Genomic DNA, 72,089 nt, shown 5'->3' with positions numbered 1-72,089 from the left:
AACATAAAATCATGACCAACCCCGTGTTTGTATGTCTTTTATATTGTACAAATCTCTGGGAATAGTTATTGGATTTTTAATCAATTCCAAGAGCTTTAATCGCCTCCATCAATTTTGCAAATAATAGTTATTATAAATATGGTTATCGGATTAGTTATTGTTTATTCGGGTGCTCCCAGGACGTAAAACTATCAGAGTGTTCTAATGATGTATTTCACAAAATTAAACATGCTCTCTCTCTCTCTCTCTCTCTCTCTCTCTCTCTCCACTATCCGAGTGTTCTAATGAGAGAAAAGCAGACTGACTTAGAGAAGAAGTAATTAGATATTTGGACTGGTTAGTTGGTACTACCAGAAACTCCAGGTACAGCTATGGTATATTGTATTCCTTAGTTTGGGTTCCACCTGGTGGTTCAGGCACTCTTATGGACTGGTATTTGGTAAATAGTCCCGCCGCCGTCTTGATAACCTTCATGGTGTGATACCCTGTTCACCATACTAGACAAAAGGGCTAACAGGGTGGTTGTTCTAGAAACGATATAAAACCAAGAGTAGTCTATAAATGTACAAATCGTTTTATTAATACCAAAACCGAATCACGGGAATTAAAACATCAACGTTACAATAAACAAGAACAACACAAACGCTGCAATTACTTATTTTGCAACCCTGGTGGATCGGGCATGCACTAAAATGAATAGGTGCCATCCTCTATTTGATAAGAATAATCATTAACAAAGTTTGTTTAAAATTGCAAAGTAAATATTTGTATCGGTAGAAGATACTTGAATTCAAATATCTCCAATCAATCAACAGCAAGTATTGTTTACTATCTGACTCACATAATTTCGGTATCTGGCTTATATATGAACAATAATTCTATTCTATAAATTTGTTTTAAGTAAACATTTTCAGAAAGGGTCCCCATACGAGCCTACTCCGACCCTATGTCAGTAACACAAAGTCAATGCATGTACATTTAAAGATGCATTATGGGAGATTCGATAACGAGTTGGCAGTTTTCACTATAATATTTAAAAAATAAATAACGTAAAGACAATTTGCTGAAAATTTCATTCAAATTGATCCACTATGAACCGAGAGAGAGAGAGAGAGAGAGAGAGAGAGGGGGGGGAGAGAGAGAGAGAAATGGGGTTTAACGTCCACTGGACACAAACTAGGTCATTTCCGGACTTACATATGGTTTAATTTTATTTCATTAATTCGCTTGCGCGTAGGGGTCTTTAGCAGTGGGAGGAAACCGGAGGACCCGGAGAAAACCCACGAGGTTGGACAGGCGACCCTACTCCTTGTCACGTACAACCGGGGATTCGAAACCACGCCAGTTGACTCAATGACAGGCCGTATGATACAGCACGCACTTTCTAACCATTCGGCCACCCCCCCCCCCCCCATAAACCGAGAACTAAGCGAATGAAATTTCTGCCTAGCCTCGGTCATCATTACTAAAGTCAGTGCGACAAACAGCATAGTCTCGATTATCCATTTAATCGTTAAATCGAGAAGGAAAGTTATGCAGTAAATCGGCTCACAATCCACTTAAGATCGCAGGCTAGCGATGCCATCTAGAGTTGAGATTATGTTTAATTGATAATTTAGATAACATTTCAGGCCTAAAGAAAGACCTGCAATAGACAGATTTAGCTCTTGCACATAATGTATGTTTAAGATGCTAAAAACAGTAAACGAACACAACAAAAGTATTTAAAATATCACTGTAATGGGGATTGTAACAACAGATGGGGATAGTAACAACGGGTGGGGATAGTAACAACAGGTGGGGGAGTATTTCAGGATTGTAACACAACGAAAGTGTGTAAGATTTATTTGATGAGGTAGAGATATTAGACCAATTAAAATTGATTTTAAAATTTTGTCTCTTTATAAAGTCTAGTATTTTGCAATATGAGTCCGGTTGTGCAAATTATAAGATGAAATGACTGGCAACGATGAATATGCGATTCTAATCAAAACGTCAACGGAACATGACAGTGGACACATTCTACACATTCGCTTTAAGATGAAAATGCGTGTTAAAAAGTATGACCAATTCCAAATATGATTTTAACACGGAGACCATTGCTACGGTAGATGTGTAACCAACGGGAAATGACCCAAAAAATGACAAACACGAGTTATCCTTCTATATAACCGACTGAAGTAACGCGCGATAACAGACACACGGTCGAATTTCATTTCACTGATAATTCCGTTGAAGATGAAAAGTTGTTATATGAAACTATGAGAGGATATCTGACAATTCAAAAAATAAGAATTGGCTGTCACTAGATAAGAGAAAATGAACAAATTAGAAAAAGTCCGTACAGAATGAATAAAAACAAGGGAATGCACGGGCCTTTTCTATTTTTCGTGTTCTCCCTTTAACGACTTCTATTGTCCTTTAATGTATATACGGGGCCGTGGGTGTTCGTCCCATCCGAACAACACCGAGATCGAACACCTTATTCTTTCTCACAGCGGCTCTCCCTTTTAACTGCTATTATGTAGGCGGAAAGATATATTTTTATAGTATGTTATTTCGAGTTTACTGTGTTATCTCAAATTTCAGTGGTCAGTCTCATGAAAACTTAGGAGAAAAGGGTGGCCGTTTGTAGAGGTGGCAAGCATTTAGCGTAAATTTGGGTAACAGTTGGAACTAGGCAAAGATATAAGAGTCAATAGGGAATTTAATGGTGGTTTGCCTCCATTTTATTGGGCAATACGAGTTACTTGCTCTTGGTGTGAAATTAGTTGCGGTTGATGCAGAAAAGCAGAACGTTAAACCCTGTTCCATTTCATTGATTTTCCCCCAGTATAGCCTCATACTTTATCATAAATCGATTTTTCGCTCGATGTATTTCTTTGAAAGATGTACAGCCATCCGTTGTCTTGTAGTACATCATTTCCCCTGTCTATTCACTCTATTACCTTACTGGGCCCTATTACCTTACTGGACTTTATTACCTTACCTTACTGAGCTCTATTACCTTACTGGACCCTATTACCTTACTGGGCCCTATTACCTTACTGGGCCCTATTACCTTACTGGACCCTATTACCTTACTGGGGCCGATTACCTTACTGGATCCTATTACCTTACTGGGCCCTATTATCTTACTGGATCCTATTACCTTACTGGACCCAATTACCTTACTGGACCCTATTACCTTACTGGACCCTATTACCTTACTGGGCCCCATTACCTTACTGGGCCCTATCGAAATCAAATATTCACAGGGTTGTTGCTTTGCCATTGAAACATGTCAGTGTTTTTTTTTGTTTTGTTTTTTTTGTTTTCACTTTCATTTGAAACTTGCTTGTAATTAGAATGGTATCAATTGAAAATCAATTGTTATCATGAAGAATAACCACCTTTAATACAACTAACTACGGACACTGTCTTTAATTTAACTTTGACCTCGGACCCTATTTTTGTAACCTTTTTCATGGTCACAATATAATAACAACAAAAAATTGAAGTCGATACACCTTGGTTAGCAAGTTGTTTTATTTCAGTATATTGAATGTATCTGACGTTTCGGTCAATACCTGACATGGATCAATATCAGAAAATTGTTAATAAACACCACTGCCCAAATATTTTAAAGACTTTCATGTAAATAAGAATATTTCTTTTTTGTTTACATTTGATTAATAAAACACGTTATCTATTCAAGTTACCCTAGTCTGTAATAACAAGTTCTGTATAGATTATATCAATGTTTTAAAGATTGATTTATCATCATCTTGCAAGTGAATCGATGTGATATTATCTGCATTATTTAATTCTAATCGATGTATTTATTGGTCGTTTTGTATAAGACGTATTATTAAAAATATCATTCTAGCGGGAGCGACGATTGTCTTATATACTCTGGGTAAAATACGGAACAGACAATTATGTTAAAAGTTCATCTTTTACAATCCCTAACATTCCTGCATTTTAGTTTTCAGTTTATGATTTGTGATCCTTTAAATGAAGATTTCATCCGTCCAGATTTCTGTGGCGATATGGTTCTCACTAGCCTTGAAAGTTATTTAACTATTGAAGCAAGAAGTGGGATACATTGCACGGCCAGGTGTTCCTTAGATATCAACTGTTTATCAGTTTCCTTTATAAAAAAGGACAGAACTTGCTTTTTAAATTTCGGACTTTTAGCCAATGATTGTGGAAATGGAGTAACCTTAACCGGTTCGGTTTACTACAAAAAGAAACACGCCGTAAAGGTAGGTGTTTTGGAATGTGTCATGGTATTCATAACGGTGGGTGTTGTAAATCCATATATACCTTTAAAAAAATTCAAACTATCATTTTAAAGTGGTCTTGATCTGAACTAAATTGATATCTTTTTTATTTTATCCTTGAATAAAGTGAGTTAAGCAATGGAAACATATTATTCGTAAAATGCTATATAGAAATGTATGAATAATGATACATTAGTTAATAATGATTATTTATTATGATATAGAAATGTATGAATAATGGTACATTAGTTAATAATGACTGTGTGTGTTATGGTGGATATGTTGGAACATACTGTGAAAGACTAATGACTGGTAAATATCACTTTGTATTACTTTCAATCTCTGATTGCCATCGATACGGGAGTTAAAACCAAGTTTTATTAATTAGCTCCATAAGCATTCAGTCGCAGGATTTCAGTCAGTCTGTCTCAGATCATGGAATGAGATAAACTGTACCCTCTTCGATTTCATTGTTGAAATTTGGTTTATATGGTTATTGTGGATGGCAAAGCTAACGTTCCCAACTTCAGCTTTATCGAGCAATCTGATTAAATACAGATCCATTTTGTGTTTTGTTTTTTATACTTTCGATGAAGATCTGGCCGGTTGTAGTGGGGGTCGCGTCAGGGGTCAAGCGAGCGGCTTTTGACCCTATGACGTCAAACATCTGATTAACCAATCAGCGTTAATGTTTAGCCAAGGTTCCGTGTACCTCACACCAAAAACCCACACCGTAACAGACCGTTTCATTGGCTAATCCCTCACATCATCCGAACACGGGTTATATAACAACTCTTCCAGATCCAAGTGTAGTAAAGACAAGTAAAACGAAATTTTGAACTATAAAAAAATCGAAACAAAATAGGATCTGTTTTTTATTCGGATTGCTTAATCGGGCTAACGGTTTGTGAGAGACGTTCAATTCAATATTCACAATTCCGGCCAAAATACATACGGATGGTCGCCATTATTCAAACCGCCATAGCTCCGTCAACTACTAATGGGTGTTTCCGGAAAGGCAATGCCAGAAGGATTCCACATCTGCATCAGATTGCCTTTCATTAAAACAACAATCCTATGTATTTTCTACTTAATGTCAAACGATAGTCACACACAGCTTTGTCTCGGACAATATATAGCCATATAGACAGCAGATTATCCGAAAGCAACACTCGGATGTTGACCATATTTGATAAGGATGTATTATGCCTTACAGACACTTATTCTCTATCGGTTATGATTCTCTATCGGTTATGTAAGGTTTACATAAATATCTCTGCCAAAGAATGTCCTACAATGCTAAGAATCAAAAGGGTCCATCCTCTCAAATCACAATGGTAAAAAATCCCCTCACAATCCGAACACCTCATACCAATTTTGAAAAAAGAATCTGTTAAAAGATAATCAAAACCAAATAGAACGAGATCGGTGCGGTAAGTCATTACGTCACACATAACAGTTTTCATTACGTCCAAATTATTTTGTTTTTTTTTACTTTTTAACGTTATTAAAATCAAACAAAAAACGAGCGTCAAAAATCTCGAAAGAAAGAATTCCAAGAAAAGCTTTAACTAGTTTGGACTACAATATAGATAAACACCTCCTGTTTTGAATTTATCGGAAGTTTATTGTTCATTTGATACCGTTTTAATGAGCAAATGAGCAATAAAAGTCCTCTAAATTCCAAATAGTCGGTGTTTATCTTATAATTGACGAAAACGTATACCTCCTTAAGCACTGTCGGATTTACCATTGTGCTTAGGTATGCTTAAGCACAGGGCCCCGTTGGCCAGGGGGCGGGTGATGTAATCGTCCTTCCCCAAAAAATTTCTAAATCCTACTGAAATGCATTAACGTATATGTCCATCGATTCAATTTAAGATTTTGCACATATTTGTAACCTAAAATCAGGTTGATCTACTTAAACATTTCAGATATAACGAATTATAAAACTGCTCCTGCTCCGTCAGGGCCCAAGTAAGGGCCTCGTTTGTCCTAAATCCGACACTGTCCGTAAATCAGGTCAAGCTAAAGTTAGGAATATTTCAGTCACAATGATCATTTAAGCCAGCTTCTAACAAAAGCCAAGGGCGTATGGAACCTTTTCCTGTTTTGGGGGTGGGGTGGAGAATAACCACCCCGCCCAAATGACCAAGGAAAAGGATCCTCAAAACAACCAAGTCTGTCCTATACTCGTATGTCTTGAACATCTTGGTGTGGGGGGGGGGGGGGTCTAAAAGGAATAGGAGGATTCCGATGTCGTCCATCTGAGGCTACTTTTCTCCTCCACAAATCAGGCTGGAAGACACCAAACATTGTAAAAATTGACGGAAACGCCGCCCTCTGGTCTGGTCTGCTTGTGATGTGCCAGTCTTCAGAACATAAAGACAAAAACGGTCCCATTTCATATTTAATTCGAATAATCCCAACGCCTATAATCCTGATCGCACTAAGCCTGGAAACCCAATTTAATTTGTATCTTGCAGATTGTAGTGAAGGCTACAGAGAAATGTATCAAGATGGAAGTTTTAAATTGTATGAAGTCTTACCACCTGGTGCCCCACAATCTTTTAATGTGATGTGCAGGATGGATTGGGGTGGACGTACCATGATTTTCCTACATTTTAACCCCACGATAACAATGAATCGAACCTGGGTAGAATATCGAGATGGTTTTGCTGATAGCGACTACGATAGTTGGATTGGACTTGAGAAACTCTACTGGTTAAGTCGAAGCAAGAGTCTTGATTTAATTATTGAGCTGAAAGATAAGTTAACCGGTGAATATGTTAAGATCGTGTATGACAACTTTGAAATAGGTGATTCATCAACAAACTACAAACTTCTGAATGCCGAGTTAAATACAGCCAGATCCGACTTAACCGTCGTGGATTGTCTATCCGGTCTGATCGGATCGGCTTTCTCCTCGTATGATATGGATAACAACCAGATGCCGCTTTTGGGATGTCCTAGTAGATTTGGTGGTGGATGGTGGTATAACGGCGCATGCGCACTGTGTAATCCTACTGGGAATTTACACAATCCACCGGGTGGTACTAGATTTGGGGTTGACAGCGAAAGTTTTTGGGTACCTTTAATGTGGAGTCCGGAAGGTATTACTCTGTATTTTTACAAATGAGATATGCACAATCAACATTTAACATTTTCGTGGCTATAACTGGGCTACGTGTATTTATATTATTTATTCTATAATATTGTAGAGACCGAACTGTTGTCGCGATTTGACTCAGTCCACAATAACGCTCGGGAACTTTAGACTTTACATTTCTCAACAATTTAATAATAATAATAGTTCCATCAAAAATAATGTTCAATGTGCAATTAGCTCTGCACTTATCGCTAGACAAAAACATAAGACGCATTAACATAATTAATGTTAATAAGCAGGCGAAAAAGGGTGTGTATTTAACTGCTGCTTAAAACAGCCAAGAATTCCAGAACGCGTATAGAACGTTCCACAGTCCGGAAACAGTCTTTAAATTACGGTGTCCCACAGGGCACAGTATCAGGACCGATTTTATTCTCTCTTTACACTTCTCACCTTGTTGTGGCTTAGGAAATGTGGCCTTTCATTTCATTTACTCTCGCTTTTACATGATTCTTTATAATTGTTGAAATATCATTGGTTTTATTCTTTATATTTCTATATTTACATATTTTAAAATTCTATTTATATTCTATAGTGATATTATGTTATTTATCCCTTGTGTTATATTATTCTTTTATTGTAAAGTGCATCTGAACAGGTTCATCATGAAAGGTGCGCTATATAAATGTACGTAATGATAATAATAATGTGAGTGAATTCTTTAAGGTTAAGGATGGGGATTTCCATAGGTTTGGTACAGTGTAAGAGAAGCATCTATGACCGAATGTGGCTGTCTTTACCCGCGGTACGTCCATGGCTATACCACTATTTTATATGATACTGTCGATCGTACCAATATGAACGCTATAGGGGTTCTAGTTTTTAACATTGGGGTCACGGGAGCATGAACTCGACTTTTTGTTATTTTTGTTATCCTCCCTTTGTCGAAAACCTTGTGAACATGATAGAGGGTTTTAACATTGTTGTCATGAGAACATGAACTCTATTCACATAAAAACTGAACACTGTATGGCGTATGCCCGTCTTCATTAGCTCAGTCGGAGCAGACCAGTAAGACGTTAAACCCGGTTTGATTTCATTTCACTCAATAAAGTTTCTATCATTTCTTTCTGCTCCGACTGAGCTAATAAAGACGAGCTTACCCCATACAGTCAGCAGTGGGGGAAATTTTGCCCGGACAGCGGCGCTATGGTATACTCTTATATCGAATTCCAACTGCCAATGTATACACGGGACTTCGGTTTTTCGTCCTATCCGAACAACTAGACAGCTGTCCTTGTTCAGGCCTTCCTTCATGCACCACTGACGAGGGGTAGCCATGCCTGAAAATCTCAATGAACTTTCTCGGTCAACATCGGGAGCGAACCCGCGACCTCCAGGCTAGCGAGCCAGCGTCTTACTCACTTAGCTACCGTGGCTCCTGGGGCAAAACAGTAGGACGTTAAACCCTATTTCATTTCATTTTCCTACTTCTCTGCCCCAGTCGAATTTCAACTGTGAAGAATTCTTTTATGTGCACGCCAATGTTTACACAGGAGCTTGTTCTTTTTTTTTTTGTCCCATCTACAATACTAGACACTGTTCTTTGCCAGACTCTTTGTTCTGCACTGCCGACAGGGAGAAACCACGCTGCAAAATCCCGGGGAACTTTCTTGGCCAATACCAGGATCGGTGTACATAATCATAGTATTGAGAGGATTATGGCCGATAATCCGACAGCCCGACATCACGACATTTTTACGCGACATTACTACATTTTTTAATGTCGTAATGTCGCCTGGAAAGTCGTATTTTCGGGTTAAAATGTCGGGTTGTCGGGTTAAAATGTTTTGATGTCGGGTTGTCCGGTTGTCGCCTTATGAAGGGCGACACCACAACATCACGACATGATACCAATCAGCCACCATATGTGCGTCCCCATTTACCATGAAACAAATGTTAGTAATGAAACATGCCAATCAACATACTTCGAAACACGTCTGTCGTAAATCATCTTCCACCAACGTCACAACACACCCCACGTGATTCCCACATCCAATCGTCTCTGTTAGTAAGTGCAGGAGGACAGTACTATACGCAAAAAAAAAACGAAAAAAAAACGAGAAGACAAACCTTCGGACAAGACAAACTACACAGACGTTGCAAGAAAGTAAACAATAATGTTTTTTAGTATATAGGCGAAAAGGTCAATAGTTCATTTTATATAGGTCAACCAAAATTCTCCAAAGTTTAGTTCATACTACTATTGATCATCAAACGTAAATTGCTTACCAAATCTCTGAAGGAAAAAGACCCAGAATGAACGCAGTATTTAATCTGTCGACCAGTTAAAATATAATTATATTAATACTTTTTCCATCTTTGAATTGAAACTGGGTTTAACGTCCTACTTTTCTACCATGACTGGGATTATAACGACGTACGCGCGCTATACAGGGTGGTATTTGGCCTAAGATTATTTTGAATTCCAGCAGTCACAAGTTCTTTTACGTGTACGACACCTGGGTTTTTCATCCCACCCAAGTGACTACGGCTGCAGCTGATACACTATTCGAGGCTTTGAGAAAGTAAAATTGGGTTCAATTGCAAAATTTTCAACAGATATCTTCACAGTCTGCATGGAAATAAGTAATTATTACAAATAGTGAAGAGTGGAACACTGAAATCATAATCTTATCGTACCGAACAGTTTTTCCGAGTGACATGACACCCCGTGATTCTGGTTCGGCGGCCATTCTAAACTGAACAGAAATTTCGCATAGCAGTTGGGTTTAATCAAATCATATAATTCATACGGTAAAGTTTCACCTTTATTTCAATGGGAATTGGCTTTTTATATGTTAAGCTATGTACAGTACAATTTGGGGTCAGTGTTATTGGGTCATTAAGGGAGTTATAGGCCAGTAACCTTTTTCTGTCAATTGACTACAAAACTTCCTCAAAGGAATGCCTTGGGACGGTCCACTTCGTTATTTCGTCCCATTCTACATTTATAATAATTATAACTGGCATTGTTCTCGTCATGGATAACATGAGTGGTGAGTCATGGTCAGCTTTTCTTTCGTGATAGCAGGAGGGTTTTGGGTTACTTAAAAATGCAAAAAAAAACACATCAAAGTTTCGAAATTTTCTTGGGGCCCTTAAGCGGGCCCCAAACCCCACAACTGAAGCTTCCGGCGCCTGCGGCGCCTCCAGCAATGCGCTCTCTCGTGGCTACACGACGCTTCGTTTTCGAGACTTCGTCCCTCAGTTATTATAGTTAGAGCCCCCCCACTTCGGAAATCGCTCCGCGGCCTCTGACTACTGTGGCTGGAGAAAGACGGAAGACATCAGTAGTGAAACCATTTCTAGGTTACTGTCAGAGCCTTACACGCTGGGCCACCGCGGCTCCCTTCCTCTATTAGAAAATATCTTCATTTATCGATTCTTGGACCCTGGGAGCTTTATTTTACACACATTTGAACAATTACTACATACTGTTGTTCTGGTCAGAATCGGATTAAGACCACTTAACAGACTTTGGTGCCTCCATACAGACCAATATGTCAGACTTTCCTCCATACAGACCAATATGTCAGACTTTCCTCCATACAGACCAATATGTAATTCCAAAATAGAAACAATAATAAATCATAATATAAATTGGTATTTTTCAAAAAGAGTTTTTTTTAGTGATATAAGCTGTAAGAGGTTTTATAGTCGGCAACAGTAAGAAAAACAATGAAAAGCTCATTAAAAGTTCCTAATTACATATTTTAAATTTGTCACCTAACAAAGCAGGTGGCTGTGGCCCCCCTCCCCCATGATACCCCCTAAGCACGTGCTTATTGTGCTTAATGGTTAATCCAGCTCTGGTTCAGGTACATTTAGTTAAACGTTATGAAATAAAATGGGGTTTAACGTCCTACTTTTCGGCACCGACTGGATTGTTCAGGGATTCATCCACTCAATCATTAATCAAATGTAACCAATTGCACTTTTAGTTGCCATTTACCGTGGGGTTTCTCTCGGAATATTCACTAGAAATCCAAACACATTGCGCCCCCCACCCCTATCCCCTTTTATCTATCTACTCCTAGTTTTCTCTTCATTTGGGACGAACTATGCCACAGACACGGAACTGCAACATCTTTCCAGATCAGTGGGGAGGTCGATACCAATTTGAACGTGTTGATATGGAAAGTGGATGGGGTGGGGAGCGGAAAGCACCAATATCAATCCGAGATCAATGGGGAAATTGATACCATGGAAAGTGTAATACCGGCTTTAGTTTGATTAACTAATGTGGCTTGGTGGGGCTCATGTTTCTGAAGCAACAACAGCAAGTTTTACAACATCTAGACGTTACTAGTCTTGTCTGCAATTCCCGAACTAATGACTACGTTATCTCCCTTTAAAGTAGACAAGTGAACAATAGCGTCCAATTAGAGGTTGTGAAACAAACGCACTCAAATCAATCATGGTCACCTCCACGGAAACCTTGACATTGAACGAACAATGAACTAGGTAATTCAATTATCACAGGTAGACATTTTAGCTGTAAGCGCGAGACTTGGTATTCGCGATGATCGAGGAACCAGATAGGCCCACAAGCTGGGTGAATACCGAATCGAAAACAGTGACGAAATATGCAGGGTATTGTGTGAAGGGATTGATAAGATTTACGGAGTTAAAGCAACATCAAGCCTTCTATTCCAGATGGGTGGGACTGCAATATGGGCAGTCGACAATTGACGTCTGTATGGATTGTTGCAAGACTCCTTCCTGAACAAAATGATAGGTTTGTTCCCGGATAGCCTCGGGTGGATTTATTTAAGAGAAGTGACTCTTGCCAGTATATAGTATTAAAATCTCGGGGATTTGTCCGTGGGTAAGGGTTATGGTGGCAGTTACCGTCTCTTGATCCTTGACAAAACAGATACAGTATAAAATGGGGTTTAACATCCTACTCGTCTACTCCGACTGGGCTAATGAAGACTGACATATACCAAACAGTGTGCTATGAGGGAAATTTTGGCCAGACAACTGCACTACATGTACGTCCTATTAGTATTTCGAATTCAAGGGTTCTTTTACGTGCATTGCAATGTGTACCTCGGTCTTTCGCACGACACCGGGAATAAATGCAGGACCTCCAAGTTAGCTAAACACTGTCTTACTCACCGGGCCCCTGTGGCTCCTATTTTGTATAGCAGCAAACTATTACGGTAATGAAGTATGTGAACCTGTTTTTAATCTTCAATGTTAAAGTCTACCTTTTCCTTTATATGACAGAAACAACCTATATAGGTTTTTATTCAAATTGGTTGTTGGTTGTAGTGCACCGAAAAGATCCCTGAATATGCAAACAATCGGATAATGAAGATGGGCAAATGCCATACAGTGTGCCAAGGGACATTTTGCCCGAACAGCAGCATGTCTTTGCCTAATCCTACTGTCTTTTACGTGCACGGCAAATATTTTGGCCTACACAGGACCCTTGTTTTTTATCCCTTCCAAATGACTAGACACTATTCCTTGCCAGCCTCACGGAAGGGAAAACAATGCTGGGGAATCCAGATGAACTTTTGAGAATATCACAGGGATTGAAACTGGGACCTGATTGCTGAGTGAGCCAGCACCCTACACATTGAGCCACCATGGTTTCAACCATACTGATTGACATGTACTCTCAAAATGACCTATGTAATGAGACGACAAAGAGATAAAGCCTATTTACTCCCATCAGAAAGCAGGACACATTTTCTATCAACTATACATAAACAGATTTCCATATTTATTTTTCAGTAACAAATGGCTGTACAATAAAAGTTTTTAGACCGAAATTTGGCACAGGTCTCTTTTCATTTTACGATGGATGTCAATTTCCCAATTTTTATTATTACACAAATTATGTTTTATGAATATTTACTAATAAATACAGCCACGTCTAGGAATTGAACTTATTACAGTCATAACAGTTTATTTCCATTGATTCTTTTCAAAGTCAAACTCGGCCGCAATACCTTCAATTCGGCCTTGACCTTGTAAAACGCTCCTACGTACTTGGGCTTCTTGCCATTCTTTGTTTATGCTTATGGGTAATGGTGGATAAACAAATTTCTTCATCCAGATAACGACCCACCCAGCAACTCCAAATAACATCAATACACCAGCCAGGACCGATTTCCACTCTCCAGTTGGGGCTTGCACTTCCGCGAATGTCTGGCAAAAGCTCGCTCTGTATAAAGCCTTCTTTTCTGCTAAAGATAAGTTTTTCCAGTCTCCCTTTTCTTTTTGTCTCAGCGCCATAACTTCAGAGGAATTTTCCTTGAATCGAACAGCAGGACAAGGATATTCCAATCGATCGGCGTAAGTGGGATCTCCATTGAAGCCATACCCAACAATATCTCGATTACCTAATTGTGGATAGGCCCTATCTCTAGTTGCTTGGTCTAAGACGACTTCTTGGTTCTTTGTGGCGGTGGTTGACACACCACGTCCGGCCAATGACGTGCTCCTCAAAAATGTTCGTAGAAGAAGTTGGTTACTCATTTTTGAGGATATTTGTCCTGAAAAACAAAAAGGTTTAAAGATAGAAATAAATTTATGATATTGTTTATTTGGAAATGAAATGGGAATGACATGGTCTACCCAATGTGATATAAAATGTTCACAACACCATGAATCATCAGTATATGTATTACTCTGATACAGTACTGGTAAATTGAAGTATCTTTGGCTCATATGGACAAACTACTGATAGGAATATTGGCCCTTTATATCAAATTTCTAAAAACGAAGTGTGTTATTTTGTTTACATGTAGCTGGTTTATTCACGTCATATACCCCCCAAAAAAATAAAATTGGCACTCTTACAGACACACTTAGAAACATTAATAAAATGAGTATGTTTGCCCTGAACAAATGGGATGTGGTCATATAATGGCTTTAAATCATAGCAGCAAACATTAACCATTATTAGCCATTATTATATTACAAAAAACAATGTATTTTACAAAACATTAATTTTTCTTTAATAAAAATACCTAGATCTACTGACTATTTAATTAATTTGATAAAAATAATAAAATTGTTTCAACTAATCAACACAGTAAATTAAAAGGCTATTCTGACTTAACTGATTGGATAATCTCTAATAAATCAACTGATTGATTAATCTCTAATTAAGTACTTCACACTCTTTTAAAGGCTCAATACCACTCTTGTTGTAATTGAATAATATGTCTCAATCTTTATTCTGGTCAACAAATTGCACTATTTTACAATATTCCAATTAATTGATGATACAAATTTCATCTTAACACATTTAATTTAAATTGGAAAAATTCAACTAAATGATTTGAAAAGCCTGACGTAAAGCTTTTCAAATGTGACTTGGATTTAAAAATATTTTTGAACCCTCTGGACAAGTAAATGGATAATGGATAATTTACACAACAGGTAGGACACTTACATGTACACATCTAGTACTTAGAATAAGGCTATTTTTTATTTTCTGGAGCTGTCAAGCCAGCAAGAGTGTTATTGTCCCTCTAAGTTATTTCTGATTATGAGCTGAACCTTTATTGGATATTTTTGATTATGTAGATTTTATTTTAAGTTTCATTTCGATGATCAGCTACATGTATCTGAAGACTTCTTACATGTTGATATCAAATTCAAACTACTTATACTAGCTAGCCAGTATCATTAACTTAAGAGAGAGAGAAATGAAGTTTAACGGCCACTCACACAAACCTGATCATTTGGGGACTAACACATAGTTCCATTTTAGTTCAATAATTCCCTTGTGCATAGGTCTTTTAGCAGTGGGAACAAACAGGAGGACCCAGAGAAAACACACAAAGTTGGACAGTCTACGACCCTACTCCTTGCCAAGTACAACCTGGGAATCAAAACCACACCAGTTGACTCAATGACCTTATTATACAGCGTGCACGTGCTATAACCATTCAGCCATCCAACCCCACTTTTTGTTTAAGGTATTGAAAATTGTAGAGAGAGAGATTCTCTATATTAGAGTTAAAGGATGTCTTTTTTCACTTCACCTAAGCTATTTGTAGACATTGCTATTTTAAGTTTATATATTAATATAACTGATTTGGTAGTGAATAACAAATATTACCATAATTTAACCAGTTTGAACTTTGATTGGCTGTTTTGACCAATTGTTTGGTCGTTATGACCCAAATGTTTGGCCATTTTTGACCAAATTTTTTGGCCTTTATGTATGGAACCAGGTTATGTCCATGACACTAACAGACAAGTGAAACTTTGAAATTGGCATAACTCAATAATTTTGCTGCGACATTTAGTTTTATTGTAATATAGTTGTAAGATCTGAAAGTTTTTGTTCATAATAAAACTTTATTTCTACTAGTATCTACACCAATGAAGCCGTGAACCGGTGGTATAATTTCGTCGCTACGAGTCACGCCACAGATACGCCAGTGCGATTTGCTTATTGGCCTTTCTTTCTCGTCGCATTGTCCATTGGTACGGAACTGCTGCTTCAAATGTGGTTATTTTCGTAAATAAAAGACTAGCCTTTTGCCTCATTTCGAATTTTTACTCTAGCTGCTCCGAGTGCGGAGAAACCTCAACATCAAAATGAAATTAGACAACAACACAATTTTTGGGACGGATACCAGAATACCACAGGGTTAATAATATATTAATTTGAAAATATATATATTCATATTTATTCTGCGAGTTTTCTATGAAATCGTAGGTGTGGAGCCAAAATATGAAGTGCGGAAAATTTTTGATCCAGTTTCGAAGTGACTGCCATGAAAGAAAGTTAGTGGAATTTTACCGCTAGCGACTGCACACGATGACTTCACTTTTCATTTTTTGTTCTTCAGACAAAAGGGCCATGAATTAGCAACAATTAATTAGGCATAACTCTATTAATATAGGATAGAGCCTTTCGAGCTCATTTTGGTGTCATTGTAAAGCTGTTGGACAGCCCTATCCAGAAATAACAGAATTAAACCCATACGGGATAGTTGAATTTTTTGTTGTCATCCCTACATTGTGTATCAAATTTGACTGATGATGAATTGAAATTATTGTTTCAAATCTTGACAGTTAAAATTTTATTTTTACCAAACATGGTTGTCAACCTCTTATCGACCTTTTAAAACCCAACACAACATCGTGCATTGGATTCGTTCGAACATTTTTTTTGTTTAACTCTTCAGATACATGTATAATTTCTTAAAATAAGAAATCAGTAAAATACTGACCAAAACAGCCATTTGATTTTTTGGAGAATTATAATTATTTTGTTTCTTGGATTGGAAATTAGAAATATTTAGAAATTTTACCGGATTTGAAACATATATGTTGGTTTCAAATTAACCATAATTAAGTAGTTTGTTCAAACCTGATGAAAGCAGTTTAGCAAAGTTCACCAGTAGTGAGGTTGATCACGTAGGCCATGCTACTTTTGTCCTCTGGCTATAGAAGTATTAGAACTTAGAAGAATTGAATATTTTCTAGCGGTTTTTAATTCTACCGGTGTATATCTATCTAAAAAAGCTACCTCCATGACAGAAATTGAGCATTACCCAGCATTTATTTGATGTCATGACCATCCGTCATATAAATCAATAAGTTTTGCAGTAATATCATTTTAGTTTACCTTATAATATTTCCTGGTCAATGACAAGGAATTGACATTGAGCGAAGCTAATATGGAGGAAATATTAACGTGTACGCATGCGCGAGGTTCTGATAGTGAGAGTTATTTCCCTTATCGGCGTAGGACTGTTCGTTTCCGTTATTCTGAATCTATTTTATTTTACTGCCCAGTCGCAATCTGTTATACGCCATAAAAGATATTTGCGTCTGGATAACCAGAAAAGAGGATCTGAATCCAAGATTTAATACCAATCGAACAAGTATTTGTTTATAAATGGCGGCTTATTGCAACAAGAATTGACAGGAACATGTTATTTTTATGACTGTACAATCAATTAGGAATATAACAATGTTGCCAGTCAGTTGAATAATGGAATCATACAAAAAATACTAAATGCACATTTGCGTCGTGATGCAAGTATATACTTTTACTTTTTGTTTTAAAGATAGATCTTTTAACAGGCATGAGGATGATGATTAGGATTAGTGATTAGGCCTATTTAGTATTTGGCATTGCTTGAGTAGAGCGAACCGGAGTGATTGTTGTATATAAAACCTTCATAATTCAGTTTCTCAAGTGATGCCAAAAATTGATTTTAATTTAGATCAAAATTATATGAATATTGGATAAATTACTGATTAATTTTTAAAAAAAAAAGGACATACATAAATGTGTGAGAATTATTTTCATTGACGTCAAATATAATATGTAACAGTCATTGCCTGAGTAGAGCGAAGCTGATTATTGTCAAATATAAAACCTTCATAATTAATTTTCTCAAGTGATACAAAAAATGTTAAATAATTTAGTTTTTCAAAATTGATTTATATTTAGATTTAAATTTTAACATTAATTTTGTTTTTAAAAAAAGAACAAAAAAGTGTAAGAATTATTTTCATTGACGTAAAAAATATGTGACGTCAGTGATTATACGCGTCATAGAAATAGTTCTAAGAGGCGAGATTTGATGTGAATCATTTTTGTTAGTTACGTGATCTCGTTTGGTCGAGATTTGGTAAGTTGACATGCGCATTGCCTGTATTGGCTAGTATATATATCCGGTTCCAGCCTGAATTTTCTTAATCAACAGTCTATCTATGACAGTTTCAATTACACTCCTTTGTTACCGGAAAATAGCTTTGCTTACGCTTCGCATGATGCTTTAAAGCTTCGCTCTATATGATATTCCTGGAACTAGAAGGTCACCCATATTTTACTCTTGCTTCAATAATTCTAGGGCCTTTAGCAATGAGAGTAAACCGGAGGACAACAAAGATGGACAGGTGTACCTATGGATTATCATGTCCAAGCTGGGAATCGAAACTGCGCCACTTGATTCACTGTCAACAGGCATTATGATCTAAAGTTCACCCACCCAGCTGGTTCAACAAAGAAATACATCTTTAAATAAATAGTTATATTAATGTTTTTACAGGATTGTTTAGAATAGTTCTGTATCTACAGCTAGAGTTGTGAGCTGTATGTCAGAACTAGTTGTAGAATTGTCGTCAAAGATGAAGATTGATTTAGAAGTTTTAGCCTGTACTAGTATCAAGAGAAGAAAACCATGGCCTCTCATTCAATGGGTTGGAAAGGTGAAGAACAGTAAACATTTAATTAATTACAAAACAATTACTAGTTTAGTGTGGCAATGTTTTGAGTACAAGCAAGTGCAGTAACAAATGTTCTTAGTGTTTAACGTCCTCTTCCACTCTAGATCACTCTAGATCACTAGGCCATCCCAGTAACAAACGTGTAAGGCAAATATATATAGATCACTAGGCCATCCCAGTAACAAACGTGTAAGGCAAATATATATAGATCAGCAATAACAACAAAACAGAAACCATACAGAACATACCAGTAGCACCCTTGATTTGGGTGATTGTCAACAGTAAGAATGCACAATTAACTATCAAGTGTTGATTTTTTGGGTGACGTGAATTGGGAACCCTTTATGTATTGTAACCTATTTGCAGACCATTGTATTCCAGTATTTTTGTTTTTTAAAGGAAAAAGAAATTCTTCTGTTATTGGATGAAAATCGTGTCAGTGTTTTATACATACCATCAGGAAAGACAAAAAGGAAAATACCAAAGTTGTCTCCCTTATGTGAAGAATCTCTTACATTATGCAGATCACCAAATGGTAAGTAGAGAAGAAACTTGAAATATATCTTCAGATATTCTTATAAACCCGATTTTCATGTGAGAGTATGTTGTTATTATACTGATCTGTATTTTAAACACTCGACAGGTCCGAGTTTTCAAGATTCTTTTTTCAAACTTGCGTGGATTATACACCAGGTCGAAACCGTTCTGAAATTAAGAGTGACACTCACAGACAAATTTTTTGTAGAGCTCATATCGCCTTGTCACCAAAACGGGATTGTTCGGGGCATACTTACATGTAGGAGAAATGATTTTTCACGGCGTTGATACCCGTGTGAATTTTTTTTTCAAAGTCACTCATCAGATCTTCTCATAGTTACTGTTCCTAACACTGAAACCTTTGTACGTGTTGTAAAGATTAGAGTATTTGCGATTTTTATACCTCCACATTTCAGTATTATATCATCAGTCTGTACATGTACATCCAGCTTTCTATATTCTAGGTTATTATCTGGTTGGAGTGTTAAAATCGGGTGATATATTTCTATATTTTAGGTTATCTGGTTGGAGTGTTAAAATCGGGCGATATATTTCTATATTCTAGGTTATTATCTGGTTGGAGTGTTAAAATCGAGCGATATATTTCTATATTCTAGGTTATTATCTGGCTGGAGTGTTAAAATCGGGCGATATATTTCTATATTCTAGGTTATTATCTGGCTGGAGTGTTAAAATCGGGCGATATATTTCTATATTCTAGGTTATTATCTGGCTGGAGTGTTAAAATCGGGCGATATATTTCTATATTCTAGGTTATTATCTGGCTGGAGTGTTAAAATCGGGCGATATATTTCTATATTCTAGGTTATTATCTGGCTGGAGTGTTAAAATCGGGCGATATATTTCTGTATTCTAGGTTATTATCTGGTTGGAGTGTTAAAATCGGGCGGTATATTTCTATATTCAAGGTTATTATCTGGTTGGAGTTTTAAAATCGAGCGATATATTTCTATATTCTAGGTTATTATCTGGCTGGAGTGTTAAAATCGGGCGATATATTTCTATATTCTAGGTTATTATCTGGCTGGAGTGTTAAAATCGGGCGATATATTTCTATATTCTAGGTTATTATCTGGCTGGAGTGTTAAAATCGGGCGATATATTTCTGTGGAATAAAGATAAAGATCTAATAAAGACAATCACAGGTTTATCAGATAATATCAACTTGACTTCATTATTAACAGGTATGTCATAAAAATATATATCAGTTTGCCCATAAAAAATTGGCCGAACATTAACACTGCAAAAGCTAAATCTGCCTATTGCAAGTCTTTATTTAGGCTTCAGATTTTATAGATGTTATTAATTAGACCTTTATTTACACGACAAGCTCAAAATCTACTCTGCAGACCCTTGGATGGCTTGGATACAGTTTGGATTTAAACAGTCGTCCATTTAAAATTAAATCAATAAATGGCGGACCAAGCTAATGTTTACCGTTAGTCGCTGATGTCACTACTGGAAACTGGTGATGAAAGGCCTGCCAAGCGAGGCTACCATAGCCATTGAGCATGTTACTTGATAATCGAGAATATGTGGTTGGAGTTATCGTCTGTCAATCAAACGATCGCCAATTCTCATAGACAGTGCAGACACAATTGATGCCTATTTCTAGTCCAAACTTCCAACAGTAACATTTCCATTCAGAAAAAAGTAATTTGACTGAAATTTTTATTTTTGTTATGATTTACATAGATACATCTATATATTTCTTTCTTTCCAACTGTATCAGTATTATTGTTAAAACATAGTTCCAACTAAATAGAGTAAATGGTTTCCATGGTAACAAACATTGATATAAACTATTTCAGAGAAATGTATGTTATATTCATCTGATGACTGTAGTAAGATCCTGCTAGTTGTAGGTTATGATAAATATTTTGTATGGAGAGCCAGTCACACCACAAATGTATTTGATGTGGATACACAGGTTGTAAATGGGCAGTGGAACAGTATCCAAGCACCTGCTAATATACAATTACCTTCTTCTGACTGCCTCGAGACGTCTGCAGCTGGTACCTTCTATAATAGTCAGGTATATATGTTGCTTGGTAAATGAAATGAAATGAAACGGGCTTCAACGTCCTCCAAAATAAACTCTACACATAATAAATATAATGAAATGAAATGGAGTTTAACGTCCTACTATTCTGCTACGACTGGGCTAATGAAGACGGTCATACGCCATACAGTGTGCTATGAGGGAAATTTGTCCCAGGCAGCGGCACTATGACCTACTCTTATATCGAATTCCAACTGCCAAGGGATCTTTTACGTGCACGCCAGTGTATGTGTATACACGGGACTCGGTTTTTCGTCACATCCGAATGACCAGACAGCTCTCCTTGTCAGGCCCTCTGTTCTGCATCACTGACAAGGGGAAACCACGTTGGAAAATCCTGATGAACTTTCTCAGCCAATGCAGGGAACGAAACACGCGACCTCCAGGCTAGCAAACCAGCGTGGCTCCCGAACACTCGACCTCCAGACTAGCAAGCCAGCGTGGCTCCCGAACACGCGACCTCCAGGCTAGCAAACCAGCGTGGCTCCCGAACACTCGACCTCCAGACTAGCGAGCCAGCGTGGCACCCGACCTCCAGGCTAGCGAGCCAGCGTGGCTCCCGACCTCCAGACTAGCGAGCCAGCGTGGCTCCCGAAAACGCGACCTCCAGACTAGCGAGCCAGCGTGGCTCCCGAACTCGCGACCTCCAGACTAGCGAGCCAGCGTGGCTCCCGAACACGCGACCTCCAGACTAGCGAGCCAGCGTGGCTCCCGAACACCCGACCTCCAGGCTAGCTAGCTAGCGTCTTACCCACTTAGCCACCGTGGCTTCCATCGCTTGATAAAGACGAGAGAACCGGGTAGAATCGTCGCCAGAAATAAACTTCTAAAGTAACTTGTATTCCATATATAATTGTGTCAGATATGTTGCCTGCCTTGTAAGAAAATTATTTCACGATTTTTTTATGATTTTTTTTAACAGAGACAATTACAGATGTTGGCTTGAAAATAATGTAAAATCTGAATTCATGTACCCACAATAGATTTGTCTTTTCTAGCCCCAAGTTCACAAAGCATTCTCAGACTTAAGTTTAGAATTTACCCAACTTTCAATCACTGTTCATAAGAAATATCTTTGATCCAGAAACACTAAACTTTGCACATAGTTTCTTATTCATGTATTTGATACATTAAAACAACAAAAGTTTTATAAAGGGCTATATTTTAGTTAAAATAAGACAAACAATTTTGAGTATATTCTTAATTTAAGTCTGAGAATGCCTTGTGAACTCAGGAACTGGATTGTCTCCCTTGTGCTTTGTGTGACTAATGTATCCACAGTCACTTTGTCTTTTATTGGATTGTCTGCAGACGGGCAGATAAAATCAGGCTGGGAGAATATCTAGTGTTAATATTAATGTTTTTTTAAAAGATGTGTTATTTTAAGGTCTTTTTAAGGCTTTAAATGTTATATAAACTATTCACATGACAAGCCTATAATCAACTCGTGCAGAACGGAAGGCCTGACAAGGACAGCTGTCTAGTCCTTCGGATGATATGAAAAACCGAGGTCCTGTGTATATATTGCAAAGCATGTAAAAGATCCCCTGGCAGTTGGAATTTGCCCGGGCAAAATTTCCCTCATAGCACACTGTATGGCGTATGCCCGTCTTCATTAGCCCAGTATAGGAGCAGAACAGTAGGACATTAAACCCCATTTCATTTCATTTATAATCAACTCTCTAAACATTGGATGGCCGAGATTTAAACGGATTGAAATGTGATCGCTATTTAATAAATTAGCTTAGTCTTGATTGTCAAGTATCGTTGCTACGATAATAAATAATTTATGCTACAACATCTAACACCGATACTTTCACTCAGAATAGAATAATATGAATGAAATTATGAATATAGAACAGGTTTATTATGATTTATAATTTATGCTACAACATCTAACACCGATACTTTCACTCAGAATGAAATTATAAATATAGAAGAGATTTATTACAATTTATTACGATTTATAATTTGTTTTATTTTGTTTGTTGTAGATATGTGGGTGTTGTTGTCAGTGGTCTGTGGCGTTTAATCATGGAACGTCTGTATGCATTAGTACACTGTTGTTACGTTTTCCATCACGTAATGAAATCATCACGGAAAAGTGAGTCACCAACTATGGAAATTTCACACTCTTTCATTGATTCACTTTAACAAACTTTGAATGCCTGAAATTGCTGAAGGGGTTGGATGGCCGAATGGTTAGTGTGTGGACGTTGTATCATAAGGTCTGTCATAGAGTCAACTGTCGTGGTTTCGATTGCCCGGTTGTACTGACAAGGAGTAGGGTTGCCTGTCAAACCTTGTGGGTTTTCTCCGGGTCCTCCGGTTTCCTTCCACTGCTAAAGAACCCTACTCGCAAGCAAATTATTAAAATAAAATTGAACCAGATGTTAGTCCAGAAATGACCTCGTTTTTGTTGAGTGGATTTAAACTCCAGGACTTCTAGCAATCTCGATTCCTTTGTTTATCTCGGTAAAACTTGTCGGCCATTTTGAATGTCATGTTATGTATCCTTCCATTGGTTGCTTCACAAAGATCCAAGATGGCTGCTCAAACTCGCATTTCCTCTGAAATTTTACGTATTTAGCTGAATCACTCACATTGTGTGCTAAAAATAGTTCACAGCAAATCATCAAATTGACTGTTTTCGAATGAACTTTTGACGTCAAAAGGATCATTAATACATGTTTGTAACTCGTGCAATGAATTGATGCCTAATTGTCAAGAAATCGGCTAATCAGGAGCCACTGGGGGCGGAGCTTAAGAACCGATATCGCACTGATTAATGGGTTGCGATTTTTACCAGAGATAAACGAAGGGTCAAGTTATCACTGGGATTGAGATTGGACTTCCAGGCTTCTCCTGTCCAACCTCATGGGTTTTCTCCGGGTCCTCCGGTTTCCTCCCACTGCTAAAGACCCCTATGCGCAAGCGAATTATTGAAATAAATTAAACCATATGTTAGTCCCTTGTGGATATAGCTTTTAATAAATATAAATAGTTTCTTCAAATTCTAATCTATTATTTTCCAACAATATTATAGTTCTCCAGCTGTCCGTGTCGAGTGGTGTTGTCTTCAATATCCAGTCCAAAATATCAACCCTGGCTGTGAACCAATCAGCAGTAGAGGAGCTTATGTCACATGTTATTCTCGCGATGGTCAAATTCTAGCGGTAGCTGTCAATCAAAGATCTCCGATCAGTTCAGCCATGTTGTTTGTTTCTCCACTGACGGACACAGTTTTAGTGTCGGAACTACGAGGATGTGGTCTGAAAGAACCAGAGAAACGACAAGGAAGGTGAGATGTTTGTTTAAGATGCTTTTAAAGATACATTATTTAAGGTTTAGATAAAGACCTGGTCCCAAGTTATCACAGCATTCTCAGACTTAAGTTAAGAAGTTACTCAAATTTCAATCAATGTTTAAGAGAAATATTTTTGATACAGAAACACAAAACTTGGCACATAGTTTCTTGTTGTTGTATTTTAGTTAAAATAAGTCTTATTGTTGTATTTTAGTTAAAATAAGTCTTATTGTTGTATTTTAGTTAAAATAAGTCTTATTGTTGTATTTTAGTTAAAATAAGTCTTATTGTTGTATTTTAGTTAAAATAAGTCTTGTTGTTGTATTTTAGTTAAAATAAGTCTTGTTGTTGTATTTTAGTTAAAATAAGTCTTGTTGTTGTATTTTAGTTAAAATAAGTCTTATTGTTGTATTTTAGTTAAAATAAGGCCAACAATTTTGAGTAAATTCTTAAAGGGACATTATAGGAGATTATCTGTATTTGAACTATTATAGCAACAACGACCAGGCTGTATTTGAACTAATATAGCAAGAACGACCAGGCTGTATTTGAACTATTATAGCAACAACGACCAGGCTGTATTTGAACTAATATAGCAAGAACGACCAGGCCCCGATTTTACTAGGCATTGTCAGGCTTAAGTTAAACATACATTATGCAAGAGCTAAATCTGCCTATTGCAGGTCTTTCTTTTGGCCTGACATGTTATCTAAATTATTAATTTGACATTAATTAACATATCCAGACCATAATAAAGTCTCGATGCCATCGCTAGCCTGCAATATTTAGCGAATTGGAATCCATATTTTCAAAAGTAATCAAACGTAAAAATGGATAATCAAGGCTTTGTTTTTTATTGTACCGACTTTAGTAAAGATGATCGAAGTTAGCCTAAAATTTAAAAGCTAATATTTTGGTTCAGAGTGAAGCAATTTGACTGAAATTTTCAGCATATTCTATTTACATTATCTATTTTTCAACCATTATAGCGAGAAATATCAACTCTTTATCTAATCTCCAATAATTCTCCTTTATTCAACTACAAATATTTCTGGATTTTTAATATGCACTCTATAGTTTACTTTCTAATTAATTTTATTTTGATGTTAGGAAGAAAAAGATAGATGCCAGGTATTATATAATTAATGTTTGGTTCAATTTTATACCACAAGATATTCACCTTGCCCCCCCTCCCTCCCTTTAGCTCAATGATGTACTAGGGGTGTGGTAGGGGCGTGGTGTCATGCAAACAATTTTGTTATTTTCTAATTCCATCATTTGAACATGCACTTGTTAGTTTTATATTTTTGTGCGTGAAATGTTAATAACCAAATTACACTGTTCACTTAATTATAATCTGTTTTATTTTCACAACTTAATTATAATCTGTTTTATTTTCACAACGTTATATTTTTATACGCCCACATTGTTGTCACCTATGTCCGTCCATCCATCCGTCCATAATTTGTTTGTGGACAGTTTACTGGTCACAATTTTTATCTGATTTTGACGAAACTTGAAATAGGTTTATCTCCCCAAGATCTGGGCATGTATCGGTCCGCAACCTCATGGATTATGGCCCCTGATTGTATGTAAAATCATATTTTTATTTATAGCTTGTTCTCTATCCATCTTTTGCAAAATGTGGGTGTATCTTGCCTGGCAACCGCTGGTTTTTTATCTTATGATAATGTCTGTTTTAATGATAAGTTGAATTACAAGGGAACTGTTCTTATAATATCAACAAAACTCAAATATACAATATTGTATATTTTATATACGAGCGTATTTCAGGGGGAATCCCTCACTTATATGGTGTATATTTTATATATTTCAGGGGGAATCCCCGTATATTTTATATATATATTTCAGGGGGAAACCCCTTATATTTTATATATTTCAGGGGGAATCCCTTGTATATATTGTGTATATTTTATATATATTTCAGGGGGAATCCCCTTATATTTTATATATTTCAGGGGGAATCCCTCATATATATTGTGTATATTTTATATATATATCAGGGGGAATCCCTGTATATGTTATATATTTCAGGGGGAATCCCTTGTTTATATATTGTGTATATTTTATATATTTCAGACAGTATTGGGTACGAGATATGACATGGACTGTAGATGGATTGTTTCTGGCATGTATTTTAAACAATGGTTCCGTAGCGTTATTATCACGATTAGGTGAACCCCTGGCGTTACAAATATCTGATAGTTTTTTAAACATGGGACCAAATTATTTTCTTCCAATACATCCATTAATTCAATTACAGTAAGTTTATTTTGATTATATCCTTTATATGACGTGAACCACAGTAACTTGTGAATAACAGCTTATAACGTGCATTCTCACTAACCTGGTATTGGCCGAGAAATTGAGAAAGTTTACACAACGGGTATAAGGTCTGTCATTGAGTCAACTGTTGTGGTTTCGATTCCCTGGTTGTACACAACCTCGTGAGTTTTCTCTGGGTCCTCCGGTTTCCTCCCACTACTAAAAACCCCTATGTGCAAGCGAATTATTGAAATAAAATTGAACCATATTTTAGTCCAGAAATGTCCTAGTTTGTGTCGAGTGGACGTTAAACCACATAGGAATTCAACTCCCGATTACCCCCCCCCCCCCAAATTTCTAATAATGCCGAAGAGTCACCCGTCGCACAGCTGTCCAGACAAAATTTCCCTCATAGATCACTGCATGGTGTATATCTGTCTTCATTAATTGCTTGCAATTGTCGAGTAGATGTTAAACCCCATTTCTCTCTCTCTCATTAGTCGCTTGGTGCACAAAAGTAGGACGTTTACCCAATTTCATTTCATTTCACATACTTGTAATTTCTAATGATGCTTTTATCTTACAGATCAGATGATGGTCGCAATGTTACAAATGAAGTGATGTCGATGAATGATCCCATGGCCCAGAAATTCTCCGTTACATCTCATCCCAGTCTTCCTATTCTTTTATTTTCGGATGGTTATAACGTAACTTTGATACAGCTACCAGGAGAACTGACGTCAGCAACTTTCATGACAGACTTATTACTAGAATCCACCAAGCATTTAGAGTATCTGAAAACGCAAGGAAATTTGGACATGACTCTCGTCAACGCCTACAATCTCTCAGATCGCAAAAACGGATCTAGGAAAGTAGGAAAAAGTGGAACGAAAACGTCGACGGCGGACAGGTTAAAACATTTTCTCTCCAACCTGGATGATGCAGATGTAAGTTTGAATGAAACTCAAACCAGTGAATTGAGCGTTCTGCTGGATGATGAATATCAATATGGAGGCATGCAGGAAATGACGTCTGGTAAGATTATGTTCGGAGAGAATGAGCAGCACCTAGCAACCATGGATGGATCGTTTGCCAACATGGGAGAAAAGCAAGCTTTATTTAAACACTTCCAACGGGCCAAACTCAATCTTTTTACCGTTTGGAAATTGGCTGCTACTTGTACAGAAAACTGGACATCACGTCTCGATTCTATCACGAAAGACACCGTAAAAAATATTTATAAAATGTTTACTCTCATGATAAATAGCGTTCCTGTTACGGACATGTTGGCAGCTCAAAATACTTCTGCTCAAAATAGTGCGTTGGTGAATGTTATCACCATGTATAGACAGTTACTGGATGTTCTTCAGTTTGATAGTCTTGAACAACATCTGATTCCGTCGACCTTACAGTTGGCTCATAAAACAATCACACTCGTACTGAACAATAAAACCATCAACCAATCAGATCCAAGGTTAAAAACATTGTCCGGATGTTACATGCTTCTGAAGTTTACGGAGAAGGTGATGAATCGAAATTATATATGGTTGCCAAGGTCTTTAGTGGAGAAAGGATTATCGCCGAGGTCGATGTTAGAACGACCAGATCAGTGTGTCCCCGTTTCTAAAACGAGTAATAAACCACATGTTGGTGCTGAACCAGACGTGAAGTCTATGGCTGTTATTCCTTCTGATCAGCTGTCGGCCAGACGGTATGTCTTTCTTCTTCCTTATAATTAGGGGACTTGGGTTGACGAGGGGTCAGACAAGGAATAATTGTTAGGATTTGATGAAAAACAGCAGTTCCATTGTACACAATGTACAAGAACTCGTAACATAAGCCCTATTGATAAGCAGAAAATTAGAATGTTAAACTCCATTTCCTGTACAATGTACATATAGTTACTATTATTTAAAACAGTATAGGTATTATTCCCCTAGCAACAAACAGTATAGGTAATATTCCCCTAGCAACAAACAGTATAGGTAATATTCCCCTAGCAACAAACAGTATAGGTAATATTCCCCTAGCAACAAACAGTATAGGTAATATTCCCCTAGCAACAAACAGTATAGGTAATATTCCCCTAGCAACAAACAGTATAGGTAATATTCCCCTAGCAACAAACAGTATAGGTAATATTCCCCTAGCAAGAAACAGTATAGGTAATATTCCCCTAGCAACAAACTTGACAAGACTGTATTAAACATCAGAAGTAGAGTACTTTTAATCCCAGATGCCTTTCAAGCGTTTGTCCTTTATCAAGTTCCTTGCATGGGGAATATTACCTTTACTTTATGGATTTTGGTCCCCAACCGTGTAACTGAGATCTGAGCTAAATCTGCCTATTGCAGGTCTTTCTTTAGGCCTTAAATGTTATATAAACTATTAATTAGACATTTATTAACATAAAAAGGCCTTAATCATTTCTCGATGGCATTTTATGTGTCCGATTTTCATTGGATTTGAATCCGTTCTGCTGCTTAGCGCTCATTCATCATTAAATCCGAAAATGGATAAACGCGACTGTGTTTTTATCGTAATGATGATCGAGCCTAGGCCTAAATTTCAATCGCTTGTAATTCAGTTCAGAGTGGAGCAATTTGACTGAAATTTTCAGCAAATTCCCTTTATATTATCTAGTTTTGAACTATTATAGTGAGAACTGGCATCTTCCATAATGTATGTTTAATATTTTATATTTAAAAGTATAAATTATTTGTGTATTACAGGCTAACTGGAACGTGGAAGGTATTATATCAGGCGTTGTTAGAGTTCAGACGTGATCAGTCTATAAGTGAGGCTGACGTACAACAATCACAGCTATTGGTTGACGCGATACATCAAACATTACAAACAGTAGACACTGATATACCAGGACAAACTCACAATGTTAACCCTGGTATAATAAAATAATTAATCATATTGTAGACACTGATATACCAGGACAATCTCACGTTAACCCTGGTACAATAAAATAATTAATCATATTTTAGACACTGATATACCAGGACAATCTCACAACGTTAACCCTGGTACAATAAAATGATTAATCATATTAACTTTCACTGTAACCTGGGTAGGATTTAATCTTGCAATATTTCGAGAGAGAAAGAAATGGGGTTTAACGGCCACTCGACACAAACTGGGTCATTTCGGGACTAACATATTGTTCAATTTTATTTCAATGATTCATTTGTGTATAGCGGTGGGAGGAAACCGGAGGACCCGGAGAAAACCTGCAAGGTTAGACAGGCGACCCTACTCCTTGTCACATACAACTGGAGAATCACAACCATGCCAGTTGACTCATTGACAGACCTTAAGATACCATTCGGCCATCCAACCCTCCCTCCCCCCAAGTAGAGACCCTACTCTTTGTCACGTAAATACGGGGGGTCGAAATCACGCCACTTAACTCAATGACAGACCTTATGATCAAGCTCGCACTGGTTAACCATTCGGCCTCCCAAACTTCGCAATATTTAGAAGTGCATACTCTGGTATAAATTTGGGGGTATTGAAGATACTTGGAAAGTTAATATAAGTAAAAAAAGACCCTAAGGTATTTCTCACCACTGCATGAAACTAACAAATTGTTATTTTGTTTTCGTTACCTAGGTGATGCATATAGTTTAGATGGTCAGTATACTCACGCTTTAGATGTCTGGTTACAGCAATATAGATTATTACAAGGTAAAATATATATACTGGTGGTTTTGGCTTGTATTGTCTATAGCCTATATATCTTTTACCTGATTCAGACATTTTATATTTAAACTGGGTTAAAGTCACTGGGTTCACACGTACTATAACCCAAACCAGTTTAACTATTCTCACCTCGTCGGTCATTGGTTAGAGTTAACTGACATATGTGTAAACATCTGGTCAAAAATTCAGCGAAAATTGTTTGAATTATACATTTCCACGAGTACTTTTAGTTGTCGTCCTTCTCCTCACACAGCAGTAAAGAAACGTATCTCCTCATTTCCCCAGGTCACCCCTCCATTTTAATTGGCATTGTCGCTTCCATAACACTGACACTGAATGATCCCACCAATTTCCCAGGAATATTAGTTACTGCACATGTCTAAAGCAAGTAAGCTGACTCATTCAGACGGCCAAGTTAAACTAGTTTAGAATAAAAAGCCTTCTTAAAGACAGGTCTGAACAGGCTATTTGTAAAAATACATCATATATTTGTATATAATGAAGGGAATTAAACCATTTTTAAACTGATGTTCCTTTTAACCAACCCACATTTACGATATTGTTTGAATTTATTTTTTCAGGTGAAAGAGGCTACAGTAAATCAGCTAAATTACTACATTCCCTACTTTATACATTTATATTACGTGGTGAATTATTAACAGCTGTAGATTTTATAGATGAACTGGTTGTTAAAGCAAACACCAAATCTGGGGTCATGGGTCAAACTCTAAAGGGTGACGTAAGACCTGCGTTAATGACTATAGTCACTACTACAATGAGAACTCAGGTCAGTTGCCCATTCAATTTGTCTGTTAGTTTGAGAACTCAGGTCAGTTGCCCGTAGACTTTGTTTGAGGCGGGGGTGAGTGGTCAAAGGGTTAAAGGGTGTAAAGTGTGTTCGTTAGATCATAAGGTCTGTCATTGAATCAAGTGATCCCTGCTTCTACGTAACAAGTAGTGGGGGTCGCCTGTCCAACCTCATGGGTTTTCTCTGGGTCTTCTGGTTTCCTCCCACTGCTAAAGACCCCTACGTGCAAGCGAATTATTGAATTGAACCATATGGTAGTCTTGAAATGACCTAGTTTGTTATGAGTGAACAAATCATGGCTCGAAATGTTCGCCTGTCTACTTGTTGCCGACGGGCGATTTTTTCGTCTGACAGGTAGCAAATAAAACTACCTGTCACTTGCGACAGGTGGACAAAATTTTACTTGATGTTCAGTAAATTGACCAAAATACTCACGTCCATGTCACGTACATTTAATTATTTGTTTCTAAATGCAAGAATTAAGCACGGAAATACCGCGAAAAGCTGCCATTTGCACTGTTTACATTTCGCTCTGTCGTAGGCTACAGTTACTCACACAGTTTGGAAGTAGACAATTTTATATCAATGAATTTCACACCATCTACGCTTGTTTTCATCTGCTTGACACTAGTTTATAGCATTATGGAGTATTATATCTAAATAGATTAAAACGCACCCCCCAAGTCACCTGAAATAATTCTACCGTAACAACACCACAGTAAAAATATAGTAGTGGTTGGAATGGAAATTCACGCGGCTCGTTGCTTGGTGTATTTAATCATTTAAAAAATTTTAAACAATTTCCATAAATAAAGGCTATGAATAATTTATAAGACAATTTGACAAAATCAAAAAATCAGGTCGGAAAAATATTTCATATATAAATATAATTTGCAGCGTAAATATTGTCCGGATATGTGAGAAGGGAATCCCAGGTGGCGTTATCTGTCCTTCGCACGCGGTAGATGTAAATACGGTGCCATGCACAGGTGTCATTTGTGTTTTGATATTCAATTTATTACGGATATTTTAAAATCTGAATTCTACAACTTAACGGTGAAGTATTCGATTTAGTACAGAAGTGTGGTACCATGATACTTTGCGGAATTCACGTGGATACGGATGATAGAATTGTACGAATCTTCGAGTCGCTGAGCCAAAGCAGATTCGCCGACTTGCAAGAACTTTTAGGCAATCCGATGTCGAAGAAATAAAAAGGTTTCATATTACGATATTTATATAGAGCAATATGTACGTCAAAGACCTAACCACGTGCGTGTGTACCTACATGTATGGATATGTGTGATGTGATTAGTCTTTGAGTTTGATAATTGAGAGTGACAAGTTATTTACTGAAGCGACAGGTATGAAGAAAAGCTACCTGTCGCTTGCGACAGGTAGCTTTTTTTAAATATTTCGAGGCCTGGAACAAATGCTACCCGAAACGCCCTTAAATAAAAATTGTTTTCATAAATATTATCGTCACCCCTTTGCTGTTCATCTATTTCTCTGGCCACAATTCATATAATGCTGTACAGGCCTGATCTGTCGAAAAAATCTCAGAGTTGCAGGGATTGTTTATATATTTTATAGGGCTCAAGTGTTAATGATATTGTGTTATATATTTACAGGGCACTAGTGTATTATATATAACAGGGCACTAGTGTGTTATATATAACAGGGCACTTGCATAATGTATTATATATAACAGGGCACTAGTTTATAGTGTATTATATATTTTCTGCCAGCACTAGCTTATAATGTATTATATATTTACAGGGCACTAACTTACTACAGACCCTGGTCTGTACAGCGCAGTGGACGCTTACGGCTAGCCCCCGGATCCATTCACTTTTTTTGAATTGTCTGTATGTTTGTGTTTTCCTGAGTATATGATGTCCTGTCTGTGTATTTGTTTTTGTGTAAATTTTGTGTGGTGCAGTCCTCCTGCACTTACTATTATAATGTCCTATATATTACAGGGCTGTACATGATATTATGTTATATATATTTTACAGGGCTCTAGTATACATGATATTGTACCATGTATACGTGATAAAGGAATAAGACAAGTTGTTCAAACTATGGCTAGATTTATGGCAGCATATTTTACCAACCAATCCATGTATATCTTTCCTCCACATAATCCACAACCTTTACCAGCCATACATTTTAATACACCTCTTGTCAGTAAGTTTATTTATTTTAATAAATTATTTTATAAAACCAGGGGAGCTACAGTGACTCAGTGAGTAAGAAACAGGCTCAGGATGTCCGGTGTTCAATCCCGATATGTTGGTTGAGAAACCAGGGGAGCCACAGTGACTCAGTGAGTGAGACACGGGCTCAGTAACCAGGAGATCCGGTGTTTGATCCCGATAGAATTTCCATTCTAGCAGCTGTATGGTGTACGCCCATCTTTATTAGCCCAGTCGGTGCCAAATAGTAGGATGTCAAACCTCATTTCATTTTATTTTACAATACCAGATCACCTTTTTATAGCCCCAGGAGGGGGTTTGGATGGCCGAATGGTTAGCGTGTGTGCGTTGCATCGTAATGTTTGTCATTGAGTCAACTGGGGTGGTTTCTAGTCGCCTGTCGAACCTCATGGGCTTTATCCGCGTCCTCCGGTTTCCTCCCACTGCTAAAGACCTCTACACGTAAGCGAATTAATGAAATAAAATGTCCCGAAATGACCTAGTTTGTGTCAAGTGGACGTTAAACCCCATTTCTCTCTCTCTCTCCCCTCCCCCCACCCCTGTTTTATTTCATTGAATTAATTAATATAGGAATGGGGTTTAAGTTCCTACTTTTGTGCACCAAATTAATATCGAAATTTTAATCCACAAATATATATATGATCATATGTTAAAACGTATTTTTGTATAATTTTACATTTTTTTCTCTCAGATAATCGCATTATTCCTCAATATCCGGAAGAGATAACCCAGATTATACGATATCAGAAGCTAGGTGATGTGTGGACGGTAGAAAGAACGTTAGAATATCTGTTATTAAGTGGCTTGGTTTGTGAAGCGACGTGGTTTGCCGTTAAAATGGGTGATTGGAAAGCAGGTTATTTATTATCTGTAGCCTGTGAACAACATAAACAAACGTCGTCTACATTATATACAAAGTAAATTACTTTCTTATTCTCTCTTTAGACATTCTCATTAAAATACAGATTTATATTTCCTTTCGTTTATTTCTATACTTTCAAGGTCCTCCACGGTATGAAGATCTGACCAGTTGTAGTGGGAGGTCGCGTTAGAGGTCATACCCTATGACATCAGGCATTTGATTAACTAATCAGCGTTGATGTTTCTAGTGGGTTCCCTCACATCATTCAGAACGTGGGTTATATAACAACTCTTCCAGATCCTAGTGTAGTAAAGACAAGTAAAACGAAATTTTGAACTATAAAAAACGAAACGAAATAAGATCTGTGTTTTAATCTGATTTCTCTTCAGGGTTTTTTTGTTGGGTCAAAGGGGTGTGGTGGTTTTCGATTGGTCTATCATGTTCTCTTTAGATCATAAGACCCGTCAAGTGGCATGGTTGGTCGTCTCTACGGGTCCTCAGGTTTCCTCCCACTACTAAAAGACCCCTATGCATATGTGAATTATTGAAATAAAATTGAACCATGTTTTTAGTCCTGATCTCCTCTAGTTTGTGCCGAGTGAAGTTTTAAACACAGATGATTCGTACTGTAAATATTTATTTGATTTTAGACCAAGAAAACCTTTGACTTTACCGGATCATCTGAGGCCCTTTGCTATTTTACAAGACAGATTAAATATATTGTTTGGTGGTTCCCTGGATCAAGGTAATTTTACACGTCCTCAGTATTTCATTTTTTTAACTTAAAGAAGCATTATGGGAGATTAGATAAAGAGTTGACAGTTCTCACTATAATAATTAAAAAATAGATAACTTAAATAGAATTTCAGTCATATTGAACCGATAAATTAACGATTGAAGTTTAGGCCTAGCCTCGATCATCATTACTAAAGCCGGTACGATAAAAAACAAAGTCTTGATTATCCATTTTTACCTTAAATTATTTTTCAAAAAATGTATTCCAATTAGCTAAATATTGCAGGCTAGCGATGGCATCAAGAGTTGATTATGGTCTGGTAAAACATGACGTGTTAGTCCCAAAATAATCTAGCTAGTTTTGAGCGAAGGTTATACAACATTACTCCCTCTTTCAGATCCGGTGGTGATTACGAACGATACTGACATCGACCATTTAACACAGACGATAAAGGAATTATTAACTGCTGGTATTATGTGTAAAGTTGAAGTGGTACCATGGTTACTAGATGGTCTGATACACAAACTAAAGAAGGTCGTCAAGAATCTGTATCCATTAGTTCCGTCTGATTTTTATCTTCCCTCACCTCCGCTGTACTGTCCACAACCTACACGTATAAAACAGGTAACATTTACATTACTTATACTGGTCCTCGGGAATGTCTGGGGTGGCTGACCCTTGTCAGTTGTGCAGGACAGAGAGCCTGGTCATTCGGATCGGACAAAAATCAAGGTCATGCGTAAACATTGACATGCATGTAAAAGAACCATTCATAGTTGGAATTAGAAATAAGAGTAAGTCGTAGTGACGCAGTCCGAGTAAAATTTCCCTCATAGCACACTGTATGGCATATGTGCTGTCTGGGCAGAATATCCTTTATAGCACACTGTACGACATATGCTCATGTTCATTAGCCCAGTATAGGAGCAGAACAGTAGGACGTTAAACCCCATTTCATTTACATTATGTTATGTTATGTTACGTTATGTAACGTTATGTTATCTTACAATTTAGTTATATTGTGTATTATTGAGTTGATATATATATTAATTTATTTGTAGCAGCATCAGACATCTCCTTCTGGTCTGGAGAAAGTTGATATATATATATATATATTAATTTATTTACAGCAGCAGACGTCTCCTCCTAGTCTGGAGAAAGTTGATATATATATATTAATTTATTTACAGCAGCAGACGTCTCCTCCTAGTCTGGAGAAAGTTGATATATATATATTAATTTATTTACAGCAGCAGACGTCTCCTCCTAGTCTGGAGAAAGAAGAGAAAATACGAGAACAGATCTCATCTTTAATACAGTTAATTCTCTCCGTATTGAGTGGCAGCCATCTTTCTTTACCTTGTATCACATGGTATACAAAACAGCTAATCAGCATACAGGAGAAAGCAAAACAATTTCGCGTACGTAATTCTATACTTCTTCTTTTCTTCTTTGACTGCCATTAAGCAGCTGACATACGTAATAAACACATAATATGGAACAGAATTACTAATTGAATTAAAGCGATGACTCTATTTGCAATAGATAAATTAGATTATGATACATTTAACAATAAAATGCATCATGTTTTAGTTGGAATTTCAAAGAATTATACCATGAAACACAATACTTACAGTTAGATTTTTCTTTTTTACGTGTAAAACATTAAAAATGTATTTAAAAATTGCTAAAGATTCTTTTAAAAGAAATATGTTGTTAATCTAAATCACAATAAACAAGACTTGTATAAGAAAAGTCTTGACTCAGAATGTAACACCATACATTTATGTTATGATCATTGAGTCATCTGGCGTGGTTTCGATTCCCCGCTTGTACGTGACAAGGAATAGGGTCGACTGTCCAACCTCATGGGTTTTCTTCAGGTCTTCCAGTTTCATCCTACTGCTAAAGACCCCTAAGTACAAGCGAATTATTGAAATAAAATTGAACTATATGCTAGTCCCAAAATGATCTAGTTTGTGTCTAGTGTGGACCTTAAACCTCTCTCTCTCTCTCTCTCTCTCTCTCTCTCTCTCTCTCTCTCTCTCTCTCTCTCTTATTTTTACAGCAGAATAAAAAATATGCAGGAAATAATCAAATCTCATGTTTATAGTGTTCGTGGTTCGCACAGAGGATCAAAGACAACACCATTTTCAATTCAATACAATTGAAACATCACAGTGAAATAAACCATAGTAATTGTTAATCCATAAATAGAATGTTATTTGATTATATCCCATTTACTAAATGCCATTCAAACAAAATATGTGTTATAATGTGTTTTTCTATTTGCAGGCGAATACAGAAGGTCCATGTGCAGAAGTTCCGTCCATTTTACAACAGTATCAATCACTAACATCCCATCTGTCACAGTTTAATAGAAATTATTCTACGCAACACGTTCTCACTTGTTTCAGAGATTTCTGTTCGTTATTGTGGTTGTTACATGCTAGAGATAAACTCTCGCTAAAATTGCGAGAAAAAGAGAAATTTCTCAACAGGATACATTCAACTCAGTCCAAGGTAAATAAATATTTTGTATCAATGGTGCACAGTCTTACACAACCATGATTTATATGGAATATAATCACAGGATTTATTGATAGGCCTAGGATCCACAGAGATCTGGGGGGCCCCCTTGTAACTAAATTGAAACAGAGCGTACCAGGGTATAACCTTGTTTCAAGAGTACACTGGGGATTTCATTATATAATATATTTAAAACCATAAGGGCCCCTGTATAATAAGTATAGGGCGGGGAATATGAGGCCTCTGTAAAACATTTCACCGAGGGGTTTGACGTAAGGCCCACAAGTAGGTAAATCTGGCCCTGAATATGGTGAAATATTACAACAAGTAAACAAGGTCCAAGGGATGTGCTAATTGTATAACAAACCTTCTTTTCCTTTATTGTTTGTTTACCAGCAGTTTATAATAGTTTATTAATTGCGTGGTATTGTTTATCTATTTTGTGTTTTATATTTGATTACTGTCATTTGAAGATACATTATGTAAGATTTAGATAAAGAGGTGGCCATTCTTGCTATAATAGTTCTGAAAATAGATAATGTAGAATTAATATGTTGAAAATTTCATTCTAATTGCTCCATTGCAAGTGAAGATATTAGCTTTTGAAGGTTTGACAAGATGTGTGCATTAATTGCAATCACCGCACTGGTTGTTCGAAGCTTAGCCTCGCTTCACCATTTTAAGATTAAATCAAAATATGGCTGCACCGTTCTAATAAAGAATTCCACCTGAGTTTTATTACATATTTTTATTCCAGGCTGATTTAGAAGACAAAGATCAACAAGCATGGCTACAAGAATGTTTTACGACTCTTCAATGGGCAGTACATCTACTTTCATTTTGTCATTATTTACCAGATGAAAGCAGCATGTATAAAGTAGTCCTATCATTATTGATGGAGTTACCTCCCTCTGAAGATACCGCAGACATCCTCGCTGAACACTATTACGACTTTGAAAATTTGGATCCAGAAATTCAGGAAAAACTAGAGAAGATCTTGTATAGTTGGGAAGGGGTAATCGTCACTCCGGAGGATGATGGAAAATCTGCGAATAAGGAACTCAATGACGATAGTGGAACAGATGTGCGTAAATCGGTCACGTTTTACGGTGCATCTCCGCGAGGAAAATCACTTGCAACTTATTTTAGTAAACAATGTCAGGCAGTTACAAAAGTTTTGAAGAAGAAAGGAAAGACATTTGGAAGTTTTGAAGAGTTTGTTTTCAATAACGGAGGTGAAAAAACAAAATGTTACGTTGACCTTCACATTGGATCGAGACAGTTCGAGACAAAGCAGTCATATTTTGAATTCCTGGACACATTTGCTGCTGTGAGTTTTGAAAAGCTATTGGATTTAGAAAGAAGCGTAAATCGTCCGCGAGATCTGCCTCTTCTTGGGTCCTTTGCCGATGCAATCATCAGTAGGGAATTGGCCGTTTTTTCAGAAAGAGATTTTACTAGTGCTGAGAAGAAGAAATATTCTCTCATTGTAATGTCCGCCTCCAGAAGTTCCAGTAGATCATCCTTGGCTTTTGCTCGAAGTCAAAGTATATTGACCCAGAAATACAACTCTAACCTCTCTCTCAATCAGGAACCGACGCCCGGATCCAAATCTCAAGGGCTATTCCGCAGTAAAAGCGTTGTGGAAGAGACAAATAAGCAGGGTGTCGTGAAGAGATTCAACAGTGAAGGCGGATTGGACGTCCTCGTGGAAGATTCTCCGTCTAAAAGTTTCTTTGACCATTCGCAAAAATCGCCAAGAAAGGGGAGTCAGCAGAATGTCACGAATTTGGCTTCCAAATTTTCTCAATCCGAAGACCATCTTTATAAACCCGATGTTGATGAGAACAACTCCTGGAGCCTCGATGTGAAGTTCGGAAGGAAATACAAACTTCTTCAGTTACTATTGGAATGGTTGGAAGCTTGGTGCAGGAAGAGTCATTCATTTGGTCTCGGGCAACAGGATATCTTTGACAGTCACCCCACAATAAAAATTCAAATTCCTGCTCAGTTGATTCTGTTGTCACTGTGGTTACTGGAAAATAAATACAACCCAAATACGTACGCGATCCAGGATGCTGGACAAGGTTTTATATCCGAACCCCAAGAGAGAAAAAAGAAGATCAAAAAGAAAGTACGACAAGCATCCATTGAAAAACAACACGCTTCACCCGTGCGTTCGCCAGTTAGATCCCAGCTGGAACAATCGCTACGCAACAGTAGATCACAACCACCAGATCAATTTGTTGGTAAAAGTTACGAAGAAGCCAATAAGACAACAACATCAGAAGATGGAATTAGAAATGCCTACCAACATATTCTAGAAGGGTAAATATCACATTATGATCAACCCAAAATATCTTTTTAATTTACGGGGGGTTTGATGGCTGAATGGTTAGCACCAGCACGCTGTATCGTACGGTCTGTCATTGAGTCAACTGGCGTGGTTTCGATTCCCTGGTTGTATGTGACAAGGAGTAGGGTCGCCTGTCCGGTTTTCTCCAGGTCCTCCGGTTTCCTCCCACTGCTGAAGACCCCTACGCACAAGCGAGTTATTGGAATAAAATTGAACCATATGTTAGTCCCCAAATGAACTAGTTTGTGTTGAGTGGACATTAACCCCCATTTCTCTCTCTCACACAGTGACACTTAGAGAGATACGGACTCAGGAACCCATTTCAGAGGGGGGGGGGCATCAAATCAAAGCATGAAAATAAGGTTTTTTAAAAATTGTGTACATGAAGTGGAGATAAGGCGCCATAGTTAGTGAGGTTCCTGGAGGTCAATGGAGCTAAAGGGTTAAGTTTGTCAGTCAAACTCCAAAATATGATGATATTAAAGCGTATTTAACTTGCCAGAATATTCATACTAGAAAGTTATAAAATATGACGATATTAAAAAATCATTTAAAATCACCAAAAATCATCTAATTTGTACTTGTGTCCTGTTTAAAGCTGACCATTCAATTTTGATAATGATAATTTACAAGTACATGTATTTAATTTCCTGACCACTATTCAAAAATTAATCATTATACATCAATAATCAATTGGGTTGTTTATTTTTTAACAATGATTGAGAAATTAAATGCTTGTAAATTAGACTCTCACTATCAAAATTGATTGGTCAGCTTTAAACTAGACACAAGTACAAATAAGATGATTTTCGGTGATTTTAAACAAAGATATGATATTAAATGAATGTGAAAGAAATTAGTGCTAAATACACAAGATTAAATGATACCCAGATTAGAGTGAATACTAGAAAGAAACTAATCCTGTATTTTTGTATTGTAGAGATGCCGATGATGAAAGTTGTGATAGCGAGAGTACCCTACAATCTTACGATTTAAACGGAGAATTAAAACAGTCGTTGTCAGTCATCAGAGGGTGAGTCCGTCAGATTGTCAGAGTTCTCGCACAGATCTATTTATTATACACATGGCCATAGCAACCATAGAATTACGATATGTTCAGCTTAAATGACCTAATTATCAGTCTGAGTGGTCACAGCGAATTTACTTTTCAAATATTCCAAGTCAGAAATCGTGTGTCTTTGAGAGAAAATCTGAAACAGTACTGAAATCCAAATAGAACACGAAATGAACCATGTTCCTCTGTAAAGTTCTTTCATATACAAGTAGTATTTACTATGACTGGAAGCCAAGGTGGTTCAGTGAGTAACACAATGGCTCAGTAAATAAGACTGACTCACTGAGGAAGACAATTGCTCAGTGAGTAAGGAACTCCTAGGTTCAATTCCAGTGTTGACTGAGAAGTTCCTCATGGTTTCCCACATGGTTTCCCCTTGTCTAGTCGTTCAAATGGGATGAAAAACTTAGGTCCTGTGTACACATACATTTATGTGCACGTAAAATAACCCTTGACAGTTGGAAATCAATGAAGAGTAAACCTTACTTCATTTCAATATTCAATACTATAGATATATGTGACATTGGGTTGTCATGGATACATGTATTGTGGATTTGATCCCACGACCACATGCTTGTAGTATATAGTATTTAATTTTTAACTTTATATATGTTTATATTTGTTGGGGGGATTTCTATGTCGAATGGTAAACCTCATTTTATTTGTGATTTCTAGAACTGGAAGTCCAACCAGAGAAGATCTGTCATTTTTGAATCGGACCGTTTACCCTGACAGTTCTCCTGAACGAAACAATTCTGCTTCTCCGAACACCAGTACGCCTGTGAGCAAAAAGAAAGGCAAGAGTAGACCAAACGAAATAATAGAGAGTTCTGTCCAATCGTCTTTACAACGCAAAACTACGACAAGTACAAGAAACGAATCAATTACAAGTCAACGTGAATTCCGGGATAAGAAGTCTTCAAAGAATGGTGATAGAGCATCTTCTCCCAACCAATCAAAAAACAGTTCACTAGAAAGATCGTCCATCTTAAAAGCCTCATTGACATCTTCTTTAGAAAGATCTACCAGTCCTACAAGTACTAAGATACATACTGAAATGAATGCTAGATCAACCAGTCCACAAATGTCTGTTAAAGCTACCAGATCTCGTAGTCGTAGTCCCGATACAAAAGGTCAACAGGGTCATGTGAGCAGAAGACAGTCTTATAATGATTCTGGTTTTAATTCAAGTTTAGCCAATCAACTACAGAATATTGTTCGATCAGAAATGAGAAGAATAATGGAGGTATGTTTCTAATTATATAAAATAGCAGAATATTTTTGAATAACTTGTTTGATTTAGATCAGATTGAGTTGACTGCGTGTTATTGCTGTATTGGATGTGGAGCCACGGGCCTGATGGTTGTGTGTTCGATCCTTACATTGGCCAATAAAGTTCATCAGGATTTTCTGAGGTCCTTTCACCTTGTCAGTGGTGCAGGAGGGTCTGACCAGGACAGCTGTCTAGTCATTAAGATCAGATGATAAACCGAAGTCCCATGTGTACCTTGGCATGCACGTAACAGATCCCTCAACATTTGGAATTCAGTATAAGAGTAGGCCGTAGGGCCGCTGCCCGTGCAAAATTTCCCTCATAGCACACTGTATGGCGTATGCCCGTCTTCATTAGGCCAGTTCGGAGCAGAACAGTAGGATGTTAAACCACATTTCATTTCATTTCATATCGATGTTTTGGTTGTCTTTTCTCAGGTTCAGCATCATAGTTTGATGGCCATGATGGGAGCTATAGATGACACTAGTGTATCAAGTTTACCAACGCAGCATCGGGTACTGAGAGAACCACCTCAACGACAACAACAGAGCACACGTCACAGATCTCCGGAGCGTCGACACGACTCGTTATATAACCCAACCGATAATAGCATGAACCTAGATGAATTAGAAACTTCACTACATCGCAGTTCGAACAAGTTGGATAAAAAAGGACCCGTTAAAGTTGACCGAGTTTTACAAGAATTGAAATATCTCCAGCATGAGAACATACAACCTGTTGCATCTGGCAGCTTGAAAACTAAACCAGCTCATGGTAAAGAAAATAAGGGATTTCCATTGCTAGGATTGGATAATAGTCGTCATGTTGGTTATGTCAACGCTGCGTTAAAAACTGATGCAAACAACGTGAACCTCATTCCTAAATTTCTAAGGATGACCGCAGAAAGAGACACAAATCAGCCCAACTTTTTCTTCCCAAAGATTCCGCAAGAAGCATGGTCTGAGCATCAACCACATCATAAACAGCCCAGAGAACCAATACAGTTGCTAAAATTACAGAGTTATCCTCAATTTCAATTTAAAAACTTGGCCAATAAAATTCCAATATTACCACCAGCACCAGCATCTGGTGGACAACCACCACAGAGATCCATGGCTCCCTCAAAAGACCCAAAACACAGGTTTGGAATTCCCTTATTGCAATTACAAGAAACGAAGCCTCCCTATATTGAACTTGGGAAGGAGTCTCATTTGGGGCAGTTTGTCAACCCTGAACAACTTTTGTCGCCCGAGCAACTTCTACAAAAAGTGGAATCTGAGAAGGAAAAGATTCAGAAGATGAAAGAGCAGACGGAAGAAAAAATACAAACCAAGAAAATTATCACAACTAAGAAAAGGTTTGTGTCAATATTACAGATAGTGAAATAATGATTGAGAATATAGCTATAGATTAAATACTAAAAATATTCTAGAATTATTCCACCAAGCTCAGCCTTCGATTGTTAAACTCCCAGTTCTATCTTTCTCATCTCTTTAAAAAATGAGAGGGGGTGGATGGCCAAATGGTTAGCATGTGCGCGCTGTATCAAAGAGTCTGTCATTGAGTCAACTGCCGTAGTTTCGATTCCCCGTTTGTACGTGACAAGGAGTAGGGTCGCCTGTCCAACATAGTGGGTTTTCTCTGGGTCCACCAGATTCCTCCCAATGCTAAAGACCCCTATGCGCAAGCGAATTATTGAAATAAAATTGAACCCTATGTTATTCCCGAAATGACCTAGTCTGTGTCTCCTGTAAAATAAATGATATACTTTCTATTTGTAGAAGTAAAGTCGTTAAAGTAAAACAAACATCAGAAGAGGACATTCTACAGGTAAATATATACACCATTACATTCTACAGGTAAATATATACACCATTACTTTCTTGAGATTGGATTGCTTCGAAAACAAATACCGGTATGAATAATTGGTTTGTTTTACCATCAGGAAGAAGATGAAGAAGAAGAAGAAGAAAGTGAAACAGAAGAACAAGAACCATTACATGATGGTTACGCTATTAAACCAGGTAAAAAATACATACATACACCTGGATATAAAACACCTGTCACAGACAATGTCAGGCACAATCCTCTCTGATTTGTCAAGAACAAATTTGTTATTTCCACTGGAAAAAGGGAATCTTTCCTAGTAAAACCTTGGTATTTTTTCTGTGTTCACTGGAGCAATGTAAAAAGAGAGTCGGGCCAACTAATGACTAGTCTCTATCATCCAGAAAAATATTCTAAGAATATTAGTCTGGATGCGTTGTCAACATATGTGAATAATAGGTCATTGACTAGATTATCGGTCTTTTACATTATCATAAAGTCTAAGGGAGGTAACTAGTCCTCAAACAAGATGTTGACGCCAATGAAATTAATTCAAGAATGACATTTCAAAAAATCCATTTGATTCCATGCCAGTTCAATCTCCATCACTCTTCTTCATTTCTCTCTTCATGGGTCATATCTATCTTTTTTAAATTAATCCTAATTCGTCGTCACGACTCACGTTTGTTTATATTAATGCCAGAATTATGGGATTTATTATGGGAAGGGTGACCGAGACTGACTAATGACATGGTTGCCATTATGTAAGTTTAACACATAAACATTAGAAGAAAACAAATAGAAAATAATGATATAACATCAGTAACGCAATTATTGAGATAAAACTGAACCTTATGTTAGTCTCAAAATGACCTAGTTTGTGTGTATTGTAGGAGCGTTTGATCATCATCTTAGATTAGATGAGATACTAGGATCTGAGGCAGACACAGATACCAGATTTCAATATTTACTTGCTTTAAAGATGAAAGAACAAAGACAAAAGAAGAAAAAGGTAAAACATTTATTTTAAATATGTAAAACATTTGTAGATGATGGAGTAAAAGTTACTTAGAAGTTTATTTCTGAGGAAGTTTCGACGAGGGTTCCCTCTTGTTATCAAGCCCAGAATGACTACCATAGTACAATGGCGATGCATATACACAGTCACTCTTGACTTACAGTTACTAAATGTTGATTAAAACAATCTGGGGGGTTGGATGGCTGAATGGTTAGCTTGTGGGCGCTGTATCATAAAGTCTGTCATTGAGTCAACTGGCCTGGTTTTGATTCCCCGGTTGTACGTGACAAGGAGTAGGGTCGCCTATCCAACCTCATGGGTTTTCTCTGTGTCCTTTGGTTTCCTCCCACTGCTAAAGACCCCTATGCGTAAGCGAATTATTGAAATAAAATTGAACCATATGTCGGTCCCAAAATGACCTTGTTTGTGTCAAGTGGACGTTAAACCCCATCTCTCTCTCTCTCTTTTCTAACTGTACTTGAAGTGATGATTTATTTGTTTGATTCAGGTTGATTTCTCAACCATGACTAAAGAAATGATTGATGCTATCGCTGAACCAGATCCGATTCTGGAAGCTGAATCGGCACGAAGAGCAGACGCCTGGACATCCATAACTAAAGATACAGGTATAATACTAATCACACTCGGACATATTTGAAGATACATTATGTAAGATTAAGATAAAGAGTTGACAGTTCTCACTATAATAAATATCAAATCGGGCATTACATACTTAAAGATACATTATGTAAGATTTAGATAAAGAGCTGGGGCCTGTTTCACGAAATTTTAACTAAGATGAAATCCAATTTTAGTAATTTGATTGGATAATATTAGATTGATTTTAGTGCTTAGCCAATCAAAATTGAAGTATCTACTAAAATTTGGACTTTATCTCTAGTTAAAATTTCGTGAAACAGGGCCCCGGTCGTTCTCGCTATAATAATTCACAAATAGATAATGAAAAGGGATCTGTTGAAAATTTCAGTCAAATTACCTTAATTTTCAGCATAGATCGTTTACTATCGTAGAAATGGTACTGGACAACCAAGACAAAATCTCTATTATCCATATTATCATTAAATGTTTAAATCTCACAAGTTTGTAAATCTCAGCCATCCGATGCTCTAGAGGGTGGATTGTAGGTTTGTAAATCTCAGCCATCCGATGCTCTAGAGGGTGGATTGTAGGTTTGTCAGGTGAATAAATGTCTAATTAAGAAAATTATATAATATTTGAAGGTAAAAGAAAGACCTGCATTAGGCAGATTTAATTCTTACATAATGTATGTTTAAGGTCCAAAGAATATATCAAGGCACAACAAAGCAATTTCCTTAAAACAAAAAACAAGATCTAGTAAGAGGTACAATATTTCTTTAATATGGCAGGTCAAACTGTCCCCCCCCCCACCTCTTTTTATCAAGTTCCAGTTTATGTTTGATGATGTTATTACAGGAAGTGACCCGATACAGGAAGCCGTTATAGAATACAATAAACGACAACATGGCCGTGTTTTACCACCTGATATTTATCTTAAACTTGGTTTTAAAGATGGTGAAGAAGGAGAGGTAAGATAATAACGTCTGCTTTCACCAAGGGTGGGGGTTGGGTGGCCGAATGGGTAGCGTGTGGGCGTTGTATTATAAGGTCTGTCATTGAGTCAACTGGCCTCGTTTCGATTCCCCGGTTGTACGTGACAAGGAGTAGGGTCGCCTGTCCAACCTCGTGGGTTTTCTCTGGGTCCTCCAGTTTCCTCCCACTGCTAAAGACCCCTATGCGTAAGTGAATTATTGAAATAAAATTGAACCATATGACTGGATGACTGAATGGTTAGCACGTGCGCGCTGTTTTATAAGGTCTGTCATAGAGCCAACTGGCGTGGTTTCAATTCCCTGGTTGTATGTGACAAGGAGTAGGGTCGTCTGTCCAACCTCAGGCGTTTTCTCCGGGTCCTCTGGTTTACTCCCACTGCTAAAGACCCTTACCCGCAAGCAAATTATTGAAATAAAAATTGAACGATATGTTAGCCCCAAAATGTGTTGAATGGATGTAACGCCCCATTTCTCTCTCTCTCTCTCCACTAAGGGTGATATCGTTTCAGTTTCAGTGGTGTCTTAGACGCTCGTCTTGTCTAGCATTGGTTATAGATAGTGGAGCACCTCAAGTAATTATATATCATAGAATTGACACCATTTCGGTTATTAAACTAAACATGAAACAAACATGGTGAAATTTTATTTTTTGTGGCTATAAATGTGTTAATATTTTTTATATAGAATCAAGAACGTGGAAGATCATATTTAAATGTGGTTGATATTCGAGCATCTGATGTTTTTAATGATATTCCTGATAGAGACGATAAACAGGACGAACGATTTCAACCATCCTCAACTAGACATCAACATATCGGTAAATAGTTTTTGTTTTCATAACTTTATGTATTTCACGGAGCCATGGTGGCTAAGTGGGTAAGATGCCGGTTGGCTAGTCTGGAGGTCGGGTGTTCGATCCCTGCATTGACCGAGAGAGTTCATCGGGATTATCCGACGTTGTTTCCCCTTGTCAGTGGTGCAGGACAGACTGCTGTCTAGTAGTTCGGATGGGCTGAAAAACCAAGGTTCCATGAATACATTGATGTGCACATAAAAGATTAGTTGGCAGTTGGAATTCGATATAAGAGTAGGCCATAGTGCTGCTGCCTGGGCAAAATTTTCCTCATAGCACATAGCAGATGTGCCTTGATAGGTGATGTTTGTGGAAAGTCATTTAGCCCAGTAGTGATCACATGACCAGTAGTGATCACATGACTAGTACATGTAGTGATCACATGACCGTATATTTGTTTATATTATTAGGTGAAACAGAAGAACTGTTACGAGAAAGTCTTGAACCAGTTTTACCTCCACGTCACTATGGTTACGATCCAGTCACAGCTAAAATGTTAGATCGTAAAAACAGATACACCAATCAGGATAGGTAGGCTTTGTCAGTTTTAATTTAAGATCACCATTTTGAAAAACTGCTATTTGAAACCAAGGACTTGGGCGTGATAATATAAATTTATAGCTATGATTTCTTCACGTTGATAACAATGGGAGTTTTCACTCTTTCCTCTGGTTTGTCAAGAGTAATGCAAACTACCCTGACAAGGATATTGTATCTGGATGTTCTGATGTTAGAAATGGAGTGGACGTAAAAGATTCGCGGAAATAACAACCCCATGTAGTCATGTGACATGTTAGCTGTTCATCAGAATTTTCCTGCGTGGTTTCCCCTTTTTAGTGGTGTAGGATGGAGGGCCTGACAAGGACAGCTGTCTAGTCGTTAGGATGGCACAAAAAACCAGGCCCCGTGTATACATTGGCGTGCAGGTAAATGATCCCTCGGCAGTTGGAATTCGATATAAGAGTAGGTCATAGTGCCATTGCCCAGGCAAAATTTCCTTCATAGCACAGTCAGAACAGAACAATAGGACGTTAAACTATATTTCATTTCATTTACCTTGTTAGCTCCTGATCTTAGTGACATCATTCAGTTATGACATCATACATTTGTATGACATCATTCTACTGTCATATCATCTAAGTAAGATAATGGAAAAAGAAAAAATAATAATGTATTTAAAAGTTTGTGAAATATAATTTTACACAAATATTGAGAATGGAGGATTCTACGGAATTAATTAAGTATGTATTTTTGTTAAATCATGATGCTTGATTTCTGTGAATTAAAGAATTCATTCACATACAGGTAGATCGACTTCTACATGCTTTATTATGAACAAAATGTTCCTCATATCACACTGCATATGTTATATTATTATTATTATTTTTATTATTACAGCATATTTATAGTGTGCCCTTTCATATAACATGTTCAGGGTTGGGTCGTGTTGAATCATCAGGTCTGTAATTGAGTCAAGTGGCATGGTTTTGATTCCCAGCTTGTACCTGACAAGGAGTAGGGTCATCGTCCAATCTCGTGGGATTTCTCCGTGTCCTCCGGTTTCCTCCCACCACTAAAGACCCAATAAGCGCAAGCGAATTACTGAAATAAAATTGAACCATATGTTAGTCCTAAATGACCTACATGTAGTTTGTGTCAAGTGGATGTTAAACCCCATTTCTCTCTCTTTCAATATCCTGCATGATGCAGAAAAGTAGGACATTAAAACCTATTTCAATTCATTTCATATTTATTTTGTTTTTGATACCATCCACATGTCAATAAATTGGATATATATTTAAATGTATCGACCATATTCTTCTTCAGTTTGTATCTGGGTGTATTACCAAGAGAAAGTATGAGATATTCTAAAACATCGTTGATTAAAAGATTACGTGAATTAAACGATCAGGTGGCTGCCATTGATGAAATGTCGAATAATATTGAACAAGATTTTGAGAGTTCTAGAAGGGTAAGTATGTTTTATATTATTGTGTATACATTTAGATGACCCGTTTTCTGTTGGGGATAAAAAGAAGAGTAGAGTGAAACCTTTGCAGCTGTCGAGGCAAAATTCTTCCCCACTCATTTCTTACATGTGCCTATAGTTGTTGGGGATGGGATTAAAAATAAACAGTCCTACTGTGTAGCATGTAGAAGAACCCGTTTACGTACATGAAATATTTTAGTGTTATAATGACACACTAGGAAGGGATGAATTCTTCCTCTCAAATTAATTACCATATGTAATCATGGTAATAAGAACGTTCGGGAATTGAATTCTCTCAATCCCAAAAATAGTGACAATCGAGTGAAAAGGGTTATTTCGGGCTACAACGCATGCGTCAACTGGATAAGTAAATATCTCAACCAACCATGCAGCCGAAACATATTCGTTGTGTTAAATTACGTCATGATTCTACTCACACCACCTCTGTTGTCAGGACTGACAGAACTGACAGGACTAAATTCTGCGTCACTCGATTGTGATTCTGTCAATAAGGGACATTCTGGATTCCGAATCGCGCATCCCCCATATGTAATAATGATAATGAGTATTAAACCCCCATTTTAAGTTCATGAAATATTGTAGTGTATATATATTAATTTGTTATTTTAGATAATGAGTACGCTAGAGATATTAGATGAGGCTGGACATCCAAGACTAACTAATAGAGAAATACAACTTAATAGAGCTAGAGATGAGGCTGGACATCCTAGACTAACAGATCGGGAAATACAACTTGATAGAGCGAGAGATGAGGTTAGATTGTAATTTTTTTTTTTTCATCAGGTTTTACTTAAAGCAGTATTAGGTAAGATTTAGATAAAGAGTTGACAGTTCTCGCTATAATAGTTAAAAATATAGATAATGTAAAGAGAATATGCTGAATATCTCAGTCAAATTACTTCACTCTGAGCCTAGATATCGGTGATAAAATTATAGGCCTATATTATATAGGCTAGCCTTGGTTGTCATTACTACCGTTGGTACGATAATAAACAAAATCTGATTATCCGTTTTTACAGTAACCAAATCGACCATATTTCAATCTAATTGACCACAAAACGTATTTAAATCTAATTATATCGCAGCCATCTGATGGCATTGAGAGTTGATTATGGTCTTGTCTGGTTAATAGTTTATATAACATTTCAGGCCTAAAGAAAGACCTACTGCTTGTTTAAAATCTCTGATAGACATTTGAGGAATCTCTGGCAAACTACCAGTTTGAAAAGAACAAACCAGCAAAACCTATGTCTTTTGCTGGAATCTTCGGATGGATCTCTTTTAATTTTGATGTGAATCCCAACCAGAACACTTATCTGTCATTGTTTTCTTTTCTTAATTTGAGTAAGCCTGGGTTAAACCGTGGAAAATTGATATTTTTCTGAAAAATGGAAAATTAACATATAAAGACATGAACAATAAGATTATTTGTATTTTTACAGGTAATGACTTCAAGTATGGAAGATAAACAAAAACCAACAATTTCACAGAAATCACCAGTGGCCAGTGCTAGAAAATCAGCGAGAACTACGACACGCAGATCTACAGAAAACAAACAAACGTTAGTTATTCTAATTCTAATATTTATATATCTGGTGCAAGACGGAAGGCCTTACAGGGACAGTTGTCTAGTCGTTCGGATGGGACCAAAAACTGAGGCCCCGTGTGTAAATTGGCGTGCACATAAAAGGTCCCTTGGCAGTTGGAATTCAACATAAAGAGTAGACCATAGTGCCGATGCTCGGGCAACATTTCCCTCCTAGCACACTGTATGGCATATGCCTGTCTTCATTAGCCCAATATAGGAGCAGAACAGTAGGACATTAAACCCTATTTCATTTCATTATATATATTATGTGCAAAGTTATGAATATTTGAAATTTTGACAAGAAATAGCCATAATTGGTAGATGTATATATGTTCCTATCCCTTTTTATATGTCCACATCTTCTTGTGCATGTAGGCCTTTATTATTGTCGCCCCTGTCCGTCCTTCCAAAATTTGTTTGTTTAAAGTTGCAATTGCAAATTTTCAAGTTGTATTTTTAAAATGTATTAAAATAAAGCCTTAAAATAGATGGTATCCATAAACAGTCCTACCTTGTTAAAGAATAATCCTATTAATCCTATAATTCGCTATTGCCAGCTGAGAAATTGGCAAAAATATCATTTTTAACTTCAAATTCCAACGTTGGAAAATGGCTGCCCCATGTTGTCAATAGCAAAACAGGGGAGGTAATTGTGTTGTTATTTCCTGTGTCATAGATTTTTAAGGGTGGGAAATAATGCCCATGATCGTATAATAGTGATTTGATAACCTATTGAGCAAAAGACATAGAAATAATTATGTTTTGACTTTCTTAGAAAATATGAAATTGTAACTTTAAACTCTACAGGTCAAACTTTTTATCTGATTTTAACGAAACTTGAAATACATGTTTATCTCCCAAAGATCTTGGTTCCTTTCGAAATTGGCATGTATTTAACAATAACTTCATGGATTATGTCCCCTGATGTAACGATAAATATGTTTTAAGAGTCAAGTTTATTATACAGAGTTTATTATATAGAGTATATTTTATATTTCAGTGAAGATGTTAGATTATCAGGTCTATCTGATCTGAGTGATATTATTGGTGAAGTATTATTAGAGGGTGGAGTCGATCTTGAAGCAACTGGTTTGTCTCATGAAGAAGCAGAAGCTCTCAAATTCAAAGCTGAGTCCAGGTAAATAGAATGTCAATCTGATTAAATTACAGATCGTTTCGGTTTTTTATCCCGCGCCGAACGAAGTTAGGGAGGGATATTGAAATGGGGTCCGTCCGTCCTTCCGTCCGTCCAATTTCGTTTCCGGAGCATATCTCATAAACCGTTCAAGATATCTTTCTGAAACTTTGCACACACATCAACCTATTACAGTAGTTGTGCCTTTTGCTATTTAGTAATTTCATTAATTAATTTTTTTTGTGTTTCCATGGAAACACATTTGACTTAGTTTTTAGTGTACAATTTTGTTTCTGGAGCATATCTCATAAACCGTTCAAGATATCTTTCTGAAACTTTGCACACACATCAACCCGTTACAGTAGTTGTGCCTTTTGCTATTTAGGAATTTCTGGGATTAATATTTTGTGTGTTTCCATGGAAACAAATTTTACTTAGTTTTTGGTGTACAATTTTGTTTCTGGAGCATATCTCATAAATCGTTCAAGATATCTTCATGGCACTTATTTTGAATTTCTCAGATTTGATAATTTTATGTGTTTCCATGGAAACCCATTTGACTGTTCAAGATACCTTTAAAATAATTTTACCCATTATTTTATTTTCTGAAATCCAGCCTTCCATCCTGATTTTGTTTCTGGAGCATATTTTATTATCTGTTCAAGAAATCTTTTTGAAACTTTGTACAAACATTAACCTATTATAGTATTTTATTTTCTGATGTATAAGTTTATTGTTTAACATACAGCAGCTAATTGAGGTAGGCAAAGGTTGTTGTGCAAACCTTACAGGGAGTAGCGACCCTGCCTTGCCGAGTTACTGTGATCAGAGTATGAAATTCTGTAAATTGATATTCCATGTGTCGGAATATGAGATTTGTCTAAAGCTCCAGTTCCCTCCACTTGCAAAATATTTCTATTTTCTATGTAGTCATGTCTAATTTTTAAAACCAGAGCTTAATGTCATGAATTATCTCAAATCTTCTAGTAAATAGCAATTAGTCATTAGTTTTCAGAAATAGAGAGCAATATCTACTAAACAGGGCCACAATATTAGGACCAGTGAAACTGTTTGCGAAATTTGATACATTTCTATATTGATTACAAATAGCAGAAACAAGTTACTTTTCCTTATTTCTTCCAAACAAGTGCAAGGGCGCGGGATGTTGATATCTAGTCATCTTGTTATACTCTTGATGGCCTCCCCTACATGAAGATCTGACCGGTTGTATTGGGTGGTCATGTCGGGTGTCATACGAGTAACCTTTGACCCTATAACTTCAGACATTTCATTAACTAATCGGTGTTGATGTTTCTAGTGGGATACTTACAGACAATTTCATTGGTTAATCCCTCACGTCAGAACACCGGCTATATAACAACTCTTCCAGATCCAAGTGTAGTGACTATAAAAAAACATGGGTTATAGCCAGATCCTAGTGTAGTGACTATAAAAAAACATGGGTTATAGCCAGATCCTAATGTAGTGACTATAAAAAAACATGGGTTATAGCCAGATCCTAATGTAGTGACTATAAAAAAAAAGAAAACAAAATAGGATCTGTGTTGATTAAATGTCATCTATAAAAATATTACTGTTAAAATATGAAATGGTCATCGCTGGACAGAAGTACAGCCTTAAATAGAATTTGATGGATAATATAACGGATGTAGCTACCCCCTTTTCTTCTATTCATGTCTGCTTTCTCAGCCAATAATATTATTATTATTATAAATTGTGCGCTCTTTCACATCATGTGTTCATGGGCACTTTAAAAAGTGATAATATAAAACCAAAATTATGGATATTTTAACAGTTGTATACAGTCAGTTAAAAGCCCGATTAAATAAATGTGATTTAAATTGTTTTTTAAAAGAATATAGAGATGTACAACATCTTAAACTAAAAGGTAGATTATTTCATAAAACAGGTGCTTGAAAACTAAAAGAGTAGAAGCAGCTATACAGATGTATCATTGGCTCTTTATTGACTTCAAACTGCCAAGACTTGTTGTACATGCACACTTCTCTCTCTCTCTCTCCCTCTCTCTCTCTCTCTCAAAGTAACTTGTCTCAGAATATATTTTCTATTTGTTGAATCAATAATGTTTTAAATTGACATAATTTTGTAGGAGAGTTATCTACGGTTCAACTGGTGTCGAAACTTTAGAAGAACTGATACATAAAACAGACGCAACCGAAGATAAAGAAGAGAAGAGACGTGTTTTACAGAAATGGATGGCCGATCGTCACGTCAAGCAGCAGGATGAATATCGTGAGAGATTAGATAAACTAAGAGAACATGAAATACATCCGTATCGAACGGCTGGTGGTTTTGATGTAAGTCAATAAATGATTGATGTCCCCCTTCGATGGTTCGTCTGACTGTCCATCACACTTTTTTAATCATATTGTGTCCAACTCAGCCGGAAAATAGACTTTCCCAACCCAGCCTGTTAATAGACTTTCCCGACCCAGCCTGTTAATAGACTTTCCCCACCCAGTCTGAAAATAGATTTTCCCTAAAGTATATGAAATCATATTCAACTTGTTTTTTGTATTTCAGTCAACCTTCACAGGTAAAGAAATAGAAACTCATACACGCGAACGACAGGAAACAAGACGCCAACAAGAGGCACATTTCATGAGGCAGCGTCTGCTTGAAGCAGAAATATTAATGGGAGATATTTTAGTAGAACAACCAGCGCCATCTTTGCTACCAGTTCCATCACCAAGGCAACCACCGACTCCAAAATCAGAAAGAGCCAAGCCGCCCAAGTTGGCTTCCAAATTCAGTGCCACTAGAACAATAAAGAAATCACCACCGCCAAAGAAAACGCCGCTGCGCAGTGTGCGAAAAGCAGCAGAGTTAAAGATCAAAGCTAAAGAATGGGAAAATATGAAACCAAGTGTATCGTCCATTCGTACAAAATGGCGAGTGGACGGGCGATTATCTGGAACGTCGATAACTCCACAACCTGCGATTAATTATCAGAAACGGCAAGAGCAATATGAGAGACGAATGAAAGAAGAAAAATTGGCTGAAATTGCGCATAAATACAATATGGAAGATCTTGAGTTGGAGCTAATGGAGAGTGAAGAGTATCTCCCGTCTGCTCATACCAGCAGCGATTTAATGGAATACGTCCGACAGATGGCAGAACACGAATCTCCAGAAGATCTCCACAGAGAGTTATCTCCTCCTGATGAACGTAGAGCGAGAATCAGAGAGTTATCTTCCGATGAACGTAGAGCGAGAATCGAATACAAACCTAAACCCTTTACAAAGTTGGTTAAATTACAGCGACCAGAAGTCACAAGAAAAGATATTCAGCCTGGACCTTCTGAATCTTACGTAGATCGACTGGCATCACTTACACCACGTGATACATCACGTACAGATAGAAGTGATCGATCCTCCACTGGTATGTCTATCTTATTGTCTGTCTTTTCTGTCTGATTGTGGCCGGGTGTGCACGATTTACTATAAGGTCTGTCATTGAGTCAACTGGCGTGGTTTCGATTTCCCGGTTGTACGTGACAAGGAGTAGGGTCGTCTGTCCAACCTCATGGCTTTTCTTCAGGTCCTCCAGTTTCCTCCAACTGCTAAAGACGCCTAAGCACAAGCGAATTATTGATATAAAATTGTACCATATGTTAGTCCCAAAATGAGCTAGTTTGTGTCGAATGGACCTCTCCCTCTCTCTCTCTCTCTCTCTCTCTCTCTCTGATTGCATGTCTATTCCAGGATGTGTCTATCTAATTATGTGTCTTTTCTAGAAATATCTTGTGTACAATAATTACAGTACACAGTGTGGATAATAATTACTATACACAATGTTTGTAATATTACAATACACAATATTGGTTATAATTACAATACACAATGTTGGTAATAATTACAATACACAATATTGGTTATAATTACAATACACAATGTTGGTAATAATTACAATAGACAATGTGGGTAATAATTACAATACACAATGTGGGTAATATTACAATACACAATGTAGGTTATAATTACCATACACAGTATGGGTAATAATTACAATATACAATGTTTGTAATGATTACAGTAAGCCTATACAGTGGTAGTTTCTAAATTAATAATAACTTTTTTCACCCAAATGAAAGACACTTGTGAATGATGAATCTAATTTTAATTTTCAGTAGATATTAAAGAAGCAAGACGAGGCTCTGCACCAGCAATAATTAAAACCTCTACTCAACCGGAAATTAGTGGAATCCGTCGAGTAAAAACTTACGCTGAGCGTTTACAGGAAATGAAACCAAAACACAAATATTCAACACCATTAGTTTCAAGGCAGTCATTAGGTAAGTTAGGGGTTGGTTGGTCAAATAGTTTAACGTGTGCATGTTTTATTGTAAGGAGAGGGGTTGGATGGCCGAATGGTTAGCACGTGTGCGTTGTATCTTGAGGTCTGTCATTGAGTCAAATGGCGTGGTTTTGAATGCCCGGTTTTACGTGACAAGGAGGCGGGTGGCCTGTTCAATCTCGTGGCTTTTCTCCGGGTCCTTCAATTTCCTCCCACTGCTAAAAACATCTATGCGCAAGCCATTTATCGAAATGAATTGAACCATGTTAGTCTCGAAATGACCTAGTTTGTTTCAAGTGGATGTTAAACCCTCTCTCTCTCTCTTGATACTAGATCTGTCATTGAGTCATGTGGTGGGTTTCAAATCCCTGTTTGGAATAAGATCACCTGCGGTGGCTTAGTGCATAACATTTTGGTTCAGCTAATTAGGAAGTCTGCTCTTGGCTGGGAGGAAGCTTAGGATTTCCCGCGCAATTGCCCATTGTCAGTGGTGCAGGATGGCCTGACAAGGAACAATGTCTAGATGTTGAAATGTGATGAAAGACTGAGGTCTTGTGTTACATCTTGGCGCTCACGTTACAGAACCCTTGACAGACTTTCAGAAAAGTAGGATGTTAAACCCCCATTTCATTTCATTTCTAATATTATAGGTGGTACATCAAGTCATGCTATGAGTTATTATAATTGTGTGGTATATCAAGTAGAAGTCATGCTATGAGTTATTATAATTGTGTGGTACATTAAGTCATGCTATGAGTTATTATAATTGTGTGGTATATCAAGTCATGCTATGAGTTATTATAATTGTATGGTATATCAAGTAGAAGTCATGCTATGAGTTATTATAATTATATTCTAGGTGGTACATCAAGTCATGCTATAAGTTCTTACAGACCATCTAAACCTGTTGGTCCAGCACATAAACCTGTAACATATGTACAACAACTACAGAAGATCAATAGAGAGGCTTCTACATCAAAATTCAAGGGTTAGTAATTTGTCTTATTCATGAGTCATAAAGTTACGTGAGTTGGATCTGTCTCAGGAGGGTTTTGTGGCCGAATGGTTTATCCCTGGCACTTTAGATCCTAAGATCTGTAACTGAGTCAGGTAGCATGTTTTCGATTCCCCGCTTGCACGACAAGATGGGTGGCCTGTCATACTGCGTAAGTTTTCTCCAGGTGCTCCGATATCCTCCCACTAGACATGAGAAAATTATTGAAATTTAATTTAACCTTAAGTTAGTCCCGAAATAGCCTAGTTTGTGTCGAGTGGATGTTAAACCCCATTTCTCTCTCTCTCTCTCTCTCCCTCTCTATCTCTCTCTCTCTCTCTCTCTCTCTCTCTCTACCAATCCAGGTTAATGCAAAAATGTAGGACATTAATCTCGATTTCATTTTAAAAATGAGAAATATTATGCTTGATGAAGAAGGTACATAGGGCTATCAAAAAATATGGCCGTAATACCCAAGCCTAAAGGTACATAGTATAATAATATTTTGTGTTTGTTTTACAGGAAAGAGAAGTACTCCGATACCAGTAAGAACTGTAATGAGATCACATAAACCTATTCATAAACCAAAAACATACGTTGAACAATTAAAAACTATTAATTCAGAAGCACCAGAAACTATTAAACGCAGAGCTCTCAGTAAGTACAAATAACAACATATTTTCTGCACTAGGTTAAGCACGAGATTAGAGTGATCATCTTTTCTGTGATTAGATGCAAGGAATGTGTATAATAGTGAAATAAGATAATGAAATTTTGAATTACTGTAGTACTGTTGTAGTACTGTTGTCTTTACGACCATATTGTATCTTTAAATAATAATTAGATTCACACATTGTGTAGAAGTCTCACGCACTCAAATTAAATTGACTTATTATATATAAAAACAGGTAAAAACACTGGTTATGTCCTTACTATTGTTAAAATATCCATCAAATACTATCTTGTTTATGACATGTGCTAGGTAGACCAAATAAGGTAATGTTCTCCTCCCGGTCTCTGGGGTATGGGGGATGTTTATTCAATATTTGGGAAGGAAATTAACACCAAGATCAGGCTATGATGTAAAGGAATTAGGGGGTTATAAAAGAGGGTGTTGAGCGAAATTCGGGAGAGCTCACCCGGTTTTTCAGAGCAGCCATCAAAGCTATATTCACATTATTGAGAACGAGGAACATTGATAAACGACTTAACCTATAGGAACATTGATGCCAAGCGGTTTTAATAATAAAGTTGTATAACCTGTAGTTATATTTACGATCACGAAGAAAACACAACAAAGAAGTCCGGTATTACTACATTACTTGCTAACAAATATTGTATGAATTTTGATCTGCATTTTTTCAGTGCAAAAGACTAAGACTCTACAACCTGGTGTAATTCGTGAACAAGGTCGATCACGACCTTATCGTGATCCGTATCATGATCTTGATGGAGATGAATTACACTCGGTTTTAAGTTCCTGGTCTGTTGATGATGATGTCAAGAAACTCTTGTATGATGATGAGAATTCTGTGGCTTATACGGTAACTTTTATAATAGAAATTTCTTTCCTTCAATTCTTCCCTTTTTCATTTTTGAATAGTATATCATCGGTAGTTAAAAGTATGTTTTGCCAAATTGTCCAATCCGGCATAGATGTTAAGAACCATAATATTGTAGCCTACAGAAAAATCCTGTCAAAAAAGTGAATTTTGTCAAATATTCCAGACACAGTCTTTTGACCCCCCCCCCCCCCTTTTTGACCACACCTCTATAATAGAGCAGTAAATACATCATGTTTACTCTGTATGAGAGAAAAGTAGTTGGTGTTTCATTCTGTTAATTCAAAAATTAATTTAATTTATTAAAAATTTAAATTTTTGTCTTTAATATTGCTTTTTATTTGTTGTCAGTTAAAATGTGTGAAATGGTTAAATTGTACATATCAATATTTTGACAGGCTTACGCTGGAACTTCACAGGAATACCAAATATCAGAAGGTGTGTCCGATTATTATGAAGCTGTCATGGCCGACCAGTATGCAAATTCTGTAGATATTGATGAAATCACACGTATCGCGGAAGAGGCATCAGTTGACAGTGGTAGCGTATTAAGTGTCATAGATTGGGATCGTGTTGATGAATTGATAGCAGATGTAGTTAACTAGAAAATTACTTCCCCTTTTAAAGGAATTGATCCACTGAAATAATTATAACTACTGTAAACTGTCATTTAGATCCATTTATTAACACATATTTCTCAAGAAAAAAAACTGATTTATTTGGCCGACATTTGTGACACAAACATTAAAAAATTTCCAAAAATCTCTTTATTTTATTTTTAAAAACAGGAACAAATATTATTATACTCTCATTTGTTTTAAAGTTTTAACCCAGCATTTCAAAGTGCTATTTTACTATTAAACCGATTTTATTGTATAAACCGAAAGTAGTGATTTAAATATTTTATTGTATAAACCGAAAGTAGTGATTTAAATATTTTATTGTATAAATTGAAAGTAGAGATTTAAATATTTTAATATTAAACCGAATGTAGAGATTTAAATATTTTATTGTATAAATTGAAAGTAGAATATTATACTATTAAATTAAAAGTGATGATTTGAATATTTTATTGTATAAATTGTTTAATATGTAAAGTATAGTTAAACCATAGAAATGAAATGAAATGGGGTTTAACGTCCAACTGTTCTGATCTTTCTGGGCTAATGAAGACAGGCATATGCCATGCAGTGTGCTATCGTCTACTCTTATTTCAACTGGCAAGGGTTCTTTTACGTGCACAGCAATGTGTACACGGGACCTCGTTTTTTTGTCCCATCTGAATGACTATACATTGTCTCTTGCTAGGAAATCGTGGAAACAGCTAGGGCACCAGTCACAGACTTGTTAGACACAATGATTTTATTAGACAAAGATTTGTGTTTTTATTGATATTTATAATACAGGTCTGTTATTTCCAGATCTCTGACAATATGATTAAAATACAGATCTATATTTCGTTTCGTTTTTTTATACTTTTGATGGCCTACACTACATGAAGATCTGACCGGTTGTAGTGGGACATCGCATCAGGGGTCGTACAAATGGCTTTTGACCTATGCTGTCAAACTTTTGATTAATCAATCCACGTTAAAGTTTATAGTTGGATACCAACAGTTCTGTTCACTGCCCACCAAGAATTTGGCGTAACAGACCATTTCATTGGCTAATCCCTCACATCAATCAGAACACAGGTTACAAGTTATGTAACAACTCTTCCAGATCCTAGTGTAGAAAAGACAATTAGAACAAAATTTTGAACTATAAAAACAAAACGAAATAGGATCTGTGTTTTAATCAGATTGAACCTGAGTGTAGTATTATTGTATAAGTTGAAATTAAAATTGAGTTTTTAATTGTGAAATTATTGAAGTAGTAAAATATCATGTTTTGTGATTTAATTACTATCATGTCCATATTATCTTATTATTATCTATTTTACTTCGTTTACTTCTGTGTCAAACCATATTTCTGAAGCAATCGCCCAAGAGATGATTTTGATTAGATCTAATAGATTGAAACATTGCGATGAGAATATTCCCAATCAAAGGGATGTATATTAAAATCGTTCCCCGTCCATGTTTTGTTTCAGGACTATATCAAACAGATATCTTTATGAAACATTTTGTACACACATCAACCTATTATAATAGTTGTGCCTTTTACTAATTTATTAATTTTGTGTTTCCATGGAGATGTGCTGGATGTTGATATGTTGATGCCGGAGTCTTCTTGTTCTTCTCATTATCCCTCGATCTGTTTGGATGAATGTCTGATCTACGCAGGGACGCGGGGAAATAAAGCAGATTCAGTGATTTATAAAAATAGAATTGTATTAAATATTATCATCAGCCTCGACTGGATTATCTGGCTGGATTATCTGGCGTGATCTTGTCCTTAAAATCCCTGTGGTCCAATGCAGTACCTGTACAAGTGTATGAGTAATACTAATCTCCCCTTGTGAAGCTCATTAAATTAGCCTTTTCTCCGTCCTTATATAATTTTAATTTTTTTTATTGTAATGAATGTATGTTATATCAAACATTAATATATAAAATCATCGTTTTACAGATCCTGTCTGTCATATTGGCCTGGGAGTATTCTCCCTTTTTAGATAAATTTCAATAAAAGTACTCTCCGTCCTAAATTTACTATGTATATTAAATGTGGATATATTTTGTATTATTTCTGTATATTTTGGAGCATAATAAATTGTATACATATGATATGCATTATCAACTACCTGTTATATTTATATACAATAAAAATTCTTGTGTAAACTGGAGTTGTCTCCCTTTAGTTGTATTAAATGATAAGTCGTCTTCTTCACTAAATAAGCTTTTTTCACGAAAAGGAATGGTTTTTTCTAACGTCCTACTTTTCTGTTCCGACCTGGACGCCTAGCCCCACGTGGCCAGTAGCCATAGTAATGCAGCAAACCATTTCAAATTCCGAACACTAATTTTCAGTGACAGCCGATAAGGGTAGGGAATGACGATATTTTTTCACCCCTTCAAAACGGCTGCGTATTGTGGACAGTAAGTTACTGATTATGAAAGAAGAGTTCAACCTTTGACTAGAAAAGTAGAATTACGCAGATCAATTGGATGCATATTTCTCCACGATTTTCGTAATAGAATTCAAGTTACCGATCCGCTGCGCACTGACGTCATTCGGCGTTTACACGATCGATCCGATTGTTGGATCCACCCCTACGCATGATACATTAAAATTTGATTGTATTTGTTGACGTGAACATCGAAGTTATCTTGTTATAGGTCAGAAGCTGGACCAGATTTTTATGACTTTTTGTTCCACCCATCGGTCTTGTGTCTAAAACTATTTTTAAAAATTCTATGAATTTGAAGAAACGAGATCATACGCGCGAAAACCCTGAAAAACAGTTTTTTTTTCTTAATTAAGGATTTTATTTTGTCGCGGTTTCAGCCAACAAGTAATTGGTGATCAATAATGAAGTTTTTGTCATCTTGGTATGAAGATGAAACGAAACAAAAAATGGGGTTAATTGGTTTACCGTCCCGATGTTGGCCGAGAAAGTTCCTTGGAATTTTCTAGCACGACTTTCCCTGTGGAGCAGGGCATAGCGGGAGAAATGGGATTTAACGGCATTCGGGAATAACATATGGTTCAATTTTATTTCAAGAATTCGTTTGCGCGTAGGGGTCTTTTGCAGTGGGAGGAAACCGGACGACCCGGAGAAAATCCACGATGTTGGACAAGCGACCCTACTCCTTGTCACGTACGTACAAGCGTGGAATCGAAACCACGCCACTTGACTCAATAAATACAGACCTTCTGATCCAACGCACACGCGTTAACCACTCGGCCACCCAACCCCCTCAGTGGAGCAGGGCAAAACTAGAGAAATTCGATCACCTCCATTTCAGTTAGTCTCGTAAGTGCTAATTTCTTTCGGACGAAGTCCTCTTGCTGTTCCTGTCTGTCCTTATTAAGCTGAGATGTGAAATTATTGAAAATACCGCTCTATTTCTGTTCTATGGCTATTTTACAATCCTTATCTTCACTCGTTCACCTTAATTTAACGCGTGACGTCTGGCACACATTTGGCGAACACAGAAGAATTCCTGTGAAAAACAGAAGGTACCGACTTCAAAATAGCCGTAGAAGACCGGGTGAGGGTAGAGTGGTATTTTTATTTTGCAGCTTCATCAGGACGGACAGGAATTATAAGGACTTCGACCGTTCACAGAGTGTTTCGAAGGGGACTATGTAAGCTCATACTTCCAGACATGGTTGAGTATACTTATAATGCATTAGTGATCTGGCTCGCTAGCCTGGAGGTCGGGTGTTCGATCCCTGCATTGGCCGAGAAAGTTCATCCAGATTTTCCGGCGTGGTTCTCCCTTGTCAGTGATGCAGGACGGAGGGGCTGACAAGGACAACTGTCTAGTCGTTCGGATGGGACGAAAAACCGAGGTCCCGTGTACACATTGGCGTGCACGTTAAAGATCCCTTGACAGTTGGAATTCGATATAAGAGTAGGCCGTAGTGCCGCTGTGCCGCTGTCCGGGCAAAATTTCCCTCATAGCACACTGTATGGCGTATGCCCGTCTTCATTAGCCCAGTTCGGAGCAAAACAGTAGGACGTTAAACCCCATTTCATTTCATTTCATTTCATTGTGATAATAATATGCTGATGAAATAATGTGAGTTATCGGGGTTTAAAATATTATAATGTGAGTTATCAGGGTTTAAAATGAGACGATATAAATGTCTTGTCTGGTTTGTTATCTTGTTAAATATGTTAATTAACATAACATTGGTAACAATATCCACAGATAACTGTCTAGTTCAATACGGTCAACGACTGGTCATTGTCTACAGAGAGAGAGAGAGATGGTCATTTTGGGACTAATATATGGTTCAGTTCTCTTTCAATAATTCGCTTGCGTGCGTAGGGATCTTTAACTGTGGGAGGAAACCGAAGGGCCCCGAGAAAACCCACGAGGTTGGACAGGCGACCCTACCCAAACCACGTCACTTGACTCTTTTGCCAATATGTTGGAGCTCGTGTTTTAGTCCATTCCGAACGACTAGGCTTATACTGTTTTAATCAGTCCACCAGTGCAACACCTGACTAGTGAAGGCCGGGTTGATTTCAATATGTCGAGAGCGTGATACCACTCTGATTCACGCGATGGCTGAAGCATGCTTTATATTGTCTAGGATTCTGAACTTTACGTGGCTTCCTAAAATAAACAACTTTGTTGAATGAAACGTACATGTGATCTGACTTTAGCCAAGATTTCACCATTATAGATCTGTAACGTCTCGTCTACAGTAGAACTGATTGAATGGGGTTTAGCGTCCTATTCTTCTGCGCCAGCCAGTCTAATGAAGACAGACATAGCGCCGGGAACATCTTAATAGAATTATAGACCCCGGGGACAGAGAAGTGGACTGGTTCCCTTACTTACACACATGTATAAAGATATATTTATTGTTTTGGTACTTCCAACAATTTTATAAATTTCTTTGTCATACCAAAATTGCTTGCCAAGGCAGTGGCTTTATATGTGTTTTTGGCTGTTGATATAGAGATCTAAATCAAATTTGGTGGCAACTAAATATAACTGAAACCCCTTTGATATACATGTAGTATACTGTTTGTATGACTGAGTTGTCTATGTAATATGTATTATTAAATGTATATGACTATGTCTAAGTGTATATGTATGCATGCTGTCCTTTATAATGGACGTTTTGATGCAATAAACATCTTATCTTAATTACATACATAGATTACCATGGGGACTTATGGTAATGGGGTCCAACCTCGTGGGTCTTCTCCTCCGGTTTCCTCCCACTGATAACGATCCCTACGCGCAAGCGATCGAATTATTGGAATAAAAATGACATATTTTGTGTCGAGAAGACGTTAATCTCTCTCTCTCCCTCTCCCTCTCTCTCTCTCTCACACACACACACACACAAAGGTCACCGAAAGCTCAAGAAAAACATGTAAATAATTTTACGATAAAATAAATCAGATGATATCTTCACAGTTTCCACTCGACTGATCAAAGGATGGGAAGAAGATAACACCGATAAATGAAACAAAAAATAGGAATAAAAATAAACTTTTCTCTTTTTTACTTTTCACTCACCTAAAAATAGACAAATTTGTATAAAAATATTTAATATATATATATATATACTTGTAGAAGATGATCTACATATGAACCTGCTTGACCTATGGTCAACATGCCTCACGTGACGGTCTGGCAAACAATGTAAGGGTGGGTTATATTAGTTATCCCTTAAAGGGGTGGCTGATGGAGAGAGAGAGAGGGGGGCAGATAGATAGACAGACAGAGGGGGGCGGGGGTAACTCCACTAGACACGAGCCAGATCATTTTGGGACTAACATATGGAAACAGGTGAGAGAGAGAGAGAGAGAGAGAGAGAGAGTTTAAACCCTTTACTGTGTTTTAGAATGGGAGCCATGGTGGTTTCGCATTGTCAGTGTTGCAGGACATAGGGCCTGACACAGAACAGTGTCTAGTCGTTCGGATGGGACGGAAATCTGAAGTCGCGCACACCAAGGCTTGCACGTAAATGAACCTTTGACAGTTGGAATCCAAATGCTTTCCGAGCAAAATGTTCCTCATCACTGCATTGCGTATGCCTTTAGTCCTGTTGGAACAGAAAAATAGGATGGTAAACCTCATTTTATCATCATCATCATCATCATCACGGTCATATCATCACCATCATGATCATCACCAACATCACCAAAATCATCATCATCATCATCGTTTATTTGATACATCCTGTTCAATGCCAGTTTATTATAGGCGTTAATCTTAAAACATCTTAAAAATAAATTCCAAACAACGTCCTCATCTTTCACATATTTACATCAGGTGATGAGAACAAATACAAAGAAACTGACCTCTCTTTAACCATGTGTCCACGTACACCTCTCGTCACGTGAAAACTAAAGGTCAGAAAAGGTCAGGAGCGTCAGACAAAGACTTGTTGGTGATGTCTAGAATCAATAGAGACGATGTGAGTAAAGTTCGCTAGTCCATCAAATTGAACAGCTGTTCTTTATGAAGACTACCGTATTATACTGAAGTCTATTTACAATATTCATAAGGATTGGGTGGCCGAATGGTTAAAGCGTGGCCGAATGGTTTAACTGGTACTTGAGATCGTATCTGTCATTGAGTCAAGTGGTGTGGTTTCGATGCCCAACTTGTCGAGAGAGAGAGACAGATAGAGAGAGAGAGAGAGAGAGAGGAGAGAGAGAGATGGAGTTTAACGTCCACTCGACACAACTAAGCCATTTCGGAACTAACATATGGTTCAATTTTATTTCAATAATTCGCTTTCAATAATTTTATTTCAATAATTCACTACTAAAGACATGCAATATGCAGATTTAGCTTTTGAATAATATATGATTTAAGATACATTGTGGGAGATTTGATAAAAAGTTGACAGTTCTCACTATAGTAGCTAAAGACTAGATACTGTAAAGGGTATTTGCTGAAAATTTCAGTCAAATTGATCCACTCTGAACCGAGAATTTTGCGATTGAATTTTGGGCCTCGCCTCGAAAATCATTACTAAAGTCGGTACGATAAACAAAACAAAGTATCGATTATCCATTTTTGATTTAATCATGAATGAGCGTTGAACAGCCGATCGAATTATAATCCAGTAAATATGACATCGAGAGTTGATTATGGCCTGGATAAGTTAATTAATGTCTAATTGAACAATTTAGAAAACATTTCAGGCCTAAAGAAAACCTGCAATAGGCAGATTTAATGTATGTTTAAGTTATAACGCGTTTTATGGTGCAGTTGGAATTAGTGATATGTAGGCGGAAATACAGCTATATGGACCAAATTTCCCTCATACTATATGCCCCCGACATCAGTATGCCGGTCGGTGTAGAAATAGATGTTAAATTCCATTTCATTTTATTAATAGTAACAGTCAACAGCGTTAACATTTGTAGATATAAAGGTTGTTAACAACAAATCCTGAATATGTTTTACAATCCCTGAATCAATCTTTTAAATAACTGTCCCTCCCTTTCTGTAAACCTCCCCTGAATTTGAGCCAGCTCTCTATATTCACCCACCCAGGCGACTTGTAAATATAACCTAGCCGTGTGGGAGAGATATAGCACTACAGTTCTATTGTGTACCTCCTGGAGTCTATATTTGATTTTAGGACAAAATTGACAGGGTAAAAATGGCGAGTATCCGACGCAGTAAATAAACACTGACTGGGGATTTAGTTGCTAATAATGTGTTATCCATGTTCTATATCAAATAAAATAATATTGACGGGCATACGGCATGGGGAGGGACATTTTGACGGATTCCGCCTACTGGAATCCTAGGCCTACTGTTCTGCGCCGACTAGGCTAGTGAAGACGGACATAGTCGATGCAATGTGCTATGACTCGGGAGTATGTATGAGGGAAATTTTGCCCGGACTGGGCTAGTGAAGACCGGGATGGCCCATGCAATGTGCTATGAGCGAAATTTTGCCCGGACTGTGGCGCTATAACGACCTACCCTTATTTCAAATTCAGACTGTCAGGGGTTCTTAAGTGCACGTTCCCTCAATGTATCGTCCAATTTGAACGACTAGACGTTATCCCTTGCCTGACTCTCCGTGGTGCCTGCGGGCTCCCCGCTTTGCGGACTATCCGTTCTGCATCACTAACAAGGGGACATTACTCCGTCCTGCATCACTGACAAGGGGAAATCACCCCTTTTGCATTTCTGACAAGGGGACACCACTCCGTCCTGCATCACTGACAAGGGGACATCACTCCATCCTGCATCACTGACAAGGGGACATCACTCCATCCTGCATCACTGACAAGGGGACATCACTCCATCCTGCATCACTGACAAGGGGACATCACTCCATCCTGCATCACTTTCAAGGCGACAATGACAAAGGGCATACTAGGCTTGAAAATCCCGGTTCGATCCCTGCATTGGCCAAGAAAGTTCATCCAGCGTGGTTTCACCTTGTCAGTGATGCAGGACGAAGGGCCTGACAAGGACAGGTGTCTAGTCGTTTGGATGGGACGAAAAACCGAGATCCCGTGTACATATTGGGGTGCACGTAAAAGGTCCCTTGGCAGTTGGAATTTGATATAAGAGTAGGCCGTAGCGCCGCTGCCCGGACAAAATTTCCTTCATAGCACACTGTATGGCGTATGCCCGTCTTCATTAGCCCAGTTAAGGAGCAGAACAGTAGGACGTTATTTAAACCCCATTTCATTTCATTACTACTCGAACCACCCACGCTTTCATTTCTGTTATGAGATATGAAATAGCATTGAATAATAGATACTCGAGCAGGGACTGGGAATATTAAGAAGAAGAATTTTGTTAAAGGCCATGCCAAAGAAGATCATCTAGTCGTTCGAAACACCGACAACGAACCCGTGACATTTTAAATTTTAAGACGTGTAGACGGAAACGCACATCGGACATTGCTTGTCGTAATATCCCCCTCTTCATTACCCCGGTCTGTGCAGTGGGCCCCTCTTCATTACCCCAGTCTGTGCAGTAGGCCCCTCTTCATTACCCCGGTCTGTGCAGTGGGCCCCTCTTCATTACCCCAGTCTGTGCAGTAGGCCCCTCTTCATTACCCTGGTCTGTGAAGTCGACCCCAAGGCCAAAATCGGACGTTAAACCACATTTATTTTCATTTCTCATCTTATATAAGCCGTCAACCTGTTTATTTTTTTAACCGGGCAATGAAACCGTTTAAATGTAAAAAACGACGCCTACGGAAAGCTGGGCCAAGCTAGGATAAAACATCTAGAAATGTGTATACGGTGAAAGTTCCCAAACCCCGGATGAATACCTAAATGTTAAAATATAAACGGCTCACCATGTAAATGTTGACAGGTATGACAGGTAAGAATAAAGGAGCTTTGTGTTGTATATCAAATAGGTTTTATATTTTGTCATAAATTTTAACAAACGTCAAATAAAAGAGTAAGTTGTTTGACAAACGATAATATGAAATGAAACGAGGTTTAACGCCCTACTGTTCTGCTCCATCTGGGCTAATGAAGACGCGCGTACGCCATATAGTGTGAGGGACATTATGCACGGGAAGCGGAGCTACGACCAATTCTTATCTCGAATTCCAACTGTCGCGGATTTTTGTGTACACCTCGACACCTCGGTGTTTCGTACCATCCGAAGGACTAGACGATGATGTTCTTGCCAGACCCTCCGTCCTGCACAAGGAGAAGCTACGCTGGGAAATCCAGCGAAACTTTCTCGGCCATAACCGTGATCGAACCCCAGACCTGCTGGTTAGGGAGCCAAACGGCTTACTCACTGAGCCACCGCGGCCCCTAACTCACAAAATGGACAATTTACTTAAACTGAGTATTGGAAAGGTTTCTCTACTGACACTAACTGCAACGTTACCAGATTTTTATACTTCATGCGAGGGGGCGGGGAATGGTTAGCGCGTCCACGTTGTATCATAAAGTCTGTAATTGATTCAAATGGCGTGGTTTTGATTCATCGGTTGTTCGTGACAAGGAGTAGGGTCGCCTGTCTAACCTCGTGGGTTTTCTCCGGATCCCAAGCAAATTATTGGGATAAAGTTGAACCAAATATCAAAGCAAATGGTCGATCTCATTGATTATTAATGTCTGTTGATGATGCAGCGAAAACCCACAGTTTAACATCCACTCGACACAAACTAACATATGGTTCAATTTTATTTCCACAATTCGCTTGCGCGTAGGGTCCTTAGCAGTGGGAGGAAATCGGAGGACCCGGAGAAAACCAACGGGGTTGGACAGGCGACCCTACTCCTTGTCACGTACAGGCGGTGAATCGAAACTACGCCACTTGACTAAACGACAGAATTTATGAGCATTAACCATTCCCCTCCCTTCCCCTCGAATCAAGGTAAGAATAGGTACACTGCGTGGTGCATTCCCCTCCCTTCCCCTTGAAATCAAGGTAAGAATAGGTACACTGCATGGTGTATTCCCGGTTGTTTGAGAACAGTAGGATGTTAAACCCCATTTCATTTTTTTATTATAGAAAATAATGAGCTGTTAAACGTCAATGCCCTTGTTGTGTTGACACGGGGAAAACAGCTACGTGATTATTGTATTTGACTTGCATATACATCACAGCAAAACAAAAACCTGGTTAAGACGGCAGGCTGTAATCAGTTGTCGTAAAATTGTCATTTAGCACAACCACTCAGGTGTTAATGGTCATGATATTTTTTTGTATCGTTTAAGGGAGGTTTACAGGTACTTTACCTGTGATTTATGGCTTGTCAAGCCCATACATATATTATCTTAAATATATATTTTTTAACTGGGGTATTAAATGTCTCTATCTTTATTGTGAGAGAGAATAAAATGCCTACCAAGGCAGTTGTCTAGTGTTATCGGGTAGGTCTACAGTCATCATAGTTAATTCAGAAGATATCTTCGCTTTTTAAAACTTACATAGGGGTACACAATATTTCTTGGGCTGACATTACAGGATGGTGCGAGTCATATCCCTCGACTGTCTTCATTTTGCGTTTTATCCTGAAATACTGTGTCTCCCGAATATCACTTGTTAATGCCTTCAAGAAGATCAGAAAGCTTTTGACAGACAGTCGTACCTTTGGGTATATTGAAATGTTGGAGCAGGGTTGTCCATTGTGATTCTACAACATATAGGAAATATTTAATGGAGCGAAACCTTTTTGATCTGTGTCAATCCTAAAAGTGGAACTTCACTGTTCTGCGCCGACTGGGCTAAGGCATGAATGAAATGGGGTTTAACGTCATGCGCTGACTGGGCTAAGGCATGAATGAAATGGGGTTTAACGTCCTGCGCTGACTGGACTAAGGCATGAATGAAATGGGGTTTAACGTCCTGCGCTGACTGAGCTAATAAAGACCAATCGGATTAAAATACAGATCTATATTTTGTTTCAACTAAATGAAAATCTGACCGGTTGTAGTGGAAGGTCGCGTCAGAGGTACGAGCGACTTTTGACCCTATGACGTCAGATATTTGATTAACCGATCAGCGTTGATGTTTCTAGTAGTATATTCACAGTTCCGTGCTGTAACAGATTGTTTTATTGTCTAATCCCTCACATCATCCAGAAAACCGGTAATATAACAACTCTTTCAGATCCTAGTGTAGTAAATACAAGTAAAACAAAATTTTGAACTATAAAAAACAAAACGAAATTGGATCTGTGTTTTAATCAGATTGTATGAAGACGGGCAAACGTCATGCAACGTTGCATGGGATATATTTTGCCTTGGCAGCGGCGCTATAACCTACTCTTATATCGAATTACAGCTGTTAACAGTTCTTTACGTGCACTCCGCCAAGTAATTAATCTTTCGGCTTGAGGTTTTTTTTAAGTAGATGATGTGGCCTGTATCCTGTTAATTTGTTGACAGAGTGAGATGTCTTGTCTGTCATTCTCCAATAAAACCTACAATAAAACAAGGTGTGTGTACCTAGTTTACCTACACGTGTACAGGTTATATCACCCCAACCAGACAAACTGCTCGTCAATCACAGGTGTCTTGGAAACAACAGTCTTAGTTCAGCAAAATTTAGCGATGACACATTTGCATCTGGGTGATGCACGCCCTCGGAGCGATGACACTTTGGCACTTGGGGATGCACGGCCGCGGAGTGATAACA

At 37.5% G+C, this 72,089-nt stretch overlaps 2 protein-coding genes and 1 long non-coding RNA gene across 3 annotated transcripts; 2 read left to right on the top strand and 1 right to left on the bottom strand.

The window, feature by feature from the left end:
* Positions 1-13,158: 13,158 nt before the first annotated feature.
* On the bottom strand, positions 13,159-17,172 carry LOC126818159 (cytochrome c oxidase subunit 4 isoform 1, mitochondrial). The gene is made up of 2 exons (XM_050545382.2): positions 17,045-17,172; positions 13,159-13,946 (listed from the first exon to the last, which is right to left on the bottom strand). Exon 2 carries the CDS (start codon positions 13,927-13,929, stop codon positions 13,357-13,359), a length of 573 nt encoding a protein of 190 aa, XP_050401339.1. The 5' UTR covers positions 13,930-13,946; positions 17,045-17,172; the 3' UTR covers positions 13,159-13,356.
* A 180-nt stretch (positions 17,173-17,352) lies between these two features.
* On the top strand, positions 17,353-19,149 carry LOC130012488 (uncharacterized). The gene is made up of 3 exons (XR_008787925.1): positions 17,353-17,461; positions 18,480-18,639; positions 19,057-19,149. It is a non-coding gene; the product is annotated as an uncharacterized LOC130012488 (long non-coding RNA).
* An 8,233-nt stretch (positions 19,150-27,382) lies between these two features.
* On the top strand, positions 27,383-62,084 carry LOC126817630 (uncharacterized). Its single transcript, XM_056100507.1, has 31 exons — positions 27,383-28,581; positions 29,603-29,772; positions 30,492-30,566; positions 31,163-31,368; positions 33,408-33,579; positions 34,300-34,525; positions 35,121-35,215; positions 35,604-35,830; positions 36,457-36,627; positions 37,502-37,729; positions 38,493-40,063; positions 41,032-41,124; positions 41,842-42,412; positions 42,877-43,796; positions 44,221-44,269; positions 44,385-44,463; positions 45,160-45,278; positions 45,793-45,910; positions 46,740-46,852; positions 47,561-47,693; positions 48,140-48,260; positions 49,557-49,701; positions 51,183-51,301; positions 52,329-52,466; positions 54,595-54,802; positions 55,029-55,887; positions 56,636-56,800; positions 57,662-57,790; positions 58,319-58,453; positions 59,162-59,340; positions 59,757-62,084. Exons 1-31 carry the CDS (start codon positions 27,437-27,439, stop codon positions 59,961-59,963), a joined length of 8,886 nt encoding a protein of 2,961 aa, XP_055956482.1. The 5' UTR covers positions 27,383-27,436; the 3' UTR covers positions 59,964-62,084.
* Positions 62,085-72,089: the final 10,005 nt, after the last annotated feature.

This window comes from Patella vulgata, chromosome 4 (genome assembly GCF_932274485.2).
Source record: "Patella vulgata chromosome 4, xgPatVulg1.2, whole genome shotgun sequence".
In the NCBI taxonomy this organism is placed as follows: Eukaryota; Metazoa; Mollusca; class Gastropoda; family Patellidae; genus Patella; species Patella vulgata.
Note: the sequence above shows the minus strand (reverse complement) of the source record. Positions and strands in the feature narration are given on the sequence as shown.

Excerpts from the sequence above, each read along its gene's own strand:
- LOC126818159 (XM_050545382.2), bottom strand. The coding sequence starts at position 13,929 with ATGAGTAACCAACTTCTTCTACGAACATTTTTGAGGAGCACGTCATTG.
- LOC126817630 (XM_056100507.1), top strand. The coding sequence starts at position 27,437 with ATGATGCTTTTATCTTACAGATCAGATGATGGTCGCAATGTTACAAAT. Across the intron at positions 45,911-46,739 it reads ATCCATAACTAAAGATACAG|GAAGTGACCCGATACAGGAA; the intron begins GTATAATACTAA and ends ATGTTATTACAG. Across the intron at positions 46,853-47,560 it reads AAGATGGTGAAGAAGGAGAG|AATCAAGAACGTGGAAGATC; the intron begins GTAAGATAATAA and ends TTTTTTATATAG.